Below are 72,089 nucleotides of genomic sequence, written 5' to 3'. Positions count from 1 at the left end.
GCATGGGGAAATCCGCTAATTGCCTACCCTTTCCAGGGGAAGGCAATACATGCTACCTGCATTTGCAGCCCAAACCCCGCCTTTCCCCGGCAGCCCGCACATACATACACTCGTGGAAGACACGCGAAATGCTCCTAGTAGATCTCGGGTGCTGCAGACAGAAGACGGAGCCTCCTCACTCTCAGAATACCGGAACAGGGCTGACTGTGTGTGGGAGGTTTGGGGCCGACGTCCACGCAGCTGACTGGTGTCACAGGTGTTCCCTGGCAGGGGGAAGTCCGCTAATTTCCTCCCAAGTCTAGGGGGAGGCACTAGATACTACCTGCATTTCCAGCCCAACCCCCGCATTTCCCCGGAAGCCCGCACATGCAGACACTCGGGGAAGACACGCGAAGTGCTCCTAGGAGATCCCGGGTGCTGCAGACAGAAGACGGAACCTCCCCACACTCACAATTCCGGAACACGGCTGACTGTGTGGGGGAGGTTCGGGGCCGCACTCCACGCAGCTAAGTGGTGTCAAAGGTGTTCCCTGGCATGGGGAAATCCGCTAATTGCCTACCCTTTCCAGCGGGGGGCATACATGCTACCTGCATTTCCAGCCCAAACCCCGCCTTTCCCCGGCAGCCCGCACATGCATACACTCGGGGAAGACACGCGAAATGCTCCTAGGAAATCTCGGGTGCTGCAGACAGAAGACGGAACCTCCCCACTCTCAGAATTCTGGAACACGGCTGACCGTGTGGGGGAGGTTTGGGGCCGCCGTCCACGAAGATGACTGGTGTCAAAATTATTCCCTGGCAGGGGGAAGTCCGCTAATTACCTCCCAAGTCCAGGGGGAGGCACAAGATACTACCTGCATTTCCAGACCAACCCCCACCTTTCACGTCAGCCCGCACAGGCAGACACTCGGGGAAGACACGCGAAATGCTCCTAGGAGATCTCGGGTGCTGCAGACAGAAGACGGATCCTCCCCAAACTCACAATTCCGGAACACTGCTGACTGTGTGGGGGAGGTTAGGGGCCGCCCTCCACGCAGCTGAGTTGTGTCAAAGGTATTCCCTGGCAGGGGGAATTCCGCTAATTTCGTCCCATGTGCAGGTGGAGGCACTAGATACTACCTACATTTCCAGCCCAAACCCCGCCTTTCCCCGGCAGCCCGCACAGGTAGACACTCGGGCAAGACACGCGAAGGACTCCTAGGAGATCCCGGGTGCTGCCGACAGAAGACGGAACATCCCCACTCTCAGAATTCCGGAACACGGCTGACTGTGTGGGGGAGGTTTGGGGCCGCCGTCCACGAAGATGACTGGTGTCAAAATTATTCCCTGGCAGGGGGAAGTCCGCTAATTACCTACCAAGTCAAGGGGGAGGCACTAGATACTACCTGCATTTCCAGCCCAAACCCCGCCTTTCCCGGCAGCCCGCACATGCAGACACTCGGGGAAGACACGCGAAGTGCTCCTAGGTGATCCCGGGTGCTGCAGACAGATGACGGAACCTCCCCACACTCACAATTCCGGAACACGGCTGACTGTGTGGGGGAGGTTTGGGGCCGCCGTCCACGCAGCTGACTGGTGTCACAGGTGTTCCCTGGCATGGGGAAGTCCGCTAATTGCCTACCCTGTCCAGGGGGAGGCACTAGATGCTACCTGCATTCCCAGCACAACCCCCGCATTTCCCCGGCAGCCCGCAATGGGAGACACTCGGGGAAGACACGCGAAGTGCTCCTAGGAGATCCCGGGTGCTGCAGACAGAAGACGGAACCTCCCCACACTCACAATTCCGGAACACGGCTGACTGTGTGGGGGAGGTTCGGGCTGCACTCCTCGCTGCTAAGTGGTGTCAAAGGTGTTCCCTGGCATGGGGAAATCCGCTAATTGCCTACCCTTTCCAGCGGGGGGCATACATGCTACCTGCATTTCCAGCCCAAACCCCGCCTTTCCCCGGCAGCCCGCACATGCATACACTCGGGGAAGACACGCGAAATGCTCCTAGGAAATCTCGGGTGCTGCAGACAGAAGACGGAACCTCCCCACTCTCAGAATTCTGGAACACGGCTGACTGTGTGGGGGAGGTTCGGGGCCACCCTCCACGCTGCTAAGTGGTGTCAAAGGTGTTCCCTGGCACGGGGAAGTCCGCTAATTGCCTACACTGTCCAGGGGGAGGCACTAGATGCTACTTGCATTTCCAGCCCAACCCCCGCTTTCTCCGTCAGCCCGCAATGGGAGACACTCGGGGAAGACACGCGAAAGGCTCCTAGGAGATCCCGGGTGCTGCAGAGAGAAGACGGAACCTCCTCACTCTCAGAATTCCGGAACAGGGCTGACTGTGTGTGGGAGGTTTGGGTCCGCCGTCCACGCAGCTGACTGGTGTCACAGGTGTTCCCTGGCATGGGGAAGTCCGCTAATTACCTCCCAATTCGAGGGGGAGGCACAAGATACTACCTGCATTTCCAGCCCAACCCCCGCCTTTCACGTCAGCCCGCACAGGCAGACACTCGCGGAAGATACGCGAAGGGCTCCTAGGAGATCCCGTTTGCTGCAGACAGAAGACGGAACTTCCCCACACTCACAATACCGGAACACGGCTGACTGTGTGGGGGAGTTTCGGGGCCGCCCTCCACGCAGTTAAGTGGTGTCAAAGGTGTTCCCTGGCATGGGTAAATCCGCTAATTGCCTTCCCTGTCCAGGGGGAGTCACTAGATTCTACCTGCATTTCCAGCCCAAACCCCGACTTTCCTCGGCAGCCCGCACATGCAGACACTCGGGAAGACACGCGAAGGCCTCCTAGGAGATCCCGGGTGCTGCAGGCAGAAGACGGATCCTCCCCACACTCACAATTCCGGAACATGGCTGACTGTGTGGGGTAGGTTTGCGGCCGCCGTCCACGCAGATGACTGGTGTCAAAATTATTCCCTGGCAGGGGGAAGTCCGCTAATTACCTACCAAGTCAAGGGGGAGGCACTAGATACTACCTGCATTTACAGCCCAAACCCCGCCTTTCCCCGGCAGCCCGCAATTGCAGACACTCGGGGAAGACACGCGAAAGGCTCCTAGGAGATCCCGGGTGCTGCAGAGAGAAGACGGAACCTCCTCACTCTCAGAATTCCGGAACACGGCTGACTGTGTGTGGGAGGTTTGGGGCCGCCGCCCACGCAGCTGACTGGTGTCACAGGTGTTCCCTGGCATGGGGAAGTCCGCTAATTACCTCCCAAGTCCAGGGGGAGGCACAAGATACTACCTGCATTTCCAGCCCAACCCCCACCTTTCACGTCAGCCCGCACAGGCAGACACTCGGGGAAGACACGCGAAATGCTCCTAGGAGATCTCGGATGCTGCAGACAGAAGACGGAACCTCCTCACTCTCAGAATACCGGAACACGGCTGACTGTGTGTGGGAGGTTTGGGGCCGCCGTCCACGCAGCTGACTGGTGTCACAGGTGTTCTCTGTCAGGGGGAAGTCCGCTAATTACCTCCCAAGTCCAGGGGGAGGCACTAGATACTACCTGCATTTCCAGCCCAACCCCCGCCTTTCCCCGTCAGCCCGCACAGGCATACACTCGGGGAAGACACGCGAAGTGCTCCTAGGAGATCCCGGGTGCTGCAGACAGAAGACGGAACCTCCCCACACTCACAATTCCGGAACACGGCTGACTGTGTGGGGGAGGTTCGGGGCCGCACTCCACGCAGCTAAGTGGTGTCAAAGGTGTTCCCTGGCATGGGGAAATCCGCTAATTGCCTACCCTTTCCAGCGGGAGGCATACATGCTACCTGCATTTCCAGCCCAAACCCCGCCTTTCCCCGGCAGCCCGCACATGCATACACTCGGGGAAGACACGCGAAATGCTCCTAGGAGATCTCGGGTGCTGCAGACAGAAGACGGATCCTCCCCACACTCACAATTCCGGAACACGGCTGACTGTGTGGGGGAGGTTAGGGGCCGCCCTCCACGCAGCTGAGTGGTGTCAAAGGTATTCCCTGGCAGGGGGAATTCCGCTAAACTCGTCCCATGTGCAGGTGGAGGCACTAGATACTACCTACATTTCCAGCCCAAACCCCGCCTTTCCCCGGCAGCCCGCACAGGTAGACACTCGGGCAAGACACGCGAAGGACTCCTAGGAGATCCCGGGTTCTGCCGACAGAAGACGGAACATCCCCACTCTCAGAATTCCGGAACACGGCTGATTGTTTGGGGGAGGTTTGGGGCCGCCGTCCACGAAGATGACTGGTGTCAAAATTATTCCCTGGCAGGGGGAAGTCCGCTAATTACCTACCAAGTCAAGGGGGAGGCACTAGATACTACCTGCAATTCCAGCCCAAACCCCGCCTTTCCCGGCAGCCCACACATGCAGACACTCGGGAAGACACGCGAAGGGCTCCTAGGAGATCCCGGGTGCTGCAGGCAGAAGACGGATCCTCCCCACACTCACAATTCCGGAACAAGGCTGACTGTGTGGGGGAGGTTCGGGGCCACCCTCCACGCAGCTGAGTGGAGTCAAAGGTATTCCCTGGCAGGGGGAAGTCCGCTAATTTCGTCCCATGTCCAGGTGGAGGCACTAGATACTACCTACATTTCCAGCCCAAACCCCGCCTTTGCCCGGCAGCCCGCACAGGTTGACACTCGGGCAAGACACGCGAAGGACTCCTAGGAGATCCCGGGTGCTGCCGACAGAAGACGGAACTTCCCCACACTCACAATACTGGAACACGGCTGACTGTTTGGGGGAGGTTTGGGGCCGCCGTCCACGAAGATGACTGGTGTCAAAATTATTCCCTGGCAGGGGGAAGTCCGCTAATTACCTACCAAGTCAAGGGGGAGGCACTAGATACTACCTGCATTTCCAGCCCAAACCCCGCCTTTCCCGGCAGCCCGCACATGCAGACACTCGGAGTAGACACGCGAAGTGCTCCTAGGTGATCCCGGGTGCTGCAGACAGATGACGGAACCTCCCCACACTCACAATTCCGGAACACGGCTGACTGTGTGGGGAAGGTTCGGGGCCGCCCTCCACGCAGCTAAGTGGTGTCGAAGGTGTTCCCTGGCATGGGGAAATCCGCTAATTGCCTACCCTTTCCAGGGGGAGGCACTACATGCTACCTGCATTTCCAGCCCAATTCCCGCCTTTCCCCGGCAGCCCGCACATGCATACACTCGGGGAAGACACGCGAAATGCTCCTAGGAGATCTCGGGTGCTGCAGACAGAAGACGGAACCTCCCCACTCTCAGAATTCTGGAACACGGCTGACCGTGTGGGGGACGTTTGGGGCCGCCGTCCACGAAGATGACTGGTGTCAAAATTATTCCCTGGCATGGGGAAGTCCGCTAATTACCTACCAAGTCAAGGGGGAGGCACTAGATACTACCTGCATTTCCAGCCCAAACCCCGACTTTCCCGGCAGCCCGCACATGCAGACACTCGGGGAAGACACGCGAAGTACTCCTAGGTGATCCCGGGTGCTGCAGACAGATGACGGAACCTCCCCACACTCACAATTCCGGAACACGGCTGACTGTGTTTGGGAGGTTTGGGGCCGCCGCCCACGCAGCTGACTGGTGTCACAGGTGTTCCCTGGCATGGGGAAGTCCGCTAATTACCTCCCAAGTCCAGGGGGAGGCACAAGATACTACCTGCATTTCCAGACCAACCCCCACCTTTCACGTCAGCCCGCACAGGCAGACACTCGGGGAAGACACGCGAAGTGCTCCTAGGAGATCCCGGGTGCTGCAGACAGAAGACGGAACCTCCCCACACTCACAATTCCGGAACACGGCTGACTGTGTGGGGGAGGTTCGGGGCCGCACTCCACGCAGCTAAGTGGTGTCAAAGGTGTTCCCTGGCATGGGGAAATCCGCTAATTGCCTACCCTTTCCAGCGGGAGGCATACATGCTACCTGCATTTCCAGCCCAAACCCCGCCTTTCCCCGGCAGCCCGCACATGCATACACTCGGGGAAGACACGCGAAATGCTCCTAGGAGATCTCGGGTGCTGCAGACAGAAGACGGATCCTCCCCAAACTCACAATTCCGGAACACTGCTGACTGTGTGGGGGAGGTTAGGGGCCGCCCTCCACGCAGCTGAGTGGTGTCAAAGGTATTCCCTGGCAGGGGGAATTCCGCTAATTTCGTCCCATGTGCAGGTGGAGGCACTAGATACTACCTACATTTCCAGCCCAAACCCCGCCTTTCCCCGGCAGCCCGCACAGGTAGACACTCGGGCAAGACACGCGAAGGACTCCTAGGAGATCCCGGGTGCTGCCGACAGAAGACGGAACATCCCCACTCTCAGAATTCCGGAACACGGCTGACTGTGTGGGGGAGGTTTGGGGCCGCCGTCCACGAAGATAACTGGTGTCAAAATTATTCCCTGGCAGGGGGAAGTCCGCTAATTACCTACCAAGTCAAGGGGGAGGCACTAGATACTACCTGCATTTCCAGCCCAAACCCCGCCTTTCCCGGCAGCCCGCACATGCAGACACTCGGGGAAGACACGCGAAGTGCTCCTAGGTGATCCCGGGTGCTGCAGACAGATGACGGAACCTCCCCACACTCACAATTCCGGAACACGGCTGACTGTGTGGGGGAGGTTTGGGGCCGCCGTCCACGCAGCTGACTGGTGTCACAGGTGTTCCCTGGCATGGGGAAGTCCGCTAATTGCCTACCCTGTCCAGGGGGAGGCACTAGATGCTACCTGCATTCCCAGCACAACCCCCGCATTTCCCCGGCAGCCCGCAATGGGAGACACTCGGGGAAGACACGCGAAGTGCTCCTAGGAGATCCCGGGTGCTGCAGACAGAAGACGGAACCTCCCCACACTCACAATTCCGGAACACGGCTGACTGTGTGGGGGAGGTTCGGGGCTGCACTCCTCGTTGCTAAGTGGTGTCAAAGGTGTTCCCTGGCATGGGGAAATCCGCTAATTGCCTACCCTTTCCAGCGGGGGGCATACATGCTACCTGCATTTCCAGCCCAAACCCCGCCTTTCCCCGGCAGCCCGCACATGCATACACTCGGGGAAGACACGCGAAATGCTCCTAGGAAATCTCGGGTGCTGCAGACAGAAGACGGAACCTCCCCACTCTCAGAATTCTGGAACACGGCTGACTGTGTGGGGGAGGTTCGGGGCCACCCTCCACGCTGCTAAGTGGTGTCAAAGGTGTTCCCTGGCACGGGGAAGTCCGCTAATTGCCTACACTGTCCAGGGGGAGGCACTAGATGCTACTTGCATTTCCAGCCCAACCCCCGCTTTCTCCGTCAGCCCGCAATGGGAGACACTCGGGGAAGACACGCGAAAGGCTCCTAGGAGATCCCGGGTGCTGCAGAGAGAAGACGGAACCTCCTCACTCTCAGAATTCCGGAACAGGGCTGACTGTGTGTGGGAGGTTTGGGTCCGCCGTCCACGCAGCTGACTGGTGTCACAGGTGTTCCCTGGCATGGGGAAGTCCGCTAATTACCTCCCAATTCGAGGGGGAGGCACAAGATACTACCTGCATTTCCAGCCCAACCCCCGCCTTTCACGTCAGCCCGCACAGGCAGACACTCGCGGAAGATACGCGAAGGGCTCCTAGGAGATCCCGTTTGCTGCAGACAGAAGACGGAACTTCCCCACACTCACAATACCGGAACACGGCTGACTGTGTGGGGGAGTTTCGGGGCCGCCCTCCACGCAGTTAAGTGGTGTCAAAGGTGTTCCCTGGCATGGGTAAATCCGCTAATTGCCTTCCCTGTCCAGGGGGAGTCACTAGATTCTACCTGCATTTCCAGCACAAACCCCGACTTTCCTCGGCAGCCCGCACATGCAGACACTCGGGAAGACACGCGAAGGGCTCCTAGGAGATCCCGGGTGCTGCAGGCAGAAGACGGATCCTCCCCACACTCACAATTCCGGAACAAGGCTGACTGTGTGGGGGAGGTTCGGGGCCACCGTCCACGCAGCTGAGTGGAGTCAAAGGTATTCCCTGGCAGGGGGAAGTCCGCTAATTTCGTCCCATGTCCAGGTGGAGGCACTAGATACTACCTACATTTCCAGCCCAAACCCCGCCTTTGCCCGGCAGCCCGCACAGGTTGACACTCGGGCAAGACACGCGAAGGACTCCTAGGAGATCCCGGGTGCTGCCGACAGAAGACGGAACTTCCCCACACTCACAATACTGGAACACGGCTGACTGTTTGGGGGAGGTTTGGGGCCGCCGTCCACGAAGATGACTGGTGTCAAAATTATTCCCTGGCAGGGGGAAGTCCGCTAATTACCTACCAAGTCAAGGGGGAGGCACTAGATACTACCTGCATTTCCAGCCCAAACCCCGCCTTTCCCGGCAGCCCGCACATGCAGACACTCGGAGTAGACACGCGAAGTGCTCCTAGGTGATCCCGGGTGCTGCAGACAGATGACGGAACCTCCCCACACTCACAATTCCGGAACACGGCTGACTGTGTGGGGAAGGTTCGGGGCCGCCCTCCACGCAGCTAAGTGGTGTCGAAGGTGTTCCCTGGCATGGGGAAATCCGCTAATTGCCTACCCTTTCCAGGGGGAGGCACTACATGCTACCTGCATTTCCAGCCCAATTCCCGCCTTTCCCCGGCAGCCCGCACATGCATACAATCGGGGAAGACACGCGAAATGCTCCTAGGAGATCTCGGGTGCTGCAGAGAGAAGACGGAACCTCCCCACTCTCAGAATTCCGGAACACGGCTGACTTTGTGGGGGAGGTTTGGGGCCGCCGTCCACGCAGCTGACTGGTGTCACAGGTGTTCCCTGGCATGGGGAAGTCCGCTAATTGCCTACCCTGTCCAGGGGGAGGCACTAGATGCTACCTGCATTCCCAGCACAACCCCCGCATTTCCCCGGCAGCCCGCAATGGGAGACACTCGGGGAAGACACGCGAAGGGTTCCTAGGAGATCCCGGGTGCTGCAGACAGAAAACGGAACCTCCCCACAATCACAATTTCGGAACATGGCTGACTGTGTGGTGGAGGTTAGGGGCCGCCCTCCACGTAGCTGAGTGGTGTCAAAATTATTCCCTGGCAGGGGGAAGTCCGCTAATTACCTACCAAGTAAAGGGGGAGGCACTAGGTACTACCTGCATTTCCAGCACAAACCCCGCCTTTCCCAGGCAGCCCGCACATGCAGACACTCGGGGAAGACACGCGAAGTTCTCCTAGGAGATCCCGTGTGCTGCAGACAGAAGACGAAACCTCCCAACACTCACAATTCCGGATCACGCCTGACTGTGTGGGGAAGGATCGGGGCCGCCCTCCACGCAGCTAAGTGGTGTCAAAGGTGTTCCCTGGCATGGGGAAATCCGCTAATTGCCTACCCTTTCCAGGGGAAGGCAATACATGCTACCTGCATTTGCAGCCCAAACCCCGCCTTTCCCCGGCAGCCCGCACATACATACACTCGGGGAAGACACGCGAAATGCTCCTAGTAGATCTCGGGTGCTGCAGACAGAAGACGGAACCTCCTCACTCTCAGAATACCGGAACACGGCTGACTGTGTGTGGGAGGTTTGGGGCCGACGTCCACGCAGCTGACTGGTGTCACAGGTGTTCCCTGGCAGGGGGAAGTCCGCTAATTTCCTCCCAAGTCTAGGGGGAGGCACTAGATACTACCTGCATTTCCAGCCCAACCCCCGCATTTCCCCGGAAGCCCGCACATGCAGACACTCGGGGAAGACACGCGAAGTGCTCCTAGGAGATCCCGGGTGCTGCAGACAGAAGACGGAACCTCCCCACACTCACAATTCCGGAACACGGCTGACTGTGTGGGGGAGGTTCGGGGCCGCACTCCACGCAGCTAAGTGGTGTCAAAGGTGTTCCCTGGCATGGGGAAATCCGCTAATTGCCTACCCTTTCCAGCGGGGGGCATACATGCTACCTGCATTTCCAGCCCAAACCCCGCCTTTCCCCGGCAGCCTGCACATGCATACACTCGGGGAAGACACGCGAAATGCTCCTAGGAGATCTCGGGTGCTGCAGACAGAAGACGGAACCTCCCCACTCTCAGAATTCTGGAACACGGCTGACCGTGTGGGGGAGGTTTGGGGCCGCCGTCCACGAAGATGACTGGTGTCAAAATTATTCCCTGGCAGGGGGAAGTCCGCTAATTACCTACCAAGTCAAGGGGGAGGCACTAGATACTACCTGCATTTCCAGCCCAAACCCCGACTTTCCTCGGCAGCCCGCACATGCAGACACTCGGGAAGACACGCGAAGGGCTCCTAGGAGATCCCGGGTGCTGCAGGCAGAAGACGGATCCTCCCCACACTCACAATTCCGGAACAAGGCTGACTGTGTGGGGGAGGTTCAGGGCCGCCCTCCACGCAGCTGAGTGGAGTCAAAGGTATTCCCTGGCAGGGGGAAGTCCGCTAATTTCGTCCCATGTCCAGGTGGAGGCACTAGATACTACCTACATTTCCAGCCCAAACCCCGCCTTTGCCCGGCAGCCCGCACAGGTTGACACTCGGGCAAGACACGCGAAGGACTCCTAGGAGATCCCGGGTGCTGCCGACAGAAGACGGAACTTCCCCACACTCACAATACCGGAACACGGCTGACTGTGTGGGGGAGGTTCGGAGCCGCCCTCAACGCAGTTAAGTGGTGTCAAAGGTGTTCCCTGGCATGGGGAAATCCGCTAATTGCCTACCCTTTCCAAGGGGAGGCACTACATGCTACCTGCATTTCCAGCCCAAACCCCGCCTTTCCCCGGTAGCCCGCACATGCATACACTCGGGGAAGACACGCGAAATGCTCCTAGGGGATCTCGGGTGCTGCAGACAGAAGACGGATCCTCCCCACACTCACAATTCCGGAACACGGCTGACTGTGTGGGGGAGGTTAGGGGCCGCCCTCCACGCAGCTGAGTGGTGTCAAAGGTATTCCCTGGCAGGGGGAATTCCGCTAATTTCGTCCCATGTGCAGGTGGAGGCACTAGATACTACCTACATTTCCAGCCCAAACCCCGCCTTTCCCCGGCAGCCCGCACAGGTAGACACTCGGGCAAGACACGCGAAGGACTCCTAGGAGATCCCGGGTGCTGCCGACAGAAGACGGAACATCCCCACTCTCAGAATTCCGGAACACGGCTGACTGTGTGGGGGAGGTTTGGGGCCGCCGTCCACGAAGATGACTGGTGTCAAAATTATTCCCTGGCAGGGGGAAGTCCGCTAATTACCTACCAAGTCAAGGGGGAGGCACTAGATACTACCTGCATTTCCAGCCCAAACCCCGCCTTTCCCGGCAGCCCGCACATGCAGACACTCGGGGAAGACACGCGAAGTGCTCCTAGGTGATCCCGGGTGCTGCAGACAGATGACGGAACCTCCCCACACTCACAATTCCGGAACACGGCTGACTCTGTGGGGGAGGTTTGGGGCCGCCGTCCACGCAGCTGACTGGTGTCACAGGTGTTCCCTGGCATGGGGAAGTCCGTTAATTGCCTACCCTGTCCAGGGGGAGGCACTAGATGCTACCTGCATTCCCAGCACAACCCCCGCATTTCCCCGGCAGCCCGCAATGGGAGACACTCGGGGAAGACACGCGAAGTGCTCCTAGGAGATCCCGGGTGCTGCAGACAGAAGACGGAACCTCCCCACACTCACAATTCCGGAACACGGCTGACTGTGTGGGGGAGGTTCGGGGCTGCACTCCACGCAGCTAAGTGGTGTCAAAGGTGTTCCCTGGCATGGGGAAATCCGCTAATTGCCTACCCTTTCCAGCGGGGGCCATACATGCTACCTGCATTTCCAGCCCAAACCCCGCCTTTCCCCGGCAGCCCGCACATGCATACACTCGGGGAAGACACGCGAAATGCTCCTAGGAGATCTCGGGTGCTGCAGACAGAAGACGGAACCTCCCCACTCTCAGAATTCTGGAACACGGCTGACTGTGTGGGGGAGGTTCTGGGCCGACCTCCACGCTGCTAAGTGGTGTCAAAGGTGTTCCCTGGCACGGGGAAGTCCGCTAATTGCCTACACTGTCCAGGGGGAGGCACTAGATGCTACTTGCATTTCCAGCCCAACCCCCGCTTTCTCCGTCAGCCCGCAATGGGAGACACTCGGGGAAGACACGCGAAAGGCTCCTAGGAGATCCCGGGTGCTGCAGAGAGAAGACGGAACCTCCTCACTCTCAGAATTCCGGAACACGGCTGACTGTGTGTGGAGGGTTTGGGTCCGCCGTCCACGCAGCTGACTGGTGTCACAGGTGTTCCCTGGCATGGGGAAGTCCGCTAATTACCTCCCAAGTCGAGGGGGAGGCACAAGATACTACCAGCATTTCCAGCCCAACCCCCGCCTTTCACGTCAGCCCGCACAGGCAGACACTCGCGGAAGATACGCGAAGGGCTCCTAGGAGATCCCGTTTGCTGCAGACAGAAGACGGAACTTCCCCACACTCACAATACCGGAACACGGCTGACTGTGTGGGGGAGTTTCGGGGCTGCCCTCCACGCAGTTAAGTGGTGTCAAAGGTGTTCCCTGGCATGGGTAAATCCGCTAATTGCCTTCCCTGTCCAGGGGGAGGCACTAGATGCTACCTGCATTTCCAGCCCAAACCCCGACTTTCCTCGGCAGCCCGCACATGCAGACACTCGGGAAGACACGCGAAGGGCTCCTAGGAGATCCCGGGTGCTGCAGGCAGAAGACGGATCCTCCCCACACTCACAATTCCGGAACAAGGCTGACTGTGTGGGGGAGGTTCGGGGCCGCCCTCCACGCAGCTGAGTGGAGTCAAAGGTATTCCCTGGCAGGGGGAAGTCCGCTAATTTCGTCCCATGTCCAGGTGGAGGCACTAGATACTACCTACATTTCCAGGCCAAACCCCGCCTTTGCCCGGCAGCCCGCACAGGTTGACACTCGGGCAAGACACGCGAAGGACTCCTAGGAGATCCCGGGTGCTGACGACAGAAGACGGAACTTCCCCATACTCACAATACTGGAACACGGCTTACTGTGTGGGGGATTTTCGGGGCCGCCCTCAACGCAGTTAAGTGGTGTCAAAGGTGTTCCCTGGCATGGGGAAATCCGCTAATTGCCTACCCTTTCCAGGGGGAGGCACTACATGCTACCTGCATTTCCAGCCCAATTCCCGCCTTTCCCCGGCAGCCCGCACATGCATACAATCGGGGAAGACACGCGAAATGCTCCTAGAAGATCTCTGGTGCTGCAGAGAGAAGACGGAACCTCCTCACTCTCAGAATTCCGGAACACGGCTGACTTTGTGGGGGAGGTTTGGGGCCGCCGTCCAGGCAGCTGACTGGTGTCACAGGTGTTCCCTGGCATGGGGAAGTCCGCTAATTGCCTACCCTGTCCAGGGGGAGGCACTAGATGCTACCTGCATTCCCAGCACAAACCCCGCATTTCCCCGGCAGCCCGCAATGGGAGACACTCGGGGAAGACACGCGAAGGGTTCCTAGGAGATCCCGGGTGCTGCAGACAGAAAACGGAACCTCCCCACAATCACAATTTCGGAACATGGCTGACTGTGTGGTGGAGGTTAGGGGCCGCCCTCCACGTAGCTGAGTGGTGTCAAAATTATTCCCTGGCAGGGGGAAGTCCGCTAATTACCTACCAAGTAAAGGGGGAGGCACTAGGTACTACCTGCATTTCCAGCCCAAACCCCGCCTTTCCCAGGCAGCCCGCACATTCAGACACTCGGGGAAGACACGCGAAGTTCTCCTAGGAGATCCCGTGTGCTGCAGACAGAAGACGCAACCTCCCAACACTCACAATTCCGGATCACGCCTGACTGTGTGGGGAAGGATCGGGGCCGCCCTCCACGCAGCTAAGTGGTGTCAAAGGTGTTCCCTGGCATGGGGAAATCCGCTAATTGCCTACCCTTTCCAGGGGAAGGCAATACATGCTACCTGCATTTGCAGCCCAAACCCCGCCTTTCCCCGGCAGCCCGCACATACATACACTCGGGGAAGACACGCGAAATGCTCCTAGTAGATCTCGGGTGCTGCAGACACAAGACGGAACCTCCTCACTCTCAGAATACCGGAACACGGCTGACTGTGTGTGGGAGGTTTGGGGCCGACGTCCACGCAGCTGACTGGTGTCACAGGTGTTCCCTGGCAGGGGGAAGTCCGCTAATTTCCTCCCAAGTCTAGGGGGAGGCACTAGATACTACCTGCATTTCCAGCACAACCCCCGCATTTCCCCGGAAGCCCGCACATGCAGACACTCGGGGAAGACACGCGAAGTGCTCCTAGGAGATCCCGGGTGCTGCAGACAGAAGACGGAACCTCCGAACACTCACAATTCCGGAACACGGCTGACTGTGTGGGGGAGGTTCGGGGCCGCACTCCACGCAGCTAAGTGGTGTCAAAGGTGTTCCCTGGCATGGGGAAATCCGCTAATTGCCTACCCTTTCCAGCGGGGGGCATACATGCTATCTGCATTTCCAGCCCAAACCCCGCCTTTCCCCGGCAGCCCGCACATGCATACACTCGGGGAAGACACGCGAAATGCTCCTAGGAGATCTCGGGTGCTGCAGACAGAAGACGGAACCTCCCCACTCTCAGAATTCTGGAACACGGCTGACTGTGTGGGGGAGGTTCGGGGCCGCCCTCCACGCTGCTAAGTGGTGTCAAAGGTGTTCCCTGGCACGGGGAAGTCCGCTAATTGCCTACACTGTCCAGGGGGAGGCACTAGATGCTACTTGCATTTCCAGCCCAACCCCCGCTTTCTCCGTCAGCCCGCAATGGGAGACACTCGGGGAAGACACGCGAAAGGCTCCTAGGAGATCCCGGGTGCTGCAGAGAGAAGACGGAACCTCCTCACTCTCAGAATTCCGGAACACGGCTGACTGTGTGTGGGAGGTTTGGGTCCGCCGTCCACGCAGCTGACTGTTGTCACAGGTGTTCCCTGGCATGGGGAAGTCCGCTAATTACCTCCCAAGTCGAGGGGGAGGCACAAGATACTACCTGCATTTCCAGCCCAACCCCCGCCTTTCACGTCAGCCCGCACAGGCAGACACTCGCGGAAGATACGCGAAGGGCTCCTAGGAGATCCCGTTTGCTGCAGACAGAAGACGGAACTTCCCCACACTCACAATACCGGAACACGGCTGACTGTGTGGGGGAGTTTCGGGGCCGCCCTCCACGCAGCTGAGTGGAGTCAAAGGTATTCCCTGGCAGGGGGAAGTCCGCTAATTTCGTCCCATGTCCAGGTGGAGGCACTAGATACTACCTACATTTCCAGCCCAAACCCCGCCTTTGCCCGGCAGCCCGCACAGGTTGACACTCGGGCAAGACACGCGAAGGACTCCTAGGAGATCCCGGGTGCTGCCGACAGAAGACGGAACTTCCCCACACTCACAATACCGGAACACGGCTGACTGTGTGGGGGAGGTTCGGGGCCGATCTCAACGCAGTTAAGTGGTGTCAAAGGAGTTCCCTGGCATGGGGAAATCCGCTAATTGCCTACCCTTTCCAGGGGGAGGCACTACATGCTACCTGCATTTCCAGCCCAAACCCCGCCTTTCCCCGGCAGAACGCACATGCATACACTCGGGGAAGACACGCGAAATGCTCCTAGGAGATCTCGGGTGCTGCAGACAGGAGACGGAACCTCCCCACTCTCAGAATTCCGGAACAAGACTGACTGTGTGTGGGAGGTTTGGGGCCGCCCTCCACGCAGGTGAGTGGTGTCAAAGGTGTTCTCTGGCATGGGGAAGTCCGCTAATTACCTCCCAAGTCCAGGGGGAGGCACTAGATACTACCTGCATTTCCAGCCCAACCCCCGCCTTTCTCCGGAAGCCCGCACAGGTAGACACTCGGGGAAGACACGAAAAGGGCTCCTAGGAGATCCCGGGTTCTGCAGACAGAAGACGGAACCTCCCCACACTCACAATTCCGGAACATGGCTGACTGTGTGGGGTAGGTTTGCGGCCGCCGTCCACGCAGATGACTGGTGTCAAAATTATTCCCTGGCAGGGGGAAGTCCGCTAATTACCTACCAAGTCAAGGGGGAGGCACTAGATACTACCTGCATTTCCAGCCCAAACTCCGACTTTCCCCGGCAGCCCGCACATGCAGACACTCGGGGAAGACACGCGAAAGGCTCCTAGGAGATCCCGGGTGCTGCAGAGTGAAGACGGAACCTCCTCACTCTCAGAATTCCGGAACACGGCAGACTGTGTGTGGGAGGTTTGGGGCCGCCGCCCACGCAGCTGACTGGTGTCACAGGTGTTCCCTGGCATGGGGAAGTCCGCTAATTACCTCCCAACTCCAGGGGGAGGCACAAGATACTACCTGCATTTGCAGCCCAAACCCCGCCTTTCCCCGGCAGCCCGCACATACATACACTCGGGGAAGACACGCGAAATGCTCCTAGTAGATCTCGGGTGCTGCAGACAGAAGACGGAGCCTCCTCACTCTCAGAATACCGGAACAGGGCTGACTGTGTGTGGGAGGTTTGGGGCCGACGTCCACGCAGCTGACTGGTGTCACAGGTGTTCCCTGGCAGGGGGAAGTCCGCTAATTTCCTCCCAAGTCTAGGGGGAGGCACTAGATACTACCTGCATTTCCAGCCCAACCCCCGCATTTCCCCGGAAGCCCGCACATGCAGACACTCGGGGAAGACACGCGAAGTGCTCCTAGGAGATCCCGGGTGCTGCAGACAGAAGACGGAACCTCCCCACACTCACAATTCCGGAACACGGCTGACTGTGTGGGGGAGGTTCGGGGCCGCACTCCACGCAGCTAAGTGGTGTCAAAGGTGTTCCCTGGCATGGGGAAATCCGCTAATTGCCTACCCTTTCCAGCGGGGGGCATACATGCTACCTGCATTTCCAGCCCAAACCCCGCCTTTCCCCGGCAGCCCGCACATGCATACACTCGGGGAAGACACGCGAAATGCTCCTAGGAAATCTCGGGTGCTGCAGACAGAAGACGGAACCTCCCCACTCTCAGAATTCTGGAACACGGCTGACCGTGTGGGGGAGGTTTGGGGCCGCCGTCCACGAAGATGACTGGTGTCAAAATTATTCCCTGGCATGGGGAAGTCCGCTAATTACCTCCCAAGTCCAGGGGGAGGCACAAGATACTACCTGCATTTCCAGACCAACCCCCACCTTTCACGTCAGCCCGCACAGGCAGACACTCGGGGAAGACACGCGAAGTGCTCCTAGGAGATCCCGGGTGCTGCAGACAGAAGACGGAACCTCCCCACACTCACAATTCCGGAACACGGCTGACTGTGTGGGGGAGGTTCGGGGCCGCACTCCACGCAGCTAAGTGGTGTCAAAGGTGTTCCCTGGCATGGGGAAATCCGCTAATTGCCTACCCTTTCCAGCGGGAGGCATACATGCTACCTGCATTTCCAGCCCAAACCCCGCCTTTCCCCGGCAGCCCGCACATGCATACACTCGGGGAAGACACGCGAAATGCTCCTAGGAGATCTCGGGTGCTGCAGACAGAAGACGGATCCTCCCCAAACTCACAATTCCGGAACACTGCTGACTGTGTGGGGGAGGTTAGGGGCCGCCCTCCACGCAGCTGAGTTGTGTCAAAGGTATTCCCTGGCAGGGGGAATTCCGCTAATTTCGTCCCATGTGCAGGTGGAGGCACTAGATACTACCTACATTTCCAGCCCAAACCCCGCCTTTCCCCGGCAGCCCGCACAGGTAGACACTCGGGCAAGACACGCGAAGGACTCCTAGGAGATCCCGGGTGCTGCCGACAGAAGACGGAACATCCCCACTCTCAGAATTCCGGAACACGGCTGACTGTGTGGGGGAGGTTTGGGGCCGCCGTCCACGAAGATGACTGGTGTCAAAATTATTCCCTGGCAGGGGGAAGTCCGCTAATTACCTACCAAGTCAAGGGGGAGGCACTAGATACTACCTGCATTTCCAGCCCAAACCCCGCCTTTCCCGGCAGCCCGCACATGCAGACACTCGGGGAAGACACGCGAAGTGCTCCTAGGTGATCCCGGGTGCTGCAGACAGATGACGGAACCTCCCCACACTCACAATTCCGGAACACGGCTGACTGTGTGGGGGAGGTTTGGGGCCGCCGTCCACGCAGCTGACTGGTGTCACAGGTGTTCCCTGGCATGGGGAAGTCCGCTAATTGCCTACCCTGTCCAGGGGGAGGCACTAGATGCTACCTGCATTCCCAGCACAACCCCCGCATTTCCCCGGCAGCCCGCAATGGGAGACACTCGGGGAAGACACGCGAAGTGCTCCTAGGAGATCCCGGGTGCTGCAGACAGAAGACGGAACCTCCCCACACTCACAATTCCGGAACACGGCTGACTGTGTGGGGGAGGTTCGGGCTGCACTCCTCGCTGCTAAGTGGTGTCAAAGGTGTTCCCTGGCATGGGGAAATCCGCTAATTGCCTACCCTTTCCAGCGGGGGGCATACATGCTACCTGCATTTCCAGCCCAAACCCCGCCTTTCCCCGGCAGCCCGCACATGCATACACTCGGGGAAGACACGCGAAATGCTCCTAGGAAATCTCGGGTGCTGCAGACAGAAGACGGAACCTCCCCACTCTCAGAATTCTGGAACACGGCTGACTGTGTGGGGGAGGTTCGGGGCCACCCTCCACGCTGCTAAGTGGTGTCAAAGGTGTTCCCTGGCACGGGGAAGTCCGCTAATTGCCTACACTGTCCAGGGGGAGGCACTAGATGCTACTTGCATTTCCAGCCCAACCCCCGCTTTCTCCGTCAGCCCGCAATGGGAGACACTCGGGGAAGACACGCGAAAGGCTCCTAGGAGATCCCGGGTGCTGCAGAGAGAAGACGGAACCTCCTCACTCTCAGAATTCCGGAACAGGGCTGACTGTGTGTGGGAGGTTTGGGTCCGCCGTCCACGCAGCTGACTGGTGTCACAGGTGTTCCCTGGCATGGGGAAGTCCGCTAATTACCTCCCAATTCGAGGGGGAGGCACAAGATACTACCTGCATTTCCAGCCCAACCCCCGCCTTTCACGTCAGCCCGCACAGGCAGACACTCGCGGAAGATACGCGAAGGGCTCCTAGGAGATCCCGTTTGCTGCAGACAGAAGACGGAACTTCCCCACACTCACAATACCGGAACACGGCTGACTGTGTGGGGGAGTTTCGGGGCCGCCCTCCACGCAGTTAAGTGGTGTCAAAGGTGTTCCCTGGCATGGGTAAATCCGCTAATTGCCTTCCCTGTCCAGGGGGAGTCACTAGATTCTACCTGCATTTCCAGCCCAAACCCCGACTTTCCTCGGCAGCCCGCACATGCAGACACTCGGGAAGACACGCGAAGGTCTCCTAGGAGATCCCGGGTGCTGCAGGCAGAAGACGGATCCTCCCCACACTCACAATTCCGGAACATGGCTGACTGTGTGGGGTAGGTTTGCGGCCGCCGTCCACGCAGATGACTGGTGTCAAAATTATTCCCTGGCAGGGGGAAGTCCGCTAATTACCTACCAAGTCAAGGGGGAGGCACTAGATACTACCTGCATTTACAGCCCAAACCCCGCCTTTCCCCGGCAGCCCGCAATTGCAGACACTCGGGGAAGACACGCGAAAGGCTCCTAGGAGATCCCGGGTGCTGCAGAGAGAAGACGGAACCTCCTCACTCTCAGAATTCCGGAACACGGCTGACTGTGTGTGGGAGGTTTGGGGCCGCCGCCCACGCAGCTGACTGGTGTCACAGGTGTTCCCTGGCATGGGGAAGTCCGCTAATTACCTCCCAAGTCCAGGGGGAGGCACAAGATACTACCTGCATTTCCAGCCCAACCCCCACCTTTCACGTCAGCCCGCACAGGCAGACACTCGGGGAAGACACGCGAAATGCTCCTAGGAGATCTCGGATGCTGCAGACAGAAGACGGAACCTTTTCACTCTCAGAATACCGGAACACGGCTGACTGTGTGTGGGAGGTTTGGGGCCGCCGTCCACGCAGCTGACTGGTGTCACAGGTGTTCTCTGTCAGGGGGAAGTCCGCTAATTACCTCCCAAGTCCAGGGGGAGGCACTAGATACTACCTGCATTTCCAGCCCAACCCCCGCCTTTCCCCGTCAGCCCGCACAGGCATACACTCGGGGAAGACACGCGAAGTGCTCCTAGGAGATCCCGGGTGCTGCAGACAGAAGACGGAACCTCCCCACACTCACAATTCCGGAACACGGCTGACTGTGTGGGGGAGGTTCGGGGCCGCACTCCACGCAGCTAAGTGGTGTCAAAGGTGTTCCCTGGCATGGGGAAATCCGCTAATTGCCTACCCTTTCCAGCGGGAGGCATACATGCTACCTGCATTTCCAGCCCAAACCCCGCCTTTCCCCGGCAGCCCGCACATGCATACACTCGGGGAAGACACGCGAAATGCTCCTAGGAGATCTCGGGTGCTGCAGACAGAAGACGGATCCTCCCCACACTCACAATTCCGGAACACGGCTGACTGTGTGGGGGAGGTTAGGGGCCGCCCTCCACGCAGCTGAGTGGTGTCAAAGGTATTCCCTGGCAGGGGGAATTCCGCTAAATTCGTCCCATGTGCAGGTGGAGGCACTAGATACTACCTACATTTCCAGCCCAAACCCCGCCTTTCCCCGGCAGCCCGCACAGGTAGACACTCGGGCAAGACACGCGAAGGACTCCTAGGAGATCCCGGGTTCTGCCGACAGAAGACGGAACATCCCCACTCTCAGAATTCCGGAACACGGCTGATTGTTTGGGGGAGGTTTGGGGCCGCCGTCCACGAAGATGACTGGTGTCAAAATTATTCCCTGGCAGGGGGAAGTCCGCTAATTACCTACCAAGTCAAGGGGGAGGCACTAGATACTACCTGCAATTCCAGCCCAAACCCCGCCTTTCCCGGCAGCCCACACATGCAGACACTCGGGAAGACACGCGAAGGGCTCCTAGGAGATCCCGGGTGCTGCAGGCAGAAGACGGATCCTCCCCACACTCACAATTCCGGAACAAGGCTGACTGTGTGGGGGAGGTTCGGGGCCACCCTCCACGCAGCTGAGTGGAGTCAAAGGTATTCCCTGGCAGGGGGAAGTCCGCTAATTTCGTCCCATGTCCAGGTGGAGGCACTAGATACTACCTACATTTCCAGCCCAAACCCCGCCTTTGCCCGGCAGCCCGCACAGGTTGACACTCGGGCAAGACACGCGAAGGACTCCTAGGAGATCCCGGGTGCTGCCGACAGAAGACGGAACTTCCCCACACTCACAATACTGGAACACGGCTGACTGTTTGGGGGAGGTTTGGGGCCGCCGTCCACGAAGATGACTGGTGTCAAAATTATTCCCTGGCAGGGGGAAGTCCGCTAATTACCTACCAAGTCAAGGGGGAGGCACTAGATACTACCTGCATTTCCAGCCCAAACCCCGCCTTTCCCGGCAGCCCGCACATGCAGACACTCGGAGTAGACACGCGAAGTGCTCCTAGGTGATCCCGGGTGCTGCAGACAGATGACGGAACCTCCCCACACTCACAATTCCGGAACACGGCTGACTGTGTGGGGAAGGTTCGGGGCCGCCCTCCACGCAGCTAAGTGGTGTCGAAGGTGTTCCCTGGCATGGGGAAATCCGCTAATTGCCTACCCTTTCCAGGGGGAGGCACTACATGCTACCTGTATTTCCAGCCCAATTCCCGCCTTTCCCCGGCAGCCCGCACATGCATACACTCGGGGAAGACACGCGAAATGCTCCTAGGAGATCTCGGGTGCTGCAGACAGAAGACGGAACCTCCCCACTCTCAGAATTCTGGAACACGGCTGACCGTGTGGGGGACGTTTGGGGCCGCCGTCCACGAAGATGACTGGTGTCAAAATTATTCCCTGGCAGGGGGAAGTCCGCTAATTACCTACCAAGTCAAGGGGGAGGCACTAGATACTACCTGCATTTCCAGCCCAAACCCCGACTTTCCCGGCAGCCCGCACATGCAGACACTCGGGGAAGACACGCGAAGTACTCCTAGGTGATCCCGGGTGCTGCAGACAGATGACGGAACCTCCCCACACTCACAATTCCGGAACACGGCTGACTGTGTTTGGGAGGTTTGGGGCCGCCGCCCACGCAGCTGACTGGTGTCACAGGTGTTCCCTGGCATGGGGAAGTCCGCTAATTACCTCCCAAGTCCAGGGGGAGGCACAAGATACTACCTGCATTTCCAGACCAACCCCCACCTTTCACGTCAGCCCGCACAGGCAGACACTCGGGGAAGACACGCGAAGTGCTCCTAGGAGATCCCGGGTGCTGCAGACAGAAGACGGAACCTCCCCACACTCACAATTCCGGAACACGGCTGACTGTGTGGGGGAGGTTCGGGGCCGCACTCCACGCAGCTAAGTGGTGTCAAAGGTGTTCCCTGGCATGGGGAAATCCGCTAATTGCCTACCCTTTCCAGCGGGAGGCATACATGCTACCTGCATTTCCAGCCCAAACCCCGCCTTTCCCCGGCAGCCCGCACATGCATACACTCGGGGAAGACACGCGAAATGCTCCTAGGAGATCTCGGGTGCTGCAGACAGAAGACGGATCCTCCCCAAACTCACAATTCCGGAACACTGCTGACTGTGTGGGGGAGGTTAGGGGCCGCCCTCCACGCAGCTGAGTGGTGTCAAAGGTATTCCCTGGCAGGGGGAATTCCGCTAATTTCGTCCCATGTGCAGGTGGAGGCACTAGATACTACCTACATTTCCAGCCCAAACCCCGCCTTTCCCCGGCAGCCCGCACAGGTAGACACTCGGGCAAGACACGCGAAGGACTCCTAGGAGATCCCGGGTGCTGCCGACAGAAGACGGAACATCCCCACTCTCAGAATTCCGGAACACGGCTGACTGTGTGGGGGAGGTTTGGGGCCGCCGTCCACGAAGATGACTGGTGTCAAAATTATTCCCTGGCAGGGGGAAGTCCGCTAATTACCTACCAAGTCAAGGGGGAGGCACTAGATACTACCTGCATTTCCAGCCCAAACCCCGCCTTTCCCGGCAGCCCGCACATGCAGACACTCGGGGAAGACACGCGAAGTGCTCCTAGGTGATCCCGGGTGCTGCAGACAGATGACGGAACCTCCCCACACTCACAATTCCGGAACACGGCTGACTGTGTGGGGGAGGTTTGGGGCCGCCGTCCACGCAGCTGACTGGTGTCACAGGTGTTCCCTGGCATGGGGAAGTCCGCTAATTGCCTACCCTGTCCAGGGGGAGGCACTAGATGCTACCTGCATTCCCAGCACAACCCCCGCATTTCCCCGGCAGCCCGCAATGGGAGACACTCGGGGAAGACACGCGAAGTGCTCCTAGGAGATCCCGGGTGCTGCAGACAGAAGACGGAACCTCCCCACACTCACAATTCCGGAACACGGCTGACTGTGTGGGGGAGGTTCGGGGCTGCACTCCTCGTTGCTAAGTGGTGTCAAAGGTGTTCCCTGGCATGGGGAAATCCGCTAATTGCCTACCCTTTCCAGCGGGGGGCATACATGCTACCTGCATTTCCAGCCCAAACCCCGCCTTTCCCCGGCAGCCCGCACATGCATACACTCGGGGAAGACACGCGAAATGCTCCTAGGAAATCTCGGGTGCTGCAGACAGAAGACGGAACCTCCCCACTCTCAGAATTCTGGAACACGGCTGACTGTGTGGGGGAGGTTCGGGGCCACCCTCCACGCTGCTAAGTGGTGTCAAAGGTGTTCCCTGGCACGGGGAAGTCCGCTAATTGCCTACACTGTCCAGGGGGAGGCACTAGATGCTACTTGCATTTCCAGCCCAACCCCCGCTTTCTCCGTCAGCCCGCAATGGGAGACACTCGGGGAAGACACGCGAAAGGCTCCTAGGAGATCCCGGGTGCTGCAGAGAGAAGACGGAACCTCCTCACTCTCAGAATTCCGGAACAGGGCTGACTGTGTGTGGGAGGTTTGGGTCCGCCGTCCACGCAGCTGACTGGTGTCACAGGTGTTCCCTGGCATGGGGAAGTCCGCTAATTACCTCCCAATTCGAGGGGGAGGCACAAGATACTACCTGCATTTCCAGCCCAACCCCCGCCTTTCACGTCAGCCCGCACAGGCAGACACTCGCGGAAGATACGCGAAGGGCTCCTAGGAGATCCCGTTTGCTGCAGACAGAAGACGGAACTTCCCCACACTCACAATACCGGAACACGGCTGACTGTGTGGGGGAGTTTCGGGGCCGCCCTCCACGCAGTTAAGTGGTGTCAAAGGTGTTCCCTGGCATGGGTAAATCCGCTAATTGCCTTCCCTGTCCAGGGGGAGTCACTAGATTCTACCTGCATTTCCAGCACAAACCCCGACTTTCCTCGGCAGCCCGCACATGCAGACACTCGGGAAGACACGCGAAGGGCTCCTAGGAGATCCCGGGTGCTGCAGGCAGAAGACGGATCCTCCCCACACTCACAATTCCGGAACAAGGCTGACTGTGTGGGGGAGGTTCGGGGCCACCGTCCACGCAGCTGAGTGGAGTCAAAGGTATTCCCTGGCAGGGGGAAGTCCGCTAATTTCGTCCCATGTCCAGGTGGAGGCACTAGATACTACCTACATTTCCAGCCCAAACCCCGCCTTTGCCCGGCAGCCCGCACAGGTTGACACTCGGGCAAGACACGCGAAGGACTCCTAGGAGATCCCGGGTGCTGCCGACAGAAGACGGAACTTCCCCACACTCACAATACTGGAACACGGCTGACTGTTTGGGGGAGGTTTGGGGCCGCCGTCCACGAAGATGACTGGTGTCAAAATTATTCCCTGGCAGGGGGAAGTCCGCTAATTACCTACCAAGTCAAGGGGGAGGCACTAGATACTACCTGCATTTCCAGCCCAAACCCCGCCTTTCCCGGCAGCCCGCACATGCAGACACTCGGAGTAGACACGCGAAGTGCTCCTAGGTGATCCCGGGTGCTGCAGACAGATGACGGAACCTCCCCACACTCACAATTCCGGAACACGGCTGACTGTGTGGGGAAGGTTCGGGGCCGCCCTCCACGCAGCTAAGTGGTGTCGAAGGTGTTCCCTGGCATGGGGAAATCCGCTAATTGCCTACCCTTTCCAGGGGGAGGCACTACATGCTACCTGCATTTCCAGCCCAATTCCCGCCTTTCCCCGGCAGCCCGCACATGCATACAATCGGGGAAGACACGCGAAATGCTCCTAGGAGATCTCGGGTGCTGCAGAGAGAAGACGGAACCTCCCCACTCTCAGAATTCCGGAACACGGCTGACTTTGTGGGGGAGGTTTGGGGCCGCCGTCCACGCAGCTGACTGGTGTCACAGGTGTTCCCTGGCATGGGGAAGTCCGCTAATTGCCTACCCTGTCCAGGGGGAGGCACTAGATGCTACCTGCTTTCCCAGCACAACCCCCGCATTTCCCCGGCAGCCCGCAATGGGAGACACTCGGGGAAGACACGCGAAGGGTTCCTAGGAGATCCCGGGTGCTGCAGACAGAAAACGGAACCTCCCCACAATCACAATTTCGGAACATGGCTGACTGTGTGGTGGAGGTTAGGGGCCGCCCTCCACGTAGCTGAGTGGTGTCAAAATTATTCCCTGGCAGGGGGAAGTCCGCTAATTACCTACCAAGTAAAGGGGGAGGCACTAGGTACTACCTGCATTTCCAGCACAAACCCCGCCTTTCCCAGGCAGCCCGCACATGCAGACACTCGGGGAAGACACGCGAAGTTCTCCTAGGAGATCCCGTGTGCTGCAGACAGAAGACGAAACCTCCCAACACTCACAATTCCGGATCACGCCTGACTGTGTGGGGAAGGATCGGGGCCGCCCTCCACGCAGCTAAGTGGTGTCAAAGGTGTTCCCTGGCATGGGGAAATCCGCTAATTGCCTACCCTTTCCAGGGGAAGGCAATACATGCTACCTGCATTTGCAGCCCAAACCCCGCCTTTCCCCGGCAGCCCGCACATACATACACTCGGGGAAGACACGCGAAATGCTCCTAGTAGATCTCGGGTGCTGCAGACAGAAGACGGAACCTCCTCACTCTCAGAATACCGGAACACGGCTGACTGTGTGTGGGAGGTTTGGGGCCGACGTCCACGCAGCTGACTGGTGTCACAGGTGTTCCCTGGCAGGGGGAAGTCCGCTAATTTCCTCCCAAGTCTAGGGGGATGCACTAGATACTACCTGCATTTCCAGCCCAACCCCCGCATTTCCCCGGAAGCCCGCACATGCAGACACTCGGGGAAGACACGCGAAGTGCTCCTAGGAGATCCCGGGTGCTGCAGACAGAAGACGGAACCTCCCCACACTCACAATTCCGGAACACGGCTGACTGTGTGGGGGAGGTTCGGGGCCGCACTCCACGCAGCTAAGTGGTGTCAAAGGTGTTCCCTGGCATGGGGAAATCCGCTAATTGCCTACCCTTTCCAGCGGGGGGCATACATGCTACCTGCATTTCCAGCCCAAACCCCGCCTTTCCCCGGCAGCCTGCACATGCATACACTCGGGGAAGACACGCGAAATGCTCCTAGGAGATCTCGGGTGCTGCAGACAGAAGACGGAACCTCCCCACTCTCAGAATTCTGGAACACGGCTGACCGTGTGGGGGAGGTTTGGGGCCGCCGTCCACGAAGATGACTGGTGTCAAAATTATTCCCTGGCAGGGGGAAGTCCGCTAATTACCTACCAAGTCAAGGGGGAGGCACTAGATACTACCTGCATTTCCAGCCCAAACCCCGACTTTCCTCGGCAGCCCGCACATGCAGACACTCGGGAAGACACGCGAAGGGCTCCTAGGAGATCCCGGGTGCTGCAGGCAGAAGACGGATCCTCCCCACACTCACAATTCCGGAACAAGGCTGACTGTGTGGGGGAGGTTCAGGGCCGCCCTCCACGCAGCTGAGTGGAGTCAAAGGTATTCCCTGGCAGGGGGAAGTCCGCTAATTTCGTCCCATGTCCAGGTGGATTCACTAGATACTACCTACATTTCCAGCCCAAACCCCGCCTTTGCCCGGCAGCCCGCACAGGTTGACACTCGGGCAAGACACGCGAAGGACTCCTAGGAGATCCCGGGTGCTGCCGACAGAAGACGGAACTTCCCCACACTCACAATACCGGAACACGGCTGACTGTGTGGGGGAGGTTCGGAGCCGCCCTCAACGCAGTTAAGTGGTGTCAAAGGTGTTCCCTGGCATGGGGAAATCCGCTAATTGCCTACCCTTTCCAAGGGGAGGCACTACATGCTACCTGCATTTCCAGCCCAAACCCCGCCTTTCCCCGGTAGCCCGCACATGCATACACTCGGGGAAGACACGCGAAATGCTCCTAGGGGATCTCGGGTGCTGCAGACAGAAGACGGAACCTCCCCACTCTCAGAATTCCGGAACACGGCTGACTGTGTTTGGGAGGTTTGGGGCCGCCCTCCACGCAGGTGAGTGGTGTCAAAGGTGTTCCCTGGCATGGGGAAGTCCGCTAATTACCTCCCAAGTCCAGGGGGAGGCACTAGATACTACCTGCATTTCCAGCCCAACCCCCGCCTTTCTCCGGAAGCCCGCACAGGTAGACACTCGGGGAAGACAAGAAAAGGGCTCCTAGGAGATCCCGGGTTCTGCAGACAGAAGACGGAACCTCCCCACACTCACAATTCCGGAACATGGCTGACTGTGTGGGGTAGGTTTGCGGCCTCCGTCCACGCAGATGACTGGTGTCAAAATTATTCCCTGGCAGGGGGAAGTCCGCTAATTACCTCTCAAGTCCAGGGGGAGGCACTAGATACTACCTGCATTTCCAGCCCAACCCCCACCTTTCACGTCAGCCCGCACAGGCAGACACTCGGGGAAGACACGCGAAGTGCTCCTAGGAGATCCCGGGTGCTGCAGACAGAAAACGGAACCTCCCCACACTCACAATTCCGGAACACGGCTGACTGTGTGGGGGAGGTTCAGGGCCGCACTCCACGCAGCTAAGTGGTGTCAAAGGTGTTCCCTGGCATGGGGAAATCCGCTAATTGCCTACCCGTTCCAGCGGGAGGCATACATGCTACCTGCATTTCCAGCCCAAACCCCGCCTTTCCCCGGCAGCCCGCACAGGCAGACACTCGGGGAAGACACGCGAAGTGCTCCTAGGAGATCCCGGGTGCTGCAGACAGAAGACGGAACCTCCCCACACTCACAATTCCGGAACACGCCTGACTGTGTGGGGGAGGTTCGGGGCCGCACTCCACGCAGCTAAGTGGTGTCAAAGGTGTTCCCTGGCATGGGGAATTCCGCTAATTGCCTACCCTTTCCAGCGGGAGGCATACCTGCTACCTGCATTTCGAGCCCAAACCCCGCCTTTCCACGGCAGCCCGCACATGCATACACTCGGGAAAGACACGCGAAATGCTCCTAGGAGATCTCGGGTGCTGCAGACAGAAGACGGATCCTCCCCACACTCACAATTCCGGAACACGGCTGACTGTGTGGGGGAGGTTAGGGGCCGCCCTCCACGCAGCTGAGTGGTGTCAAAGGTATTCCCTGGCAGGGGGAATTCCGCTAATTTCGTCCCATGTGCAGGTGGAGGCACTAGATACTACCTACATTTCCAGCCCAAACCCCGCCTTTCCCCGGCAGCCCGCACAGGTAGACACTCGGGCAAGACACGCGAAGGACTCCTAGGAGATCCCGGGTGCTGCCGACAGAAGACGGAACATCCCCACTCTCAGAATTCCGGAACACGGCTGACTGTGTGGGGGAGGTTTGGGGCCGCCGTCCACGAAGATGACTGGTGTCAAAATTATTCCCTGGCAGGGGGAAGTCCGCTAATTACCTACCAAGTCAAGGGGGAGGCACTAGATACTACCTGCATTTCCAGCCCAAACCCCGCCTTTCCCGGCAGCCCGCACATGCAGACACTCGGGGAAGACACGCGAAGTGCTCCTAGGTGATCCCGGGTGCTGCAGACAGATGACGGAACCTCCCCACACTCACAATTCCGGAACACGGCTGACTCTGTGGGGGAGGTTTGGGGCCGCCGTCCACGCAGCTGACTGGTGTCACAGGTGTTCCCTGGCATGGGGAAGTCCGTTAATTGCCTACCCTGTCCAGGGGGAGGCACTAGATGCTACCTGCATTCCCAGCACAACCCCCGCATTTCCCCGGCAGCCCGCAATGGGAGACACTCGGGGAAGACACGCGAAGTGCTCCTAGGAGATCCCGGGTGCTGCAGACAGAAGACGGAACCTCCCCACACTCACAATTCCGGAACACGGCTGACTGTGTGGGGGAGGTTCGGGGCTGCACTCCACGCAGCTAAGTGGTGTCAAAGGTGTTCCCTGGCATGGGGAAATCCGCTAATTGCCTACCCTTTCCAGCGGGGGCCATACATGCTACCTGCATTTCCAGCCCAAACCCCGCCTTTCCCCGGCAGCCCGCACATGCATACACTCGGGGAATACACGCGAAATGCTCCTAGGAGATCTCGGGTGCTGCAGACAGAAGACGGAACCTCCCCACTCTCAGAATTCTGGAACACGGCTGACTGTGTGGGGGAGGTTCTGGGCCGACCTCCACGCTGCTAAGTGGTGTCAAAGGTGTTCCCTGGCACGGGGAAGTCCGCTAATTGCCTACACTGTCCAGGGGGAGGCACTAGATGCTACTTGCATTTCCAGCCCAACCCCCGCTTTCTCCGTCAGCCCGCAATGGGAGACACTCGGGGAAGACACGCGAAAGGCTCCTAGGAGATCCCGGGTGCTGCAGAGAGAAGACGGAACCTCCTCACTCTCAGAATTCCGGAACACGGCTGACTGTGTGTGGAGGGTTTGGGTCCGCCGTCCACGCAGCTGACTGGTGTCACAGGTGTTCCCTGGCATGGGGAAGTCCGCTAATTACCTCCCAAGTCGAGGGGGAGGCACAAGATACTACCAGCATTTCCAGCCCAACCCCCGCCTTTCACGTCAGCCCGCACAGGCAGACACTCGCGGAAGATACGCGAAGGGCTCCTAGGAGATCCCGTTTGCTGCAGACAGAAGACGGAACTTCCCCACACTCACAATACCGGAACACGGCTGACTGTGTGGGGGAGTTTCGGGGCTGCCCTCCACGCAGTTAAGTGGTGTCAAAGGTGTTCCCTGGCATGGGTAAATCCGCTAATTGCCTTCCCTGTCCAGGGGGAGGCACTAGATGCTACCTGCATTTCCAGCCCAAACCCCGACTTTCCTCGGCAGCCCGCACATGCAGACACTCGGGAAGACACGCGAAGGGCTCCTAGGAGATCCCGGGTGCTGCAGGCAGAAGACGGATCCTCCCCACACTCACAATTCCGGAACAAGGCTGACTGTGTGGGGGAGGTTCGGGGCCGCCCTCCACGCAGCTGAGTGGAGTCAAAGGTATTCCCTGGCAGGGGGAAGTCCGCTAATTTCGTCCCATGTCCAGGTGGAGGCACTAGATACTACCTACATTTCCAGCCCAAACCCCGCCTTTGCCCGGCAGCCCGCACAGGTTGACACTCGGGCAAGACACGCGAAGGACTCCTAGGAGATCCCGGGTGCTGACGACAGAAGACGGAACTTCCCCATACTCACAATACTGGAACACGGCTGACTGTGTGGGGGATTTTCGGGGCCGCCCTCAACGCAGTTAAGTGGTGTCAAAGGTGTTCCCTGGCATGGGGAAATCCGCTAATTGCCTACCCTTTCCAGGGGGAGGCACTACATGCTACCTGCATTTCCAGCCCAATTCCCGCCTTTCCCCGGCAGCCCGCACATGCATACAATCGGGGAAGACACGCGAAATGCTCCTAGAAGATCTCTGGTGCTGCAGAGAGAAGACGGAACCTCCTCACTCTCAGAATTCCGGAACACGGCTGACTTTGTGGGGGAGGTTTGGGGCCGCCGTCCAGGCAGCTGACTGGTGTCACAGGTGTTCCCTGGCATGGGGAAGTCCGCTAATTGCCTACCCTGTCCAGGGGGAGGCACTAGATGCTACCTGCATTCCCAGCACAAACCCCGCATTTCCCCGGCAGCCCGCAATGGGAGACACTCGGGGAAGACACGCGAAGGGTTCCTAGGAGATCCCGGGTGCTGCAGACAGAAAACGGAACCTCCCCACAATCACAATTTCGGAACATGGCTGACTGTGTGGTGGAGGTTAGGGGCCGCCCTCCACGTAGCTGAGTGGTGTCAAAATTATTCCCTGGCAGGGGGAAGTCCGCTAATTACCTACCAAGTAAAGGGGGAGGCACTAGGTACTACCTGCATTTCCAGCCCAAACCCCGCCTTTCCCAGGCAGCCCGCACATTCAGACACTCGGGGAAGACACGCGAAGTTCTCCTAGGAGATCCCGTGTGCTGCAGACAGAAGACGCAACCTCCCAACACTCACAATTCCGGATCACGCCTGACTGTGTGGGGAAGGATCGGGGCCGCCCTCCACGCAGCTAAGTGGTGTCAAAGGTGTTCCCTGGCATGGGGAAATCCGCTAATTGCCTACCCTTTCCAGGGGAAGGCAATACATGCTACCTGCATTTGCAGCCCAAACCCCGCCTTTCCCCGGCAGCCCGCACATACATACACTCGGGGAAGACACGCGAAATGCTCCTAGTAGATCTCGGGTGCTGCAGACACAAGACGGAACCTCCTCACTCTCAGAATACCGGAACACGGCTGACTGTGTGTGGGAGGTTTGGGGCCGACGTCCACGCAGCTGACTGGTGTCACAGGTGTTCCCTGGCAGGGGGAAGTCCGCTAATTTCCTCCCAAGTCTAGGGGGAGGCACTAGATACTACCTGCATTTCCAGCACAACCCCCGCATTTCCCCGGAAGCCCGCACATGCAGACACTCGGGGAAGACACGCGAAGTGCTCCTAGGAGATCCCGGGTGCTGCAGACAGAAGACGGAACCTCCGAACACTCACAATTCCGGAACACGGCTGACTGTGTGGGGGAGGTTCGGGGCCGCACTCCACGCAGCTAAGTGGTGTCAAAGGTGTTCCCTGGCATGGGGAAATCCGCTAATTGCCTACCCTTTCCAGCGGGGGGCATACATGCTATCTGCATTTCCAGCCCAAACCCCGCCTTTCCCCGGCAGCCCGCACATGCATACACTCGGGGAAGACACGCGAAATGCTCCTAGGAGATCTCGGGTGCTGCAGACAGAAGACGGAACCTCCCCACTCTCAGAATTCTGGAACACGGCTGACTGTGTGGGGGAGGTTCGGGGCCGCCCTCCACGCTGCTAAGTGGTGTCAAAGGTGTTCCCTGGCACGGGGAAGTCCGCTAATTGCCTACACTGTCCAGGGGGAGGCACTAGATGCTACTTGCATTTCCAGCCCAACCCCCGCTTTCTCCGTCAGCCCGCAATGGGAGACACTCGGGGAAGACACGCGAAAGGCTCCTAGGAGATCCCGGGTGCTGCAGAGAGAAGACGGAACCTCCTCACTCTCAGAATTCCGGAACACGGCTGACTGTGTGTGGGAGGTTTGGGTCCGCCGTCCACGCAGCTGACTGTTGTCACAGGTGTTCCCTGGCATGGGGAAGTCCGCTAATTACCTCCCAAGTCGAGGGGGAGGCACAAGATACTACCTGCATTTCCAGCCCAACCCCCGCCTTTCACGTCAGCCCGCACAGGCAGACACTCGCGGAAGATACGCGAAGGGCTCCTAGGAGATCCCGTTTGCTGCAGACAGAAGACGGAACTTCCCCACACTCACAATACCGGAACACGGCTGACTGTGTGGGGGAGTTTCGGGGCCGCCCTCCACGCAGCTGAGTGGAGTCAAAGGTATTCCCTGGCAGGGGGAAGTCCGCTAATTTCGTCCCATGTCCAGGTGGAGGCACTAGATACTACCTACATTTCCAGCCCAAACCCCGCCTTTGCCCGGCAGCCCGCACAGGTTGACACTCGGGCAAGACACGCGAAGGACTCCTAGGAGATCCCGGGTGCTGCCGACAGAAGACGGAACTTCCCCACACTCACAATACCGGAACACGGCTGACTGTGTGGGGGAGGTTCGGGGCCGATCTCAACGCAGTTAAGTGGTGTCAAAGGAGTTCCCTGGCATGGGGAAATCCGCTAATTGCCTACCCTTTCCAGGGGGAGGCACTACATGCTACCTGCATTTCCAGCCCAAACCCCGCCTTTCCCCGGTAGCCCGCACATGCATACACTCGGGGAAGACACGCGAAATGCTCCTAGGAGATCTCGGGTGCTGCAGACAGGAGACGGAACCTCCCCACTCTCAGAATTCCGGAACAAGACTGACTGTGTGTGGGAGGTTTGGGGCCGCCCTCCACGCAGGTGAGTGGTGTCAAAGGTGTTCTCTGGCATGGGGAAGTCCGCTAATTACCTCCCAAGTCCAGGGGGAGGCACTAGATACTACCTGCATTTCCAGCCCAACCCCCGCCTTTCTCCGGAAGCCCGCACAGGTAGACACTCGGGGAAGACACGAAAAGGGCTCCTAGGAGATCCCGGGTTCTGCAGACAGAAGACGGAACCTCCCCACACTCACAATTCCGGAACATGGCTGACTGTGTGGGGTAGGTTTGCGGCCGCCGTCCACGCAGATGACTGGTGTCAAAATTATTCCCTGGCAGGGGGAAGTCCGCTAATTACCTACCAAGTCAAGGGGGAGGCACTAGATACTACCTGCATTTCCAGCCCAAACTCCGACTTTCCCCGGCAGCCCGCACATGCAGACACTCGGGGAAGACACGCGAAAGGCTCCTAGGAGATCCCGGGTGCTGCAGAGTGAAGACGGAACCTCCTCACTCTCAGAATTCCGGAACACGGCAGACTGTGTGTGGGAGGTTTGGGGCCGCCGCCCACGCAGCTGACTGGTGTCACAGGTGTTCCCTGGCATGGGGAAGTCCGCTAATTACCTCCCAACTCCAGGGGGAGGCACAAGATACTACCTGCATTTCCAGCCCAACCCCCAACTTTCACGTCAGCCCGCACAGGCAGACACTCGGGGAAGACACGCGAAAGGCTCCTAGGAGATCCCGGGTGCTGCAGAGAGAAGACGGAACCTCCTCACTCTCAGAATTCCGGAACACGGCTGACTGTGTGTGGGAGGTTTGGGGCCGACGTCCACGCAGCTGACTGGTGTCACAGGTGTTCCCTGGCAGGGGGATGTCCGCTAATTTCCTCCCAAGTCTAGGGGGAGGCACTAGATACTACCTGCATTTCCAGCCCAACCCCCGCATTTCCCCGGAAGCCCGCACATGCAGACACTCGGGGAAGACACGCGAAGTGCTCCTAGGAGATCCCGGGTGCTGCAGACAGAAGACGGAACCTCCCCACACTCACAATTCCGGAACACGGCTGACTGTGTGGGGGAGGTTCGGGGCCGCACTCCACGCAGCTAAGTGGTGTCAAAGGTGTTCCCTGGCATGGGGAAATCCGCTAATTGCCTACCCTTTCCAGCGGGAGGCATGCATGCTACCTGCATTTCCAGCCCAAACCCCGCCTTTCCCCGGCAGCCCGCACATGCATACACTCGGGGAAGACACGCGAAATGCTCCTAGGAGATCTCGGGTGCTGCAGACAGAAGACGGAACCTCCCCACTCTCAGAATTCTGGAACACGGCTGACTGTGTGGGGGAGGTTCGGGGCCGCCCTCCACGCAGTTAAGTGGTGTCAAAGGTGTTCCCTGGCATGGGTAAATCCGCTAATTGCCTTCCCTGTCCAGGGGGAGGCACTAGATGCTACCTGCATTTCCAGCACAAACCCCGACTTTCCTCGGCAGCCCGCACATGCAGACACTCGGGAAGACACGCGAAGGGCTCCTAGGAGATCCCGGGTGCTGCAGGCAGAAGACGGATCCTCCCCACACTCACAATTCCGGAACAAGGCTGACTGTGTGGGGGAGGTTCGGGGCCGCCCTCCACGCAGCTGAGTGGAGTCAAAGGTATTCCCTGGCAGGGGGAAGTCCGCTAATTTCGTCCCATGTCCAGGTGGAGGCACTAGATACTACCTATATTTCCAGCCCAAATCCCGCCTTTGCCCGGCAGACCGCACAGTTTGACACTCGGGCAAGACACGCGAAAGACTCCTAGGAGATCCCGGGTGCTGCCGACAGAAGACGGAACTTCCCCACACTCACAATACCGGAACACGGCTGACTGTGTGGGGGAGGTTCGGGACCGCCCTCAACGAAGTTAAGTGGTGTCAAAGGTGTTCCCTGGCATGGGGAAATCCGCTAATTGCCTACCCTTTCCAGGGGGAGGCACTACATGCTACCTGCATTTCCAGCCCAAATCCCGCCTTTCCCCGGTAGCCCGCACATGCATACACTCGGGGAAGACACGCGAAATGCTCCTAGGAGATCTCGGGTGCTGCAGACAGAAGACGGAACCTCCCCACTCTCAGAATTCCGGAACACGGCTGACTGTGTGGGGGAGGTTCGGGGCCGCCCTCCACGCAGCTATGTGGTGTCAAAGGTGTTCCCTGGCACGGGGAAGTCCGCTAATGGCCTACCCTGTCCAGGGGGAGGCACTAGATGCTACTTGCATTTCCAGGCCAACCCCCGCTTTCCCCGGTAGCCCGCAATGGGATACACTCGGGGAAGACACGCGAAAGGCTCCTGGGAGATCCCGGGTGCTGCAGACAAAAAACGGAACCTCCCCACACTCACAATTTCGGAACACGGCTGACTGTGTGTGGGAGGTTTGGGGCCGCCGTCCACGCAGATGACTGGTGTCAAAATTATTCCCTGGCAGGGGGAAGTCCGCTAATTACCTACCAAGTCAAGGGGGAGGCACTAGATACTACCTGCATTTCCAGCCCAAACCCCGCCTTTCCCCGGCAGCCCGCACATGCAGACACTCGGGGAAGACAAGCGAAAGGCTCCTAGGAGATCCCGGGTGCTGCAGAGAGAAGACGGAACCTCCTCACTCTCAGAATTCCGGAACACGGCTGACTGTGTGTGGGAGGTTTGGGGCCGCCGCCCACGCAGCTGACTGGTGTCACAGGTGTTCCCTGGCATGGGGAAGTCCGCTAATTACCTCCCAAGTCCAGGGGGAGGCACAAGATACTACCTGCATTTCCAGCCCAACCCCCGCCTTTCACGTCAGCCCGCACAGGCAGACACTCGCGGAAGATACGCGAAGGGCTCCTAGGAGATCCCGTTTGCTGCAGACAGAAGACGGAACTTCCCCACACTCACAATACCGGAACACGGCTGACTGTGTGGGGGAGTTTCGGGGCCGCCCTCCACGCAGTTAAGTGGTGTCAAAGGTGTTCCCTGGCATGGGTAAATCCGCTAATTGCCTTCCCTGTCCAGGGGGAGGCACTAGATGCTACCTGCATTTCCAGCCCAAACCCGACTTTCCTCGGCAGCCCGCACATGCAGACACTCGGGAAGACACGCGAAGGGCTCCTAGGAGATCCCGGGTGCTGCAGGCAGAAGACGGATCCTCCCCACACTCACAATTCCGGAACAAGGCTGACTGTGTGGGGGAGGTTCGGGGCCGCCCTCCACGCAGCTGAGTGGAGTCAAAGGTATTCCCTGGCAGGGGGAAGTCCGCTAATTTCGTCCCATGTCCAGGTGGAGGCACTAGATACTACCTACATTTCCAGCCCAAACCCCGCCTTTGCCCGGCAGCCCGCACAGGTTGACACTCGGGCAAGACACGCGAAGGACTCCTAGGAGATCCCGGGTGCTGCCGACAGAAGACGGAACTTCCCCACACTCACAATACCGGAACAAGGCTGACTGTGTGGGGGAGGTTCGGGGCCGCCCTCAACGCAGTTAAGTGGTGTCAAAGGTGTTCCCTGGCATGGGGAAATCCGCTAATTGCCTACCCTTTCCAGGGGGAGGCACTACATGCTACCTGCATTTCCAGCCAAAACCCCGGCATTCCCCGGTAGCCCGCACATGCATACACTCGGGGAAGACACGCGAAATGCTCCTAGGAGATCTCGGGTGCTGCAGACAGAAGACGGAACCTCCCCACTCTCAGAATTCCGGAACAAGGCTGACTGTGTGTGGGAGTTTTGGGGCCGCCCTCCACGCAGGTGAGTGGTGTCAAAGGTGTTCCCTGGCATGGGGAAGTCCGCTAATTACCTCCCAAGTCCAGGGGGAGGCACTAGATACTACCTGCATTTCCAGCCCAACCCCCGCCTTTCTCCGGAAGCCCGCACAGGTAGACACTCGGGGAAGACACGAAAAGGGCTCCTAGGAGATCCCGGGTTCTGCAGACAGAAGACGGAACCTCCCCACACTCACAATTCCGGAACATGGCTGACTGTGTGGGGTAGGTTTGCGGCCGCCGTCCACGCAGATGACTGGTGTCAAAATTATTCCCTGGCAGGGGGAAGTCCGCTAATTACCTACCAAGTCAAGGGGGAGGCACTAGATACTACCTGCATTTCCAGCCCAAACCCCGCCTTTCCCCGGCAGCCCGCACATGCAGACACTCGGGGAAGACACGCGAAAGGCTCCTAGGAGATCCCGGGTGCTGCAGAGAGAAGACGGAACCTCCTCACTCTCAGAATTCCGGAACACGGCTGACTGTGTGTGGGAGGTTTGGGGCCGCCGCCCACGCAGCTGACTGGTGTCACAGGTGTTCCCTGGCATGGGGAAGTCCGCTAATTACCTCCCAAGTCCAGGGGGAGGCACAAGATACTACCTGCATTTCCAGCCCAACCCCCACCTTTCACGTCAGCCCGCACATGCAGACACTCGGGGAAGACACGCGAAATGCTCCTAGGAGATCTCGGGTGCTGCAGACAGAAGACGGAACCTCCTCACTCTCAGAATACCGGAACACGGCTGACTGTGTGTGGGAGGTTTGGGGCCGCCGTCCACGCAGCTGACTGGTGTCACAGGTGTTCTCTGTCAGGGGGAAGTCCGCTAATTACCTCCCAAGTCCAGGGGGAGGCACTAGATACTACCTGCATTTCCAGCCCAACCCCCGCATTTCCCCGGAAGGCCGCAGATGCAGACACTCGTTGAAGACACGCGAAGTGCTCCTAGGAGATCCCGGGTGCTGCAGACAGAAGACGGAACATCCAAACTCTCAGAATTCCGGAACACGGCTGACTGTGTGGGGGAGGTTTGGGGCCGCCGTCCACGCAGCTGACTGGTGTCACAGGTGTTCCCTGGCAGGGGGAAGTCGGCAAATTACCTCCCAAGTCCAGGGGGAGGCACTAGATACTACCTGCATTTCCAGCCCAACCCCCGCCTTTCCCCGTCAGCCCGCACAGGCAGACACTCGGGGAAGACACGCGAAGTGCTCCTAGGAGATCCCGGGTGCTGCCGACAGAAGACGGAACCTCCCCACACTCACAATTCCGGAACACGGCTGACTGTGTGGGGGAGGTTCCGGGCCGCACTCCATGCAGCTAAGTGGTGTCAAAGGTGTTCCCTGGCATGGGGAAATCCGCTAATTGCCTACCCTTTCCAGCGGGAGGCATACATGCTACCTGCATTTCCAGCCCAAACCCCGCCTTTCCCCGGGAGCCCGCACATGCATACACTCGGGGAAGACACGCGAAATGCTCCTAGGAGATCTCGGGTGCTGCAGACAGAAGACGGATCCTCCCCACACTCACAATTCCGGAACACGGCTGACTGTGTTGGGGAGGTTAGGGGCCGCCCTCCACGCAGCTGAGTGGTGTCAAAGGTATTCCCTGGCAGGGGGAATTCCGCTAATTTCGTCCCATGTGCAGGTGGAGGCACTAGATACTACCTACATTTCCAGCCCAAACCCCGCCTTTCCCCGGCAGCCCGCACAGGTAGACACTCGGGCAAGACACGCGAAGGACTCCTAGGAGATACCGGGTGCTGCCGACAGAAGACGGAACATCCCCACTCTCAGAATACCGGAACACGGCTGACTGTGTGTGGGAGGTTTGGGGCCGACGTCCACGCAGCTGACTGGTGTCACAGGTGTTCCCTGGCAGGGGGAAGTCCGCTAAATTCCTCCCAAGTCTAGGGGGAGGCACTAGATACTACCTGCATTTCCAGCCCAACCCCCGCATTTCCCCGGAAGCCCGCACATGCAGACACTCGGGGAAGACACGCGAAGTGCTCCTAGGAGATCCCGGGTGCTGCAGACAGAAGACGGAACCTCCCCACACTCACAATTCCGGAACACGGCTGACTGTGTGGGGGAGGTTCGGGGCCGCACTCCACGCAGCTAAGTGGTGTCAAAGGTGTTCCCTGGCATGGGGAAATCCGCTAATTGCCTACCCTTTCCAGCGGGGGGCATACATGCTACCTGAATTTCCAGCCCAAACCCCGCCTTTCCCCGGCAGCCCGCACATGCATACACTCGGGGAAGACACGCGAAATGCTCCTAGGAGATCTCGGGTGCTGCAGACAGAAGACGGAACCTCCCCACTCTCAGAATTCTGGAACACGGCTGACTGTGTGGGGGATGTTCGGGGCCGCCCTCCACGCTGCTAAGTGGTGTCAAAGGTGTTCCTTGGCACGGGGAAGTCCGCTAATTGCCTACACTGTCCAGGGGGCGGCACTAGATGCTACTTGCATTTCCAGCCCAACCCCCGCTTTCTCCGTCAGCCCGCAATGGGAGACACTCGGGGAAGACACGCGAAAGGCTCCTAGGAGATCCCGGGTGCTGCAGAGAGAAGACGGAACCTCCTCACTCTCAGAATTCCGGAACACGGCTGACTGTGTGTGGGAGGTTTGGGTCCGCCGTCCACGCAGCTGACTGGTGTCACAGGTGTTCCCTGGCATGGGGAAGTCCGCTAATTACCTCCCAAGTCGAGGGGGAGGCACAAGATACTACCTGCATTTCCAGCCCAACCCCCGCCTTTTACGTCAGCCCGCACAGGCAGACACTCGCGGAAGATACGCGAAGGGCTCCTAGGAGATCCCGTTTGCTGCAGACAGAAGACGGAACTTCCACACACTCACAATACCGGAACACGGCTGACTGTGTGGGGGAGTTTCGGGGCCGCCCTCCACGCAGTTAAGTGGTGTCAAAGGTGTTCCCTGGCATGGGTAAATCCGCTAATTGCCTTCCCTGTCCAGGGGGAGGCACTAGATGCTACCTGCATTTCCAGCCCAAACCCCGACTTTCCTCGGCAGCCCGCACATGCAGACACTCGGGAAGACACGCGAAGGGCTCCTAGGAGATCCCGGGTGCTGCAGGCAGAAGACGGATCCTCCCCACACTCACAATTCCGGAACAAGGCTGACTGTGTGGGGGAGGTTCGGGGCCGCCCTCCACGCAGCTGACTGGAGTCAAAGGTATTCCCTGGCAGGGGGAAGTCCGCTAATTTCGTCCCATGTCCAGGTGGAGGCACTAGATACTACCTACATTTCCAGCCCAAACCCCGCCTTTGCCCGGCAGCCCGCACAGGTTGACACTCGGGCAAGACACGCGAAGGACTCCTAGGAGATCCCGGGTGCTGCCGACAGAAGACGGAACTTCCCCACACTCACAATACCGGAACACGGCTGACTGTGTGGGGGAGGTTCGGGGCCGCCCTCAACGCAGTTAAGTGGTGTCAAAGGTGTTCCCTGGCATGGGGAAGTCGGCTAATTGCCTATCCTTTCCAGGGGGAGGCACTACATGCTACCTGCATTTCCAGCCCAAACCCTGCCTTTCCCCGGTAGCCCGCACATGCATACACTCGGGGAAGACACGCGAAATGCTCCTAGGAGATCTCGGGTGCTGCATACAGAAGACGGAACCTCCCCACTCTCAGAATTCCGGAACACGGCTGACTGTGTGTGGGAGGTTTGGGGCCGCCCTCCACGCAGGTGAGTGGTGTCAAAGGTGTTCCCTGGCATGGGGAAGTCCGCTAATTACCTCCCAAGTCCAGGGGGAGGCACTAGATACTACCTGCATTTCCAGCCCAACCCCCGCCTTTCTCCGGAAGCCCGCACAGGTAGACACTCGGGGAAGACACGAAAAGTGCTCCTAGGAGATCCCGGGTTCTGCAGACAGAAGACGGAACCTCCCCACACTCACAATTCCGGAACATGGCTGACTGTGTGGGGTAGGTTTGCGGCCGCCGTCCACGCAGATGACTGGTGTCAAAATTATTCCCTGGCAGGGGGAAGTCCGCTAATTACCTACCAAGTCAATGGGGAGGCACTAGATACTACCTGCATTTCCAGCCCAAACCCCGCCTTTCCACGGCAGCCCGCACATGCAGACACTCGGGGAAGACACGCGAAAGGCTCCTAGGAGATCCCGGGTGCTGCAGAGAGAAGACGGAACCTCCTCACTCTCAGAATTCCGGAACACGGCTGACTGTTTGTGGGAGGTTTGGGGCCGCCGCCCACGCAGCTGACTGGTGTCACAGGTGTTCCCTGGCATGGGGAAGTCCGCTAATTACCTCCCAAGTCCAGGGGGAGGCACAAGATACTACCTGCATTTCCAGCCCAACCCCCACCTTTCACGTCAGCCCGCACAGGCAGACACTCGGGGAAGACACGCGAAAGGCTCCTAGGAGATCCCGGGTTCTGCAGAGAGAAGACGGAACCTCCTCACTCTCAGAATTCCGGAACACGGCTGACTGTGTGTGGGAGTTTTGGGGCCGACGTCCACGCAGCTGACTGGTGTCACAGGTGTTCCCTGGCAGGGGGATGTCCGCTAATTTCCTCCCAAGTCTAGGGGGAGGCACTAGATACTACCTGCATTTCCAGCCCAACCCCCGCATTTCCCCGGAAGCCCGCACATGCAGACACTCGGGGAAGACACGCGAAGTGCTCCTAGGAGATCCCGGGTGCTGCAGACAGAAGACGGAACCTCCCCACACTCACAATTCCGGAACACGGCTGACTGTGTGGGGGAGGTTCGGGGCCGCACTCCACGCAGCTAAGTGGTGTCAAAGGTGTTCCCTGGCATGGGGAAATCCGCTAATTGCCTACCCTTTCCAGCGGGAGGCATACATGCTACCTGCATTTCCAGCCCAAACCCCGCCTTTCCCCGGCAGCCCGCACATGCATACACTCGGGGAAGACACGCGAAATGCTCCTAGGAGATCTCGGGTGCTGCAGACAGAAGACGGAACCTCCCCACTCTCAGAATTCTGGAACACGGCTGACTGTGTGGGGGAGTTTCGGGGCCGCCCTCCACGCAGTTAAGTGGTGTCAAAGGTGTTCCCTGGCATGGGTAAATCCGCTAATTGCCTTCCCTGTCCAGGGGGAGGCACTAGATGCTACCTGCATTTCCAGCCCAAACCCCGCCTTTCCTCGGCAGCCCGCACATGCAGACACTCGGGAAGACACGCGAAGGGCTCCTAGGAGATCCCGGGTGCTGCAGGCAGAAGACGGATCCTCCCCACACTCACAATTCCGGAACATGGCTGACTGTGTGGGGTAGGTTTGGGGCCGCCGTCCACGCAGATGACTGGTGTCAAAATTATTCCCTGGCAGGGGGAAGTCCGCTAATTACCTACCAAGTCAAGGGGGAGGCACTAGATACTACCTGCATTTCCAGCCCAACCCCCGTTTCTCCGTCAGCTCGCAATGGGAGACACTCGGGGAAGACACGGGAAGGGCTCCTAGGAGATCCCGGGTGCTGCAGACAGAAAACGGAACCTCCCCACACTCACAATATCGGAACAGGGCTGACTGTGTTTGGGAGGTTTGGGGCCGCCCCCCACGCAGGTGAGTGGTGTCAAAGTGTTCCCTGGCATGGGGAAGTCCGCTAATTACCTCCCAAGTACAGGGGGAGGCACTAAATGCGACCTGCATTTCCAGCCCAACCCCCGCCTTTCCCCGGCAGCCCGCACATGCAGACACTCGGGGAAGACACGCGAAAGGCTCCTAGGAGATCCCGGGTGCTGCAGAGAGAAGACGGAACCTCCTCACTCTCAGAATTCCGGAACACGGCTGACTGTGTGTGGGAGGTTTGGGGCCGCCGCCCACGCAGCTGACTGGTGTCACAGGTGTTCCCTGGCATGGGGAAGTCCGCTAATTACCTCCCAAGTCCAGGGGGAGGCACTAGATACTACCTGCATTTCCAGCCCAACCCCCGCCTTTCTCCGGAAGCCCGCACAGGTAGACACTCGGGGAAGACACGCAAAGGGCTCCTAGGAGATCCCGGGTTCTGCAGACAGAAGACGGAACCTCCCCACACTCACAATTCCGGAACATGGCTGACTGTGTGGGGTAGGTTTGGGGCCGCCGTCCACGCAGATGACTGGTGTCAAAATTATTTCCTGGCAGGGGGAAGTCCGCTAATTACCTACCAAGTCAAGGGGGAGGCACTAGATACTACCTGCATTTCCAGCCCAAACCCCGCTTTCCCCGGCAGCCCGCACATGCAGACACTCGGGGAAGACACGCGAAAGGCTCCTAGGAGATCCCGGGTGCTGCAGAGAGAAGACGGAACCTCCTCACTCTCAGAATTCCGGAACACGGCTGACTGTGTGTGGGAGGTTTGGGGCCGCCGCCCACGCAGCTGACTGGTGTCACAGGTGTTCCCTGGCATGGGGAAGTCCGCTAATTACCTCCCAAGTCCAGGGGGAGGCACAAGATACTACCTGCATTTCCAGCCCAACCCCCGCCTTTCACGTCAGCCCGCACAGGCAGACACTCGGGGAAGACACGCGAAATGCTCCTAGGAGATCTCGGGTGCTGCAGACAGAAGACGGAACCTCCTCACTCTCAGAATACCGGAACACGGCTGACTGTGTGGGGGAGGTTCGGGGCCGCCCTCCACGTAGCTAAGTGGTGTCAAAGTTGTTCCCTGTCATGGGGAAATCTGCTAATTGCCTACCCTTTCCAGCGGGAGGCATACATGCTACCTGCATTTCCAGCCCAAACCCAGCCTTTCCCCGGCATCCCGTACATGCATACACTCGGGGAAGACAAGCGAAGGGCTCCTAGGAGATCCCGGGTGTTGCAGACAGAAGACGGAACCTCCCCACTCTCAGAATTCCGGAACACGGCTGACTGTGTGGGGGAGGTTCGGGGCCGCCCTCCACGCAGCTGACTGTTGTCACAGGTGTTCCCTGGCAGGGGGAAGTCCGCTAATTACCTCCCAAGTCTAGGGGGAGGCATTAGATACTACCTGCATTTCCAGCCCAACCCCCGCATTTCCCCGGAAGCCCGCACATGCAGACACTCGGGGAAGACACGCGAAGTGCTCCTAGGAGATCCCGGGTGCTGCAGACAGAAGACGGAACCTCCCCACACTCACAATTCCGGAACACGGCTGACTGTGTGGGGGAGGTTCGGGGCCGCACTCCACGCAGCTAAGTGGTGTCAAAGGTGTTCCCTGGCATGGGGAAATCCGCTAATTGCCTACCCTTTCCAGCGGGAGGCATACATGCTACCTGCATTTCCAGCCCAAACCCCGCCTTTCCCCGGCAGCCCGCACATGCATACACTCGGGGAAGACACGCGAAATGCTCCTAGGAGATCTCGGGTGCTGCAGAAAGAAGACGGAACCTCCCCACTCTCAGAATTCTGGAACACGGCTGACTGTGTGGGGGAGGTTGGGGGCCGCCCTCCACGCTGCAAAGTGGTGTCAAAAGTGTTCCCTGGCACGGGGAAGTCCGCTAATTGCCTACACAGTCCAGGGGGAGGCACTAGATGCTACTTGCATTTCCAGCCCAACCCCCGCCTTTCTCCGGAAGCCCGCACAGGTAGACACTCGGGGAAGACAGGAAAAGGGCTCCTAGGAGATCCCGGGTTCTGCAGACAGAAGACGGAACCTCCCCACACTCACAATTCCGGAACATGGCTGACTGTGTGGGGTAGGTTTGCGGCCGCCGTCCACGCAGATGACTGGTGTCAAAATTATTCCCTGGCAGGGGGAAGTCCGCTAATTACCTACCAAGTCAATGGGGAGGCACTAGATACTACCTGCATTTCCAGCCCAAACCCCGCCTTTCCACGGCAGCCCGCACATGCAGACACTCGGGGAAGACACGCGAAAGGCTCCTAGGAGATCCCGGGTGCTGCAGAGAGAAGACGGAACCTCCTCACTCTCAGAATTCCGGAACACGGCTGACTGTGTGTGGGAGGTTTGGGGCCGCCGCCCACGCAGCTGACTGGTGTCACAGGTGTTCCCTGGCATGGGGAAGTCCGCTAATTACCTCCCAAGTCCAGGGGGAGGCACAAGATACTACCTGCATTTCCAGCCCAACCCCCACCTTTCACGTCAGCCCGCACAGGCAGACACTCGGGGAAGACACGCGAAAGGCTCCTAGGAGATCCCGGGTTCTGCAGAGAGAAGACGGAACCTCCTCACTCTCAGAATTCCGGAACACGGCTGACTGTGTGTGGGAGGTTTGGGGCCGACGTCCACGCAGCTGACTGGTGTCACAGGTGTTCCCTGGCAGGGGGATGTCCGCTAATTTCCTCCCAAGTCTAGGGGGAGGCACTAGATACTACCTGCATTTCCAGCCCAACCCCCGCATTTCCCCGGAAGCCCGCACATGCAGACACTCGGGGAAGACACGCGAAGTGCTCCTAGGAGATCCCGGGTGCTGCAGACAGAAGACGGAACCTCCCCACACTCACAATTCCGGAACACGGCTGACTGTGTGGGGGAGGTTCGGGGCCGCACTCCACGCAGCTAAGTGGTGTCAAAGGTGTTCCCTGGCATGGGGAAATCCGCTAATTGCCTACCCTTTCCAGCGGGAGGCATACATGCTACCTGCATTTCCAGCCCAAACCCCGCCTTTCCCCGGCAGCCCGCACATGCATACACTCGGGGAAGACACGCGAAATGCTCCTAGGAGATCTCGGGTGCTGCAGACAGAAGACGGAACCTCCCCACTCTCAGAATTCTGGAACACGGCTGACTGTGTGGGGGAGGTTCGGGGCCGCCCTCCACGCAGTTAAGTGGTGTCAAAGGTGTTCCCTGGCATGGGTAAATCCGCTAATTGCCTTCCCTGTCCAGGGGGAGGCACTAGATGCTACCTGCATTTCCAGCCCAAACCCCGCCTTTCCTCGGCAGCCCGCACATGCAGACACTCGGGAAGACACGCGAAGGGCTCCTAGGAGATCCCGGGTGCTGCAGGCAGAAGACGGATCCTCCCCACACTCACAATTCCGGAACAAGGCTGACTGTGTGGGGGAGGTTCGGGGCCGCCCTCCACGCAGCTGACTGTTGTCACAGGTGTTCCCTGGCAGGGGGAAGTCCGCTAATTACCTCCCAAGTCTAGGGGGAGGCATTAGATACTACCTGCATTTCCAGCCCAACCCCCGCATTTCCCCGGAAGCCCGCACATGCAGACACTCGGGGAAGACACGCGAAGTGCTCCTAGGAGATCCCGGGTGCTGCAGACAGAAGACGGAACCTCCCCACACTCACAATTCCGGAACACGGCTGACTGTGTGGGGGAGGTTCGGGGCCGCACTCCACGCAGCTAAGTGGTGTCAAAGGTGTTCCCTGGCATGGGGAAATCCGCTAATTGCCTACCCTTTCCAGCGGGAGGCATACATGCTACCTGCATTTCCAGCCCAAACCCCGCCTTTCCCCGGCAGCCCGCACATGCATACACTCGGGGAAGACACGCGAAATGCTCCTAGGAGATCTCGGGTGCTGCAGAAAGAAGACAGAACCTCCCCACTCTCAGAATTCTGGAACACGGCTGACTGTGTGGGGGAGGTTCGGGGCCGCCCTCCACGCTGCAAAGTGGTGTCAAAAGTGTTCCCTGGCACGGGGAAGTCCGCTAATTGCCTACACAGTCCAGGGGGAGGCACTAGATGCTACTTGCATTTCCAGCCCAACCCCCGCCTTTCTCCGGAAGCCCGCACAGGTAGACACTCGGGGAAGACAGGAAAAGGGCTCCTAGGAGATCCCGGGTTCTGCAGACAGAAGACGGAACCTCCCCACACTCACAATTCCGGAACATGGCTGACTGTGTGGGGTAGGTTTGCGGCCGCCGTCCACGCAGATGACTGGTGTCAAAATTATTCCCTGGCAGGGGGAAGTCCGCTAATTACCTACCAAGTCAATGGGGAGGCACTAGATACTACCTACATTTCCAGCCCAAACCCCGCCTTTCCATTGCAGCCCGCACATGCAGACACTCGGGGAAGACACGCGAAAGGCTCCTAGGAGATCCCGGGTGCTGCAGAGAGAAGACGGAACCTCCTCACTCTCAGAATTCCGGAACACGGCTGACTGTGTGTGGGAGGTTTGGGGCCGCCGCCCACGCAGCTGACTGGTGTCACAGGTGTTCCCTGGCATGGGGAAGTCCGCTAATTACCTCCCAAGTCCAGGGGGAGGCACAAGATACTACCTGCATTTCCAGCCCAACCCCCACCTTTCACGTCAGCCCGCACAGGCAGACACTCGGGGAAGACACGCGAAAGGCTCCTAGGAGATCCCGGGTTCTGCAGAGAGAAGACGGAACCTCCTCACTCTCAGAATTCCGGAACACGGCTGACTGTGTGTGGGAGGTTTGGGGCCGACGTCCACGCAGCTGACTGGTGTCACAGGTGTTCCCTGGCAGGGGGATGTCCGCTAATTTCCTCCCAAGTCTAGGGGGAGGCACTAGATACTACCTGCATTTCCAGCCCAACCCCCGCATTTCCCCGGAAGCCCGCACATGCAGACACTCGGGGAAGACACGCGAAGTGCTCCTAGGAGATCCCGGGTGCTGCAGACAGAAGACGGAACCTCCCCACACTCACAATTCCGGAACACGGCTGACTGTGTGGGGGAGGTTCGGGGCCGCACTCCACGCAGCTAAGTGGTGTCAAAGGTGTTCCCTGGCATGGGTAAATCCGCTAATTGCCTTCCCTGTCCAGGGGGAGGCACTAGATGCTACCTGCATTTCCAGCCCAAACCCCGCCTTTCCTCGGCAGCCCGCACATGCAGACACTCGGGAAGACACGCGAAGGGCTCCTAGGAGATCCCGGGTGCTGCAGGCAGAAGACGGATCCTCCCCACACTCACAATTCCGGAACAAGGCTGACTGTGTGAGGGAGGTTCGGGGCCGCCCTCCACGCAGCTGAGTGGAGTCAAAGGTATTCCCTGGCAGGGGGAAGTCCGCTAATTTCGTCCCATGTCCAGGTGGAGGCACTAGATACTACCTACATTTCCAGCCCAAACCCCGCCTTTGCCCGGCAGCCCGCACAGGTTGACACTCGGGCAAGACACGCGAAGGACTCCTAGGAGATCCCGGGTGCTGCCGACAGAAGACGGAACTTCCCCACACTCACAATACCGGAACACGGCTGACTGTGTGGGGGAGGTTCGGGGCCGCCCTCAACGCAGTTAAGTGGTGTCAAAGGTGTTCCCTGGCATGGGGAAATCCGCTAATTGCCTACCCTGTCCAGGGGGAGGCACAAGATGCTACTTGCATTTCCAGGCCAACCCCCGCTTTCCCCGGTAGCCCGCAATGGGATACACTCGGGGAAGACACGCGAAAGGCCCTGGGAGATCCCGGGTGCTGCAGACAAAAAACGGAACCTCCCCACACTCACAATTTCGGAACACGGCTGACTGTGTGTGGGAGGTTTGGGGCCGCCCTCCACGCAGGTGAGTGGTGTCAAAGGTGTTCCCTGGCATGGGGAAGTCCGCTAATTACCTCCCAAGTCCAGGGGGAGGCACTAGATACTACCTGCATTTCCAGCCCAACCCCCGCCTTTCTCCGGAAGCCCGCACAGGTAGACACTCGGGGAAGACACGCAAAGGGCTCCTAGGAGATCCCGGGTTCTGCAGACAGAAGACGGAACATCCCCACACTCACAATTCCGGAACATGGCTGACTGTGTGGGGTAGGTTTGGGGCCGCCGTCCACGCAGATGACTGGTGTCAAAATTATTCCCTGGCAGGGGGAAGTCCGCTAATTACCTACCAAGTCAAGGGGGAGGCACTAGATACTACCTGCATTTCCAGCCCAAACCCCGCCTTTCCCCGGCAGCCCGCACATGCAGACACTCGGGGAAGACACGCGAAATGCTCCTAGGAGATCCCGGGTGCTGCAGAGAGAAGACGGAACCTCCTCACTCTCAGAATTCCGGAACACGGCTGACTGTGTGTGGGAGGTTTGGGGCCGCCGCCCACGCAGCTGACTGGTGTCACAGGTGTTCCCTGGCATGGGGAAGTCCGCTAATTACCTCCCAAGTCCAGGGGGAGGCACAAGATACTACCTGCATTTCCAGCCCAACCCCCGCTTTTCACGTCAGCCCGCACAGGCAGACACTCGGGGAAGACACGCGAAATGCTCCTAGGAGATCTCGGGTGCTGCAGACAGAAGACGGAACCTCCTCACTCTCAGAATACCGGAACACGGCTGACTGTGTGGGGGAGGTTCGGGGCCGCCCTCCACGTAGCTAAGTGGTGTCAAAGTTGTTCCCTGTCATGGGGAAATCCGCTAATTGCCTACCCTTTCCAGCGGGAGGCATACATGCTACCTGCATTTCCAGCCCAAACCCAGCCTTTCCCCGGCATCCCGCACATGCATACACTCGGGGAAGACAAGCGAAGGGCTCCTAGGAGATCCCGGGTGTTGCAGACAGAAGACGGAACCTCCCCACTCTCAGAATTCCGGAACACGGCTGACTGTGTGGGGGAGGTTCGGGGCCGCCCTCCACGCAGCTGACTGGTGTCACAGGTGTTCCCTGGCAGGGGGAAGTCCGCTAATTACCTCCCAAGTCTAGGGAGAGTCATTAGATACTACCTGAATTTCCAGCCCAACCCCCGCATTTCCCCGGCAGCCCGCACATGCATACACTCGGGGAAGACACGCGAAATGCTCCTAGGAGATCTCGGGTGCTGCAGAAAGAAGACGGAACCTCCCCACTCTCAGAATTCTGGAACACGGCTGACTGTGTGGGGGAGGTTCGGGGCCGCCGTCCACGCTGCAAAGTGGTGTCAAAAGTGTTCCCTGGCACGGGGAAGTCCGCTAATTGCCTACACTGTCCAGGGGGAGGCACTAGATGCTACTTGCATTTCCAGCCCAACCCCCGCTTTCTCCGTCAGCCCGCAATGGGAGACACTCGGGGAAGACACGGGAAGGGCTCCTAGGAGATCCCGGGTGCTGCAGACAGAAAACGGAACCTCCCCACACTCACAATATCGGAACAGGGCTGACTGTGTTTGGGAGGTTTGGGGCCGCCCCCCACGCAGGTGAGTGGTGTCAAAGTGTTCCCTGGCATGGGGAAGTCCGCTAATTACCTCCCAAGTACAGGGGGAGGCACTAAATGCGACCTGCATTTCCAGCCCAACCCCCGCCTTTCCCCGGCAGCCCGCACATGCAGACACTCGGGGAAGACACGCGAAAGGCTCCTAGGAGATCCCGGGTGCTGCAGAGAGAAGACGGAACCTCCTCACTCTCAGAATTCCGGAACACGGCTGACTGTGTGTGGGAGGTTTGGGGCCGCCGCCCACGCAGCTGACTGGTGTCACAGGTGTTCCCTGGCATGGGGAAGTCCGCTAATTACCTCCCAAGTCCAGGGGGAGGCACTAGATACTACCTGCATTTCCAGCCCAACCCCCGCCTTTCTCCGGAAGCCCGCACAGGTAGACACTCGGGGAAGACACGCAAAGGGCTCCTAGGAGATCCCGGGTTCTGCAGACAGAAGACGGAACCTCCCCACACTCACAATTCCGGAACATGGCTGACTGTGTGGGGTAGGTTTGGGGCCGCCGTCCACGCAGATGACTGGTGTCAAAATTATTTCCTGGCAGGGGGAAGTCCGCTAATTACCTACCAAGTCAAGGGGGAGGCACTAGATACTACCTGCATTTCCAGCCCAAACCCCGCCTTTCCCCGGCAGCCCGCACATGCAGACACTCGGGGAAGACACGCGAAAGGCTCCTAGGAGATCCCGGGTGCTGCAGAGAGAAGACGGAACCTCCTCACTCTCAGAATTCCGGAACACGGCTGACTGTGTGTGGGAGGTTTGGGGCCGCCGCCCACGCAGCTGACTGGTGTCACAGGTGTTCCCTGGCATGGGGAAGTCCGCTAATTACCTCCCAAGTCCAGGGGGAGGCACAAGATACTACCTGCATTTCCAGCCCAACCCCCGACTTTCACGTCAGCCCGCACAGGCAGACACTCGGGGAAGACACGCGAAATGCTCCTAGGAGATCTCGGGTGCTGCAGACAGAAGACGGAACCTCCTCACTCTCAGAATACCGGAACACGGCTGACTGTGTGGGGGAGGTTCGGGGCCGCCCTCCACGTAGCTAAGTGGTGTCAAAGTTGTTCCCTGGCATGGGGAAATCCGCTAATTGCCTACCCTTTCCAGCGGGAGGCATACATGCTACCTGCATTTCCAGCCCAAACCCAGCCTTTCCCCGGCATCCCGCACATGCATACACTCGGGGAAGACAAGCGAAGGGCTCCTAGGAGACCCCGGGTGTTGCAGACAGAAGACGGAACCTCCCCACTCTCAGAATTCCGGAACACGGCTGACTGTGTGGGGGAGGTTCGGGGCCGCCCTCCACGCAGCTGACTGGTGTCACAGGTGTTCCCTGGCAGGGGGAAGTCCGCTAATTACCTCCCAAGTCTAGGGGGAGGCATTAGATACTACCTGCATTTCCAGCCCAACCCCCGCATTTCCCCGGAAGCCCGCACATGCAGACACTCGGGGAAGACACGCGAAGTGCTCCTAGGAGATCCCGGGTGCTGCAGACAGAAGACGGAACCTCCCCACACTCACAATTCCGGAACACGGCTGACTGTGTGGGGGAGGTTCGGGGCCGCACTCCACGCAGCTAAGTGGTGTCAAAGGTGTTCCCTGGCATGGGGAAATCCGCTAATTGCCTACCCTTTCCAGCGGGAGGCATACATGCTACCTGCATTTCCAGCCCAAACCCCGCCTTTCCCCGGCAGCCCGCACATGCATACACTCGGGGAAGACACGCGAAATGCTCCTAGGAGATCTCGGGTGCTGCAGAACGAAGACGGAACCTCCCCACTCTCAGAATTCTGGAACACGGCTGACTGTGTGGGGGAGGTTCGGGGCCGCCCTCCACGCTGCAAAGTGGTGTCAAAAGTGTTCCCTGGCACGGGGAAGTCCGCTAATTGCCTACACTGTCCAGGGGGAGGCACTAGATGCTACTTGCATTTCCAGCCCAACCCCCGCTTTCTCCGTCAGCCCGCAATGGGAGACACTCGGGGAAGACACGGGAAGGGCTCCTAGGAGATCCCGGGTGCTGCAGACAGAAAACGGAACCTCCCCACACTCACAATATCGGAACAGGGCTGACTGTGTTTGGGAGGTTTGGGGCCGCCCCCCACGCAGGTAAGTGGTGTCAAAGTGTTCCCTGGCATGGGGAAGTCCGCTAATTACCTCCCAAGTACAGGGGGAGGCACTAAATGCGACCTGCATTTCCAGCCCAACCCCCGCCTTTCCCCGGCAGCCCGCACATGCAGACACTCGGGGAAGACACGCAAAGGGCTCCTAGGAGATCCCGGGTGCTGCAGAGAGAAGACGGAACCTCCTCACTCTCAGAATTCCGGAACAGGGCTGACTGTGTGTGGGAGGTTTGGGGCCGCCGCCCACGCAGCTGACTGGTGTCACAGGTGTTCCCTGGCATGGGGAAGTCCGCTAATTACCTCCCAAGTCCAGGGGGAGGCACTAGATACTACCTGCATTTCCAGCCCAACCCCCGCCTTCCTCCGGAAGACCGCACAGGTAGACACTCGGGGAAGACACGCAAAGGGCTCCTAGGAGATCCCGGGTTCTGCAGACAGAAGACGGAACCTCCCCACACTCACAATTCCGGAACATGGCTGACTGTGTGGGGTAGGTTTGGGGCCGCCGTCCACGCAGATGACTGGTGTCAAAATTATTTCCTGGCAGGGGGAAGTCCGCTAATTACCTACCAAGTCAAGGGGGAGGCACTAGATACTACCTGCATTTCCAGCCCAAACCCCGCCTTTCCCCGGCAGCCCGCACATGCAGACACTCGGGGAAGACACGCGAAAGGCTCCTAGGAGATCCCGGGTGCTGCAGAGAGAAGACGGAACCTCCTCACTCTCAGAATTCCGGAACACGGCTGACTGTGTGTGGGAGGTTTGGGGCCGCCGCCCACGCAGCTGACTGGTGTCACAGGTGTTCCCTGGCATGGGGAAGTCCGCTAATTACCTCCCAAGTCCAGGGGGAGGCACAAGATACTACCTGCATTTCCAGCCCAACCCCCGCCTTTCACGTCAGCCCGCACAGGCAGACACTCGGGGAAGACACGCGAAATGCTCCTAGGAGATCTCGGGTGCTGCAGACAGAAGACGGAACCTCCTCACTCTCAGAATACCGGAACACGGCTGACTGTGTGGGGGAGGTTCGGGGCCGCCCTCCACGTAGCTAAGTGGTGTCAAAGTTGTTCCCTGGCATGGGGAAATCCGCTAATTGCCTACCCTTTCCAGCGGGAGGCATACATGCTACCTGCATTTCCAGCCCAAACCCAGCCTTTCCCCGGCATCCCGCACATGCATACACTCGGGGAAGACAAGCGAAGGGCTCCTAGGAGATCCCGGGTGTTGCAGACAGAAGACGGAACCTCCCCACTCTCAGAATTCCGGAACACGGCTGACTGTGTGGGGGAGGTTCGGGGCCGCCCTCCACGCAGCTGACTGGTGTCACAGGTGTTCCCTGGCAGGGGGAAGTCCGCTAATTACCTCCCAAGTCTAGGGGGAGGCATTAGATACTACCTGCATTTCCAGCCCAACCCCCGCATTTCCCCGGAAGCCCGCACATGCAGACACTCGGGGAAGACACGCGAAGTGCTCCTAGGAGATCCCGGGTGCTGCAGACAGAAGACGGAACCTCCCCACACTCACAATTCCGGAACACGGCTGACTGTGTGGGGGAGGTTCGGGGCCGCACTCCACGCAGCTAAGTGGTGTCAAAGGTGTTCCCTGGCATGGGGAAATCCGCTAATTGCCTACCCTTTCCAGCGGGAGGCATACATGCTACCTGCATTTCCAGCCCAAACCCCGCCTTTCCCCGGCAGCCCGCACATGCATACACTCGGGGAAGACACGCGAAATGCTCCTAGGAGATCTCGGGTGCTGCAGAAAGAAGACGGAACCTCCCCACTCTCAGAATTCTGGAACACGGCTGACTGTGTGGGGGAGGTTCGGGGCCGCCCTCCACGCTGCTAAGTGGTGTCAAAGGTGTTCCCTGGCACGGGGAAGTCCGCTAATTGCCTACACTGTCCAGGGGGAGGCACTAGATGCTACTTGCATTTCCAGCCCAACCCCCGCTTTCTCCGTCAGCCCGCAATGGGAGACACTCGGGGAAGACACGCGAAAGGCTCCTAGGAGATCTCGGGTGCTGCAGACAGAAGACGGAACTTCCCCACACTCACAATACCGGAACACGGCTGACTGTGTGGGGGAGGTTCGGGGCCGCCCTCAACGCAGTTAAGTGGTGTCAAAGGTGTTCCCTGGCATGGGGAAATCCGCTAATTGCCTACCCTTTCCAGAGGGAGGCACTACATGCTACCTGCATTTCCAGCCCAAACCCCGCCTTTCCCCGGTAGCACGCACATGCATACACTCGGGGAAGACACGCGAAATGCTCCTAGGAGATCTCGGGTGCTGCAGACAGAAGACGGAACCTCCCCACTCTCAGAATTCCGGAACACGGCTGACTGTGTGTGGGAGGTTTGGGGCCGCCCTCAACGCAGGTGAGTGGTGTCAAAGGTGTTCCCTGGCATGGGGAAGTCCGCTAATTACCTCCCAAGTCCAGGGGGAGGCACTAGATACTACCTGCATTTCCAGCCCAACCCCCGCCTTTCTCCGGAAGCCCGCACAGGTAGACACTCGGGGAAGACACGAAAAGGGCTCCTAGGAGATCCCGGGTTCTGCAGACAGAAGACGGAACCTCCCCACACTCACAATTCCGGAACATGGCTGACTGTGTGGGGTAGGTTTGCGGCCGCCGTCCACGCAGATGACTGGTGTCAAAATTATTCCCTGGCAGGGGGAAGTCCGCTAATTACCTACCAAGTCAAGGGGGAGGCACTAGATACTACCTGCATTTCCAGCCCAAACCCCGCCTTTCCATGGCAGCCCGCACATGCAGACACTCGGGGAAGACACGCGAAAGGCTCCTAGGAGATCCCGGGTGCTGCAGAGAGAAGACGGAACCTCCTCACTCTCAGAATTCCGGAACACGGCTGACTGTGTGTGGGAGGTTTGGGGCCGCCGCCCACGCAGCTGACTGGTGTAACAGGTGTTCCCTGGCATGGGGAAGTCCGCTAATTACCTCCCAAGTCCAGGGGGAGGCACAAGATACTACCTGCATTTCCAGCCCAACCCCCACCTTTCACGTCAGCCCGCACAGGCAGACACTCTGGGAAGACACGCGAAATGCTCCTAGGAGATCTCGAGTGCTGCAGACAGAAGACGGAACCTCCTCACTCTCAGAATACCGGAACACGGCTGACTGTGTGTGGGAGGTTTGGGGCCGCCGTCCACGCAGCTGACTGGTGTCACAGGTGTTCTCTGTCAGGGGGAAGTCCGCTAATTACCTCCCAAGTCCAGGGGGAGGCACTAGATACTACCTGCATTTCCAGCCCAACCCCCGCATTTCCCTGGAAGGCCGCAGATGCAGACACTCGTTGAAGACACGCGAAGTGCTCCTAGGAGATCCCGGGTGCTGCAGACAGAAGACGGAACATCCAAACTCTCAGAATTCCGGAACACGGCTGACTGTGTGGGGGAGGTTTGGGGCCGCCGTCCACGCAGCTGACTGGTGTCACAGGTGTTCCCTGGCAGGGGGAAGTCGGCAAATTACCTCCCAAGTCCAGGGGGAGGCACTAGATACTACCTGCATTTCCAGCCCAACCCCCGCCTTTCCCCATCAGCCCGCACAGACAGACACTCGGGGAAGACACGCGAAGTGCTCCTAGGAGATCCCGGGTGCTGCAGACAGAAGACGGAACCTCCCCACACTCACAATTCCGGAACACGGCTGACAGTGTGGGGGAGGTTCGGGGCCGCACTCCACGCAGCTAAGTGGTGTCAAAGGTGTTCCCTGGCATGGGGAAATCCGCTAATTGCCTACCCTTTCCAGCGGGAGGCATACATGCTACCTGCATTTCCAGCCCAAACCCCGCCTTTCCCCGGCAGCCCGCACATGCATACACTCGGGGAAGACACGCGAAATGCTCCTAGGAGATCTCGGGTGCTGCAGACAGAAGACGGATCCTCCCCACACTCACAATTCCGGAACACGGCTGACTGTGTGGGGGAGGTTAGGGGCCGCCCTCCACGCAGCTGAGTGGTGTCAAAGGTATTCCCTGGCAGGGGGAATTCCGCTAATTTCGTCCCATGTGCAGGTGGAGGCACTAGATACTACCTACATTTCCAGCCCAAACCCCGCCTTTCCCCGGCAGCCCGCACAGGTAGACACTCGGGCAAGACACGCGAAGGACTCCTAGGAGATCCCGGGTGCTGCCGACAGAAGACGGAACTTCCCCACTCTCAGAATTCCGGAACACGGCTGACTGTGTGGGGGAGGTTTGGGGCCGCCGTCCACGAAGATGACTGGTGTCAAAATTATTCCCTGGCAGGGGGAAGTCCGCTAATTACCTACCAAGTCAAGGGGGAGGCACTAGATACTACCTGCATTTCCAGCCCAAACCCCGCCTTTCCCGGCAGCCCGCACATGCAGACACTCGGGGAAGACACGCGAAGTGCTCCTAGGTGATCCCGGGTGCTGCAGACAGATGACGGAACCTCCCCACACTCACAATTCCGGAACACGGCTGACTGTGTGGGGAAGGTTCGGGGCCGCCCTCCACGCAGCTAAGTGGTGTCAAAGGTGTTCCCTGGCATGGGGAATTCCGCTAATTGCCTACCCTTTCCAGGGGGAGGCACTACATGCTACCTGCATTTCCAGCCCAATTCCCGCCTTTCCCCGGCAGCCCGCACATGCATACAATCGGGGAAGACACGCGAAATGCTTCTAGGAGATCTCGGGTGCTGCAGAGAGAAGACGGAACCTCCTCACTCTCAGAATTCCGGAACACGGCTGACTTTGTGGGGGAGGTTTGGGGCCGCCCTCCACGTAGCTGAGTGGTGTCAAAATTATTCCCTGGCAGGGGGAAGTCCGCTAATTACCTACCAAGTAAAGGGGGAGGCACTAGGTACTACCTGCATTTCCAGCACAAACCCCGCCTTTCCCAGGCAGCCCGCACATGCAGACACTCGGGGAAGACACGCGAAGTTCTCCTAGGAGATCCCGTGTGCTGCAGACAGAAGACGAAACCTCCCAACACTCACAATTCCGGATCACGCCTGACTGTGTGGGGAAGGATCGGGGCCGCCCTCCACGCAGCTAAGTGGTGTCAAAGGTGTTCCCTGGCATGGGGAAATCCGCTAATTGCCTACCCATTCCAGGGGAAGGCAATACATGCTACCTGCATTTGCAGCCCAAACCCCGCCTTTCCCCGGCAGCCCGCACATACATACACTCGGGGAAGACACGCGAAATGCTCCTAGTAGATCTCGGGTGCTGCAGACAGAAGACGGAACCTCCCCACTCTCAGAATTCCGGAACACGGCTGACTGTGTGTGGTAGGTTTGGGGCCGCCCTCCACGCAGGTGAGTGGTGTCAAAGGTGTTCCCTGGCATGGGGAAGTCCGCTAATTACCTCCCAAGTCCAGGGGGAGGCACTAGATACTACCTGCATTTCCAGCCCAACCCCCGCCTTTCTCCGGAAGCCCGCACAGGTAGACACTCGGGGAAGACACGAAAAGGGCTCCTAGGAGATCCCGGGTTCTGCAGACAGAAGACGGAACCTCCCCACACTCACAATTCCGGAACATGGCTGACTGTGTGGGGTAGGTTTGCGGCCGCCGTCCACGCAGATGACTGGTGTCAAAATTATTCCCTGACAGGGGGAAGTCCGCTAATTACCTACCAAGTCAAGGGGGAGGCACTAGATACTACCTGCATTTCCAGCCCAAACCCCGCCTTTCCCCGGCAGCCCGCACATGCAGACACTCGGGGAAGACACGAAAAGGGCTCCTAGGAGATCCCGGGTTCTGCAGACAGAAGACGGAACCTCCCCACACTCACAATTCCGGAACATGGCTGACTGTGTGGGGTAGGTTTGCGGCCGCCGTCCACGCAGATGACTGGTGTCAAAATTATTCCCTGGCAGGGGGAAGTCCGCTAATTACCTACCAAGTCAAGGGGGAGGCACTAGATACTACCTGCATTTCCAGCCCAAACCCCGCCTTTCCCCGGCAGCCCGCACATGCAGACACTCGGGGAAGACACGCGAAAGGCTCCTAGGAGATCCCGGGTGCTGCAGAGAGAAGACGGAACCTCCTCACTCTCAGAATTCCGGAACACGGCTGACTGTTTGTGGGAGGTTTGGGGCCGCCGCCCACGCAGCTGACTGGTGTCACAGGTGTTCCCTGGCATGGGGAAGTCCGCTAATTACCTCCCAAGTCCAGGGGAAGGCACAAGATACTACCTGCATTTCCAGCCCAACCCCCACCTTTCACGTCAGCCCGCACAGGCAGACACTCGGGGAAGACACGCGAAAGGCTCCTAGGAGATCCCGGGTGCTGCAGAGAGAAGACGGAACCTCCTCACTCTCAGAATTCCGGAACACGGCTGACTGTGTGTGGGAGGTTTGGGGCCGACGTCCACGCAGCTGACTGGTGTCACAGGTGTTCCCTGGCAGGGGGATGTCCGCTAATTTCCTCCCAAGTCTAGGGGGAGGCACTAGATACTACCTGCATTTCCAGCCCAACCCCCGCATTTCCCCGGAAGCCCGCACATGCAGACACTCGGGGAAGACACGCGAAGTGCTCCTAGGAGATCCCGGGTGCTGCAGACAGAAGACGGAACCTCCCCACACTCACAATTCCGGAACACGGCTGACTGTGTGGGGGAGGTTCGGGGCCGCACTCCACGCAGCTAAGTGGTGTCAAAGGTGTTCCCTGGCATGGGGAAATCCGCTAATTGCCTACCATTTCCAGCGGGAGGCATACATGCTACCTGCATTTCCAGCCCAAACCCCGCCTTTCCCCGGCAGCCCGCACATGCATACACTCGGGGAAGACACGCGAAATGCTCCTAGGAGATCTCGGGTGCTGCAGACAGAAGACGGAACCTCCCCACTCTCAGAATTCTGGAACACGGCTGACTGTGTGGGGGAGGTTCGGGGCCGCCCTCCACGCAGTTAAGTGGTGTCAAAGGTGTTCCCTGGCATGGGTAAATCCGCTAATTGCCTTCCCTGTCCAGGGGGAAGCACTAGATGCTACCTACATTTCCAGCCCCAACCCCGCCTTTCCTCGGCAGCCCGCACATGCAGACACTCGGGAAGACACGCGAAGGGCTCCTAGGAGATCCCGGGTGCTGCAGGCAGAAGACGGATCCTCCCCACACTCACAATTCCGGAACAAGGCTGACTGTGTGGGGGAGGTTCGGGGCCGCCCTCCACGCAGCTGAGTGGAGTCAAAGGTATTCCCTGGCAGGGGGAAGTCCGCTAATTTCGTCCCATGTCCAGGTGGAGGCACTAGATACTACCTACATTTCCAGCCCAAACCCCGCCTTTGCCCGGCAGCCCGCACAGGTTGACACTCTGGCAAGACACGCGAAGGACTCCTAGGAGATCTCGGGTGCTGCAGACAGAAGACGGAACCTCCCCACTCTCAGAATTCCGGAACACGGCTGACTGTGTGGGGGAGGTTCGGGGCCGCCCTCAACGAAGTTAAGTGGTGTCAAAGGTGTTCCCTGGCATGGGGAAATCCGCTAATTGCCTACCCTTTCCAGGGGGAGGCACTACATGCTACCTGCATTTCCAGCCCAAATCCCGCCTTTCCCCGGTAGCCCGCACATGCATACACTCGGGGAAGACACGCGAAATGCTCCTAGGAGATCTCGGGTGCTGCAGACAGAAGACGGACCCTCCCCACTCTCAGAATTCCGGAACACGGCTGACTGTGTGGGGGAGGTTCGGGGCCGCCCTCCACGCAGCTAAGTGGTGTCAAAGGTGTTCCCTGGCACGGGGAAGTCCGCTAATTGCCTACCCTGTCCAGGGGGAGGCACTAGATGCTACTTGCATTTCCAGGCCAACCCCCGCTTTCCCCGGCAGCCCGCAATGGGATACACTCGGGGAAGACACGCGAAAGGCTCCTGGGAGATCCCGGGTGCTGCAGACAAAAAACGGAACCTCCCCACACTCACAATTTCGGAACACGGCTGACTGTGTGTGGGAGGTTTGGGGCCGCCCTCCACGCAGGTGAGTGGTGTCAAAGGTGTTCCCTGGCATGGGGAAGTCCGCTAATTACCTCCCAAGTCCAGGGGGAGGCACTAGATACTACCTGCATTTCCAGCCCAACCCCCGCCTTTCTCCGGAAGCCCGCACAGGTAGACACTCGGGGAAGACATGCAAAGGGCTCCTAGGAGATCCCGGGTTCTGCAGACAGAAGACGGAACCTCCCCACACTCACAATTCCGGAACATGGCTGACTGTGTGGGGTAGGTTTGGGGCCGCCGTCCACGAAGATGACTGGTGTCAAAATTATTCCCTGGCAGGGGGAAGTCCGCTAATTACCTACCAAGTCAAGGGGGAGGCACTAGATACTACCTGCATTTCCAGCCCAAACCCCGCCTTTCCCCGGCAGCCCGCACATGCAGACACTCGGGGAAGACACGCGAAAGGCTCCTAGGAGATCCCGGGTGCTGCAGAGAGAAGACGGAACCTCCTCACTCTCAGAATTCCGGAACAGGGCTGACTGTGTGTGGGAGGTTTGGGGCCGCCGCCCAGGCAGCTGACTGGTGTCACAGGTGTTCCCTGGCATGGGGAAGTCCGCTAATTACCTCCCAAGTCCAGGGGGAGGCACAAGATACTACCTGCATTTCCAGCCCAACCCCCGCCTTTCACGTCAGCCCGCACAGGCAGACACTCGGGGAAGACACGCGAAATGCTCCTAGGAGATCTCGGGTGCTGCAGACAGAAGACGGAACCTCCTCACTCTCAGAATACCGGAACACGGCTGACTGTGTGTGGGAGGTTTGGGGCCGACGTCCACGCAGCTGACTGGTGTCACAGGTGTTCCCTGGCAGGGGGAAGTCCGCTAATTTCCTCCCAAGTCTAGGGGGAGGCACTAGATACTACCTGCATTTCCAGCCCAACCCCCACCTTTCACGTCAGCCCGCACAGGCAGACACTCGGGGAAGACACGCGAAAGGCTCCTAGGAGATCCCGGGTGCTGCAGAGAGAAGACGGAACCTCCTCACTCTCAGAATTCCGGAACACGGCTGACTGTGTGTGGGAGGTTTGGGGCCGACGTCCACGCAGCTGACTGGTGTCACAGGTGTTCCCTGGCATGGGGAAATCCGCTAATTGCCTACCCTTTCCAGCGGGAGGCATACATGCTACCTGCATTTCCAGCCCAAACCCCGCCTTTCCCCGGCAGCCCGCACATGCATACACTCGGGGAAGACACGCGAAATGCTCCTAGGAGATCTCGGGTGCTGCAGACAGAAGACGGAACCTCCCCACTCTCAGAATTCTGGAACACGGCTGACTGTGTGGGGGAGGTTCGGGGCCGCCCTCCACGCAGTTAAGTGGTGTCAAAGGTGTTCCCTGGCATGGGTAAATCCGCTAATTGCCTTCCCTGTCCAGGGGGAAGCACTAGATGCTACCTGCATTTCCAGCCCAAACCCCGCCTTTCCTCGGCAGCCCGCACATGCAGACACTCGGGAAGACACGCGAAGGGCTCCTAGGAGATCCCGGGTGCTGCAGGCAGAAGACGGATCCTCCCCACACTCACAATTCCGGAACAAGGCTGACTGTGTGGGGGAGGTTCGGGGCCGCCCTCCACGCAGCTGAGTGGAGTCAAAGGTATTCCCTGGCAGGGGGAAGTCCGCTAATTTCGTCCCATGTCCAGGTGGAGGCACTAGATACTACCTACATTTCCAGCCCAAACCCCGCCTTTGCCCGGCAGCTCGCACAGGTTGACACTCGGGCAAGACACGCGAAGGACTCCTAGGAGATCTCGGGTGCTGCAGACAGAAGACGGAACCTCCCCACTCTCAGAATTCCGGAACACGGCTGACTGTGTGGGGGAGGTTCGGGGCCGCCCTCAACGAAGTTAAGTGGTGTCAAAGGTGTTCCCTGGCATGGGGAAATCCGCTAATTGCCTACCCTTTCCAGGGGGAGGCACTACATGCTACCTGCATTTCCAGCCCAAATCCCGCCTTTCCCCGGTAGCCCGCACATGCATACACTCGGGGAAGACACGCGAAATGCTCCTAGGAGATCTCGGGTGCTGCAGACAGAAGACGGAACCTCCCCACTCTCAGAATTCCGGAACACGGCTGACTGTGTGGGGGAGGTTCGGGGCCGCCCTCCACGCAGCTAAGTGGTGTCAAAGGTGTTCCCTGGCACGGGGAAGTCCGCTAATTGCCTACCCTGTCCAGGGGGAGGCACTAGATGCTACTTGCATTTCCAGGCCAACCCCCGCTTTCCCCGGCAGCCCGCAATGGGATACACTCGGGGAAGACACGCGAAAGGCTCCTGGGAGATCCCGGGTGCTGCAGACAAAAAACGGAACCTCCCCACACTCACAATTTCGGAACACGGCTGACTGTGTGTGGGAGGTTTGGGGCCGCCCTCCACGCAGGTGAGTGGTGTCAAAGGTGTTCCCTGGCATGGGGAAGTCCGCTAATTACCTCCCAAGTCCAGGGGGAGGCACTAGATACTACCTGCATTTCCAGCCCAACCCCCGCCTTTCTCCGGAAGCCCGCACAGTTAGACACTCGGGGAAGACATGCAAAGGGCTCCTAGGAGATCCCGGGTTCTGCAGACAGAAGACGGAACCTCCCCACACTCACAATTCCGGAACATGGCTGACTGTGTGGTGTAGGTTTGGGGCCGCCGTCCACGAAGATGACTGGTGTCAAAATTATTCCCTGGCAGGGGGAAGTCCGCTAATTACCTACCAAGTCAAGGGGGAGGCACTAGATACTACCTGCATTTCCAGCCCAAACCCCGCCTTTCCCCGGCAGCCCGCACATGCAGACACTCGGGGAAGACACGCGAAAGGCTCCTAGGAGATCCCGGGTGCTGCAGAGAGAAGACGGAACCTCCTCACTCTCAGAATTCCGGAACACGGCTGACTGTGTGTGGGAGGTTTGGGGCCGCCGCCCAGGCAGCTGACTGGTGTCACAGGTGTTCCCTGGCATGGGGAAGTCCGCTAATTACCTCCCAAGTCCAGGGGGAGGCACAAGATACTACCTGCATTTCCAGCCCAACCCCCGCCTTTCACGTCAGCCCGCACAGGCAGACACTCGGGGAAGACACGCGAAATGCTCCTAGGAGATCTCGGGTGCTGCAGACAGAAGACGGAACCTCCTCACTCTCAGAATACCGGAACACGGCTGACTGTGTGTGGGAGGTTTGGGGCCGACGTCCACGCAGCTGACTGGTGTCACAGGTGTTCCCTGGCAGGGGGAAGTCCGCTAATTTCCTCCCAAGTCTAGGGGGAGGCACTAGATACTACCTGCATTTCCAGCCCAACCCCCGCATTTCCCCGGAAGCCCGCACATGCAGACACTCGGGGAAGACACGCGAAGTGCTCCTAGGAGATCCCGGGTGCTGCAGACAGAAGACGGAACCTCCCCACACTCACAATTCCGGAACACGGCTGACTGTGTGGGGGAGGTTCGGGGCCGCACTCCACGCAGCTAAGTGGTGTCAAAGGTGTTCCCTGGCATGGGGAAATCCGCTAATTGCCTACCCTTTCCAGCGGGAGGCATACATGCTACCTGCATTTCCAGCCCAAACCCCGCCTTTCCCCGGCAGCCCGCACATGCATACACTCGGGGAAGACACGCGAAATGCTCCTAGGAGATCTCGGGTGCTGCAGACAGAAGACGGAACCTCCCCACTCTCAGAATTCTGGAACACGGCTGACTGTGTGGGGGAGGTTCGGGGCCGCCCTCCACGCAGTTAAGTGGTGTCAAAGGTGTTCCCTGGCATGGGTAAATCCGCTAATTGCCTTCCCTGTCCAGGGGGAGGCACTAGATGCTACCTGCATTTCCAGCCCAAACCCCGCCTTTCCTCGGCAGCCCGCACATGCAGACACTCGGGAAGACACGCGAAGGGCTCCTAGGAGATCCCGGGTGCTGCAGGCAGAAGACGGATCCTCCCCACACTCACAATTCCGGAACAAGTCTGACTGTGTGGGGGAGGTTCGGGGCCGCCCTCCACGTAGCTTAGTGGAGTCAAAGGTATTCCCTGGCAGGGGGAAGTCCGCTAATTTCGTCCCATGTCCAGGTGGAGGCACTAGATACTACCTACATTTCCAGCCCAAACCCCGCCTTTGCCCGGCAGCCCGCACAGGTTGACACTCGGGCAAGACACGCGAAGGACTCCTAGGAGATCCCGGATGCTGCCGACAGAAGACGGAACTTCCCCACACTCACAATACCGGAACAAGGCTGACTGTGTGGGGGAGGTTCGGGGCCGCCCTCAACGCAGTTAAGTGGTGTCAAAGGTGTTCCCTGGCATGGGGAAATCCGCTAATTGCCTACCCTTTCCAGGGGGAGGCACTACATGCTACCTGCATTTCCAGCCCAAATCCCGCCTTTCCCCGGTAGCCCGCACATGCATACACTCGGGGAAGACACGCGAAATGCTCCTACGAGATCTCGGGTGCTGCAGACAGAAGACGGAACCTCCCCACTCTCAGAATTCCGGAACACGGCTGACTGTGTCGGGGAGGTTCGGGGCCGCCCTCCACGCAGCTAAGTGGTGTCAAAGGTGTTCCCTGGCACGGGGAATTCCGCTAATTGCCTACCCTGTCCAGGGGGAGGCACTACATGCTACTTGCATTTCCAGGCCAACCCCCGCTTTCCCCGGCAGCCCGCAATGGGATACACTCGGGGAAGACACGCGAAAGGCTCCTGGGAGATCCCGGGTGCCGCAGACAAAAAACGGAACCTCCCCACACTCACAATTTCGGAACACGGCTGACTGTGTGTGGGAGGTTTGGGGCCGCCCTCCACGCAGGTGAGTGGTGTCAAAGGTGTTCCCTGGCATGGGGAAGTCCGCTAATTACCTCCCAAGTCCAGGGGGAGGCACTAGATACTACCTGCATTTCCAGCCCAACCCCCGCCTTTCTCCGGAAGCCCGCACAGGTAGACACTCGGGGAAGACACGCAAAGGGCTCCTAGGAGGTCCCGGGTTCTGCAGACAGAAGACGGAACCTCCACACACTCACAATTCTGGAACATGGCTGACTGTGTGGGGTAGGTTTGGGGCCGACGTCCACGCAGATGACTGGTGTCAAAATTATTCCCTGGCAGGGGGAAGTCCGCTAATTACCTACCAAGTCAAGGGGGAGGCACTAGATACTACCTGCATTTCCAGCCCAAACCCCGCCTTTCCCCGGCAGCCCGCACATGCAGACACTCGGGGAAGACACGCGAAGGACTCCTAGGAGATCCCGGGTGCTGCCGACAGAAGACGGAACATCCCCACTCTCAGAATTCCGGAACACGGCTGACTGTGTGGGCGAGTTTTGGGGCCACCGTCCACGAAGATGACTGGTGTCAAAATTATTCCCTGGCAGGGGGAAGTCCGCTAATTACCTACCAAGTCAAGGGGGAGGCACTAGATACTACCTGCATTTCCAGCCCAAACCCCGCCTTTCCCGGCAGCCCGCACATGCAGACACTCGGGGAAGACACGCGAAGTGCTCCTAGGTGATCCCGGGTGCTGCAGACAGATGACGGAACCTCCCCACACTCACAATTCCGGAACACGGCTGACTGTGTGGGGAAGGTTCGGGGCCGCCCTCCACGCAGCTAAGTGGTGTCAAAGGTGTTCCCTGGCATGGGGAAATCCGCTAATTGCCTACCCTTTCCAGGGGGAGGCACTACATGCTACCTGCATTTCCAGCCCAATTCCCGCCTTTCCCCGGCAGCCCGCACATGCATACAATCGGGGAAGACACGCGAAATGCTCCTAGGAGATCTCGGGTGCTGCAGAGAGAAGACGGAACCTCCTCACTCTCAGAATTCCGGAACACGGCTGACTTTGTGGGGGAGGTTTGGGGCCGCCCTCCACGTAGCTGAGTGGTGTCAAAATTATTCCCTGGCAGGGGGAAGTCCGCTAATTACCTACCAAGTAAAGGGGGAGGCACTAGGTACTACCTGCATTTCCAGCACAAACCCCGCCTTTCCCAGGCAGCCCGCACATGCAGACACTCGGGGAAGACACGCGAAGTTCTCCTAGGAGATCCCGTGTGCTGCAGACAGAAGACGAAACCTCCCAACACTCACAATTCCGGATCACGCCTGACTGTGTGGGGAAGGATCGGGGCCGCCCTCCACGCAGCTAAGTGGTGTCAAAGGTGTTCCCTGGCATGGGGAAATCCGCTAATTGCCTACCCTTTCCAGGGGGAGGCACTACATGCTACCTGCATTTCCAGCCCAATTCCCGCATTTCCCCGGCAGCCCGCAATGGGAGACACTCGGGGAAGACACGCGAAGTGTTCCTAGGAGATCCCGGGTGCTGCAGACAGAAAACGGAACCTCCCCACAATCACAAATTCGGAACACGGCTGACTGTGTGGTGGAGGTTAGGGGCCGCCCTCCACGTAGCTGAGTGGTGTCAAAATTATTCCCTGGCAGGGGGAAGTCCGCTAATTACCTACCAAGTAAAGGGGGAGGCACTAGGTACTACCTGCATTTCCAGCACAAACCCCGCCTTTCCCAGGCAGCCCGCACATGCAGACACTCGGGGAAGACACGCGAAGTTCTCCTAGGAGATCCCGTGTGCTGCAGACAGAAGACGAAACCTCCCAACACTCACAATTCCGGATCACGCCTGACTGTGTGGGGAAGGATCGGGGCCGCCCTCCACGCAGCTAAGTGGTGTCAAAGGTGTTCCCTGGCATGGGGAAATCCGCTAATTGCCTACCCTTTCCAGGGGAAGGCAATACATGCTACCTGCATTTGCAGCCCAAACCCCGCCTTTCCCCGGCAGCCCGCACATACATACACTCGGGGAAGACACGCAAAATGCTCCTAGTAGATCTCGGGTGCTGCAGACAGAAGACGGAACCTCCTCACTCTCAGAATACCGGAACACGGCTGACTGTGTGTGGGAGGTTTGGGGCCGACGTCCACGCAGCTGACTGGTGTCACAGGTGTTCCCTGGCAGGGGGAAGTCCGCTAATTTCCTCCCAAGTCTAGGGGGAGGCACTAGATACTACCTGCATTTCCAGCCCAACCCCCGCATTTCCCCGGAAGCCCGCACATGCAGACACTCGGGGAAGACACGCGAAGTGCTCCTAGGAGATCCCGGGTGCTGCAGACAGAAGACGGAACCTCCCCACACACACAATTCCGGAACACGGCTGACTGTGTGGGGGAGGTTCGGGGCCGCACTCCACGCAGCTAAGTGGTGTCAAAGGTGTTCCCTGGCATGGGGAAATCCGCTAATTGCCTACCCTTTCCAGCGGGGGGCATACATGCTACCTGCATTTCCAGCCCAAACCCCGCCTTTCCCCGGCAGCCCGCACATGCATACACTCGGGGAAGACACGCGAAATGCTCCTAGGAGATCTCGGGTGCTGCAGACAGAAGACGGATCCTCCCCACTCTCAGAATTCTGGAACACGGCTGACTGTGTGGGGGAGGTTCGGGGCCGCCCTCCACGCTGCTAAGTGGTGTCAAAGGTGTTCCCTGGCACGGGGAAGTCCGCTAATTGCCTACACTGTCCAGGGGGAGGCACTAGATGCTACTTGCATTTCCAGGCCAACCCCCGCTTTCCCCGGCAGCCCGCAATGGGATACACTCGGGGAAGACACGCGAAAGGCTCCTGGGAGATCCCGGGTGCTGCAGAGAGAAGACGGAACCTCCTCACTCTCAGAATTCCGGAACACGGCTGACTGTGTGTGGGAGGTTTGGGTCCGCCGTCCACGCAGCTGACTGGTGTCACAGGTGTTCCCTGGCATGGGGAAGTCCGCTAATTACCTCCCAAGTCGAGGGGGAGGCACAAGATACTACCTGCATTTCCAGCCCAACCCCCGCCTTTCACGTCAGCCCGCACAGGCAGACACTCGCGGAAGATACGCGAAGGGCTCCTAGGAGATCCCGTTTGCTGCAGACAGAAGACGGAACTTCCCCACACTCACAATACCGGAACACGGCTGACTGTGTGGGGGAGTTTCGGGGCCGCCCTCCACGCAGTTAAGTGGTGTCAAAGGTGTTCCCTGGCATGGGTAAATCCGCTAATTGCCTTCCCTGTCCAGGGGGAGGCACTAGATGCTACCTGCATTTCCAGCCCAAACCCCGACTTTCCTCGGCAGCCCGCACATGCAGACACTCGGGAAGACACGCGAAGGGCTCCTAGGAGATCCCGGGTGCTGCAGGCAGAAGACGGATCCTCCCCACACTCACAATTCCGGAACAAGTCTGACTGTGTGGGGAAGGTTCGGGGCCGCCCTCCACGCAGCTGAGTGGAGTCAAAGGTATTCCCTGGCAGGGGGAAGTCCGCTAATTTCGTCCCATGTCCAGGTGGAGGCACTAGATACTACCTACATTTCCAGCCCAAACCCCGCCTTTGCCCGGCAGCCCGCACAGGTTGACACTCGGGCAAGACACGCGAAGGACTCCTAGGAGATCCCGGGTGCTGCCGACAGAAGACGGAACTTCCCCACACTCACAATACCGGAACACGGCTGACTGTGTGGGGGAGGTTCGGGGCCGCCCTCAACGCAGTTAAGTGGTGTCAAAGGTGTTCCCTGGCATGGGGAAATCCGCTAATTGCCTACCCTTTCCAGGGGGAGGCACTACATGCTACCTGCATTTCCAGCCCAAATCCCGCCTTTCCCCGGTAGCCCGCACATGCATACACTCGGGGAAGACACGCGAAATGCTCCTAGGAGATCTCGGGTGCTGCAGACAGAAGACGGAACCTCCCCACTCTCAGAATTCCGGAACACGGCTGACTGTGTGGGGGAGGTTCGGGGCCGCCCTCCACGCAGCTAAGTGGTGTCAAAGGTGTTCCCTGGCACGGGGAAGTCCGCTAATTGCCTACCATGTCCAGGGGGAGGCACTAGATGCTACTTGCATTTCCAGGCCAACCCCCGCTTTCCCCGGCAGCCCGCAATGGGATACACTCGGGGAAGACACGCGAAAGGCTCCTGGGAGATCCCGGGTGCTGCAGACAAAAACGGAACCTCCCCACACTCACAATTTCGGAACACGGCTGACTGTGTGTGGGAGGTTTGGGGCCGCCCTCCACGCAGGTGAGTGGTGTCAAAGGTGTTCCCTGGCATGGGGAATTCCGCTAATTACCTCCCAAGTCCAGGGGGAGGCACTAGATACTACCTGCATTTCCAGCCCAACCCCGGCCTTTCTCCGGAAGCCCGCACAGGTAGACACTCGGGGAAGACATGCAAAGGGCTCCTAGGAGATCCCGGGTTCTGCAGACAGAAGACGGAACCTCCCCACACTCACAATTCCGGAACATGGCTGACTGTGTGGGGTAGGTTTGGGGCCGCCGTCCACGCAGATGACTGGTGTCAAAATTATTCCCTGGCAGGGGGAAGTCCGCTAATTACCTACCAAGTCAAGGGGGAGGCACTAGATACTACCTGCATTTCCAGCCCAAACCCCGCCTTTCCCCGGCAGCCCGCACATGCAGACACTCGGGGAAGACACGCGAAAGGCTCCTAGGAGATCCCGGGTGCTGCAGAGAGAAGACGGAACCTCCTCAATCTCAGAATTCCGAAACACGGCTGACTGTGTGTGGGAGGTTTGGGGCCGCCGCCCAGGCAGCTGACTGGTGTCACAGGTGTTCCCTAGCATGGGGAAGTCCGCTAATTACCTCCCAAGTCCAGGGGGAGGCACAAGATACTACCTGCATTTCCAGCCCAACCCCCGCATTTCACGTCAGCCCGCACAGGCAGACACTCGGGGAAGACACGCGAAATGCTCCTAGGAGATCTCGGGTGCTGCAGACAGAAGACGGAACCTCCTCACTCTCAGAATACCGGAACACGGCTGACTGTGTGTGGGAGGTTTGGGGCCGACGTCCACGCAGCTGACTGGTGTCACAGGTGTTCCCTGGCAGGGGGAAGTCCGCTAATTTCCTCCCAAGTCTAGGGGGAGGCACTAGATACTACCTGCATTTCCAGCCCAACCCCCGCATTTCCCCGGAAGCCCGCACATGCAGACACTCGGGGAAGACACGCGAAGTGCTCCTAGGAGATCCCGGGTGCTGCAGACAGAAGACGGAACCTCCCCACACTCACAATTCCGGAACACGGCTGACTGTGTGGGGGAGGTTCGGGGCCGCACTCCACGCAGCTAAGTGGTGTCAAAGGTGTTCCCTGGCATGGGGAAATCCGCTAATTGCCTACCCTTTCCAGCGGGAGGCATACATGCTACCTGCATTTCCAGCCCAAACCCCGCCTTTCCCCGGCAGCCCGCACATGCATACACTCGGGGAAAACACGCGAAATGCTCCTAGGAGATCTCGGGTGCTGCAGACAGAAGACGGAACCTCCCCACTCTCAGAATTCTGGAACACGGCTGACTGTGTGGGGGAGGTTCGGGGCCGCCCTCCACGCTGCTAAGTGGTGTCAAAGGTGTTCCCTGGCACGGGGAAGTCCGCTAATGGCCTACACTGTCCAGGGGGAGGCACTAGATGCTACTTGCATTTCCAGCCAAACCCCCGCTTTCTCCGTCAGCACGCAATGGGAGACACTCGGGGAAGACACGCGAAAGGCTCCTAGGAGATCCCGTTTGCTGCAGACAGAAGACGGAACTTCCCCACACTCACAATACCGGAACACGGCTGACTGTGTGGGGGAGGTTCGGGGCCGCCCTCCACGCAGCTGAGTGGAGTCAAAGGTATTCCCTGGCAGGGGGAAGTCCGCTAATTTCGTCCCATGTCCAGGTGGAGGCACTAGATACTACCTACATTTCCAGCCCAAACCCCGCCTTTGCCCGGCAGCCCGCACATGCATACACTCGAGGAAGACACGCGAAATGCTCCTAGGAGATCTCGGGTGCTGCAGACAGAAGACGGAACCTCCCCACTCTCAGAATTCCGGAACACGGCTGACTGTGTGTGGTAGGTTTGGGGCCGCCCTCCACGCAGGTGAGTGGTGTCAAAGGTGTTCCCTGGCATGGGGAAGTCCGCTAATTACCTCCCAAGTCCAGGGGGAGGCACTAGATACTACCTGCATTTCCAGCCCAACCCCCGCCTTTCTCCGGAAGCCCGCACCGGTAGACACTCGGGGAAGACACGAAAAGGGCTCCTAGGAGATCCCGGGTTCTGCAGACAGAAGACGGAACCTCCCCACACTCACAATTCCGGAACATGGCTGACTGTGTGGGGTAGGTTTGCGGCCGCCGTCCACGCAGATGACTGGTGTCAAAATTATTCCCTGGCAGGGGGAAGTCCGCTAATTACCTACCAAGTCAAGGGGGAGGCACTAGATACTACCTGCATTTCCAGCCCAAACCCCGCCTTTCCCCGGCAGCCCGCACATGCAGACACTCGGGGAAGACACGCGAAAGGCTCCTAGGAGATCCCGGGTGCTGCAGAGAGAAGACGGATCCTCCTCACTCTCAGAATTCCGGAACACGGCTGACTGTGTGTGGGAGGTTTGGGGCCGCCGCCCAGGCAGCTGACTGGTGTCACAGGTGTTCCCTGGCATGGGGAAGTCCGCTAATTACCTCCCAAGTCCAGGGGGAGGCACAAGATACTACCTGCATTTCCAGCCCAACCACCACCTTTCACGTCAGCCCGCACAGGCAGACACTCGGGGAAGACACGCGAAAGGCTCCTAGGAGATCCCGGGTGCTGCAGAGAGAAGACGGAACCTCCTCACTCTCAGAATTCCGGAACACGGCTGACTGTGTGTGGGAGGTTTGGGGCCGACGTCCACGCAGCTGACTGGTGTCACAGGTGTTCCCTGGCAGGGGGATGTCCGCTAATTTCCTCCCAAGTCTAGGGGGAGGCACTAGATACTACCTGCATTTCCAGCCCAACCCCCGCATTTCCCCGGAAACCCGCACATGCAGACACTCGGGGAAGACACGCGAAGTGCTCCTAGGAGATCCCGGGTGCTGCAGACAGAAGACGGAACCTCCCCACACTCACAATTCCGGAACACGGCTGACTGTGTGGGGGAGGTTCGGGGCCGCACTCCACGCAGCTAAGTGGTGTCAAAGGTGTTCCCTGGCATGGGGAAATCCGCTAATTGCCTACCATTTCCAGCGGGAGGCATACATGCTACCTGCATTTCCAGCCCAAACCCCGCCTTTCCCCGGCAGCCCGCACATGCATACACTCGGGGAAGACACGCGAAATGCTCCTAGGAGAT

This window comes from Camelus bactrianus, chromosome 15, assembly GCF_048773025.1.
Source record: "Camelus bactrianus isolate YW-2024 breed Bactrian camel chromosome 15, ASM4877302v1, whole genome shotgun sequence".
NCBI classification, from domain to species: Eukaryota; Metazoa; Chordata; class Mammalia; order Artiodactyla; family Camelidae; genus Camelus; species Camelus bactrianus.
Note: the sequence above shows the minus strand (reverse complement) of the source record.